General features: G+C 37.1%; 3 protein-coding genes across 4 annotated transcripts in view; 2 read left to right on the top strand and 1 right to left on the bottom strand.

Moving 5' to 3' along the window:
• Positions 1-1,492, top strand: part of LOC136227015 (nuclear pore complex protein NUP1) — a 9,064-nt gene extending 7,572 nt beyond the window's left edge. Inside the window, exon 9 of the mRNA XM_066015744.1 lies at positions 1-1,492. This exon is cut by the window's left edge and continues 596 nt beyond it. Within this exon, the coding sequence (XP_065871816.1) occupies positions 1-1,013 (1,013 nt within the window). The 3' untranslated portion in view covers positions 1,014-1,492.
• Positions 1,493-38,346: 36,854 nt separating this feature from the next.
• LOC136227732 (sucrose-phosphatase 2-like) lies at positions 38,347-42,320 on the top strand. 2 transcript variants are annotated; one of them, XM_066016471.1, is made up of 9 exons: positions 38,347-38,506; positions 39,072-39,152; positions 39,232-39,531; positions 39,964-40,065; positions 40,212-40,406; positions 40,514-40,804; positions 41,090-41,276; positions 41,826-41,872; positions 41,953-42,293. In XM_066016471.1, exons 2-9 carry the CDS (start codon positions 39,093-39,095, stop codon positions 42,043-42,045), a joined length of 1,275 nt encoding a protein of 424 aa, XP_065872543.1. In that variant the 5' UTR covers positions 38,347-38,506; positions 39,072-39,092; the 3' UTR covers positions 42,046-42,293. The 2 variants fall into 2 exon arrangements, with proteins under 2 accessions (XP_065872543.1, XP_065872544.1); XM_066016472.1 differs by lacking the exon at positions 38,347-38,506 and having other exon boundaries at positions 39,090-39,152; positions 41,953-42,320.
• A 2,980-nt stretch (positions 42,321-45,300) lies between these two features.
• Positions 45,301-50,991, bottom strand: LOC136227140 (uncharacterized). The gene is made up of 11 exons (XM_066015836.1): positions 50,751-50,991; positions 50,341-50,571; positions 49,614-49,818; positions 49,269-49,359; positions 49,004-49,149; positions 48,448-48,691; positions 46,960-47,064; positions 46,654-46,836; positions 46,301-46,505; positions 45,670-46,165; positions 45,301-45,592 (listed from the first exon to the last, which is right to left on the bottom strand). The coding sequence occupies exons 2-11, from the start codon at positions 50,552-50,554 to the stop codon at positions 45,505-45,507; spliced, it is 1,977 nt and encodes a 658-aa protein (XP_065871908.1). The 5' UTR covers positions 50,555-50,571; positions 50,751-50,991; the 3' UTR covers positions 45,301-45,504.
• Between the last annotated feature and the right edge of the window lie 21,098 nt (positions 50,992-72,089).

Here is a 72,089-nt window from a genome sequence, read left to right as displayed (position 1 = left end):
TAAAGAGCACAGGAAGTAGCATTTTTGATGGTACATCTGCTGTTGCAAGCAGTTCAAATAGCTTTGGCATATCCGCATCTGTTGCAACCACAGCCGGCAATGGTATCTTTAGCTTCAATGCTGGAGGAATTACTCCCGCTGTCTCTACTCAATCTCAGGGTTTCAACCCTTTCGGCGCTGCTAGTGCTCAGGCATCTTCAGCTGTTTCTGTTTTTGCAACTTCAAGCGAGAGCATTCCCATTAAATTTGGCACATCTGCTTCAGCTCCGTCTTTTGGATTGACTGCAAATACGGCCGTTTCTTCTGGAAGTTCTTTATTTAGTTCTTCAACTTCTACAGATAAACTCTTCAGTGCTGGTGGTACTCCTGCAGCTAACCCTGTTGTCTCCACTACTAGTTCACCACCTGTGGGGTTCGGTTCTAGTAGCTTTCTAACACCAAATTTTGCTTCTGCCTTTAGTTCTTCATCGTCCTCTACCGGGTTTGCCTTTGCGGCTTCCTCTGCTTCAGGTGCTGCTACTGCTTCTACTAGTACCACGCCAATGATGTTTGGAACATCAGCTTCAGTTTTCAATTTTAGCTCACCTGCCACTGCTACACCATCACAACCTGCTTTTAGTAGTACTCCAAGTTCTCCCTACGGGTTTGGTTTGTCTGCTGGTAATAATGATCAAATGAACATGGAGGACAGCATGGCTGAGGACACCGTTCAGGCAACCACATCTACAGTTCCTGTATTTGGTCAACAACCAGTTACACCTCCATCATTTGTTTTTGGTTCTACAACTCCAGCCGGTGGGAATCAATTTGCTTCTACAGGTGCATCAGGAGTGAATCCTTTTCAATTTGGAGGCCAACAAAATGTAGCAGCACCGCAGAACCAGTCTCCATTCCAGGCATCTGGTAGTTTAGAGTTCAATGCTGGAGAGAGCTTCTCATTGGGTACTGGTGGTGGCGACAAGTCCAGTAGAAAGTTTGTCCGAGTGAGCAGAAAAAACCCGCGGAAAAAGTGAAAACATCCATCCGGCAGGCATCACAGGAAGCTCTTCTCTTGTTGGGTACTTGCAATTGCAAAATAATTATTACTAGGTGAGCTGGATCATAAGCAGCAATGCAAGTACCGCTTACCTTGAGATGATTTGGTGATACAGGTAAAAATCCACCCTTTGAGGATATGGTATGTGCTGATTCAGTTTGATATTTGTGAAATTCCTTGTTAGGGGGGGGGGGGGGGGGGGGTGGGGGTGGGGGTTGTAAGGCAGGCAGCGGTCTTGACAATTTTGTACCAGTTACCTTTTTTGCCCTTTCGAAAAAGAAAAAAGAAAAGGAAAGCAGGCATCTAAGAATATTTGTGGTGTACTTACTAGTGTTAGGTGATAGGATTTTATTTGCTAGTTTCCATGTTCTCTTGTACTTTTCTGAATGTGATGTAACATAAACAGAAATTGATGTGAATTTGCTCAACAGATATATATGTCTTACTTTTACTTTACAGTGCTTGTTTAGAACAATTTGTGAAACATCCGTTGGAGCCACCAATTCTAACAATTTTAATATCCCCAATTTTAGAGATGGTTCTTTAAAAATGAATTTAATTACATGTATCTATTTTTAATTATTTTTCTTTGAGAAGAAGAATGTGTTTATGGATATGTATGGTTTTTATAATATTAGTATTTAATATGTACTTTCTATATAATATAAATATATATATATATATATATATATAAAACAACAAAAATGGGTTAGTGTTTTGATTTGTTCAAAACTTGGTGGTTTTGGATTAATTTTTTTTTTTGTAACAATAGAATTTTATGTTAATATAATCCACTACTTTTTTATTCTTCTATATTTAAGTTATCTATTTTAGTTTAAACTCTTAGCAAATAACAACAGTTTTCAAAGGTTCACGTTTTCTACAAAAAATCGGGTTCTTCTCCTTTTCACTGAAACGTTTTATTTTAGCCATTTTCATTGATTTTGAGCAAGTTAGGAAGTAATTGATCTAACTCTTCAAACAACAAAAGGTAATTTACATTAGTTGTTTGTGTTGAAACACCTTTCCACATAATTTTGATTTGACAAAATTGTTTAAGTACAATTTAAAATACATATTCTAAACATACTAAGTTTAAATGCTTTGATTTATTCTACTAATGTGTTTGTTCAATGTTGAGTTAAAACTGTTATAAGACATAAGAATTAAAAGGCCCAAGCCCAATACGGAAGCCAAGTCCCAAGTCAAACAACTCAGTACAACTCGGTCCGCGTTTGTCAAAACGTTGTCGTTCTGGACAAAACGTAACTCAGCATGAGAAGGATCTAGAAGACCTTCGGGAACAACTTCAAGATGAAGCTGCTGAGTAGATTCGACAAACGTACAAGACAGCAGCTGGCGAAGGAGAACTTCCAGACAAAGTATTTCCCCTTTGGGCAAAGTTCAGACGACACAGTATGCTGTCCAGTTGACTTTACCATAAAAGGAGAGACAGTCTGCTGAGCTGACCGAGGACAGAAGATACACAATTCTGATTGGCCGAGAGCTCTGAGAAAGTCAGGATGACAACGACAGGTAGCCGTTTCCCTCCAACGGTTATTTCGAAATTCGAAATGACCGATGCCCAGACGTCTCTATAAATAGTGCCATCAGAAGCTTCACTCAACACATAACTTGATCAAGCCATTACGCTGACCAAATTTCTACACAAGTTCTGCAAGCAAAGAAGCAAAGCAAATCTTACACTACAATTCTTATATCTGTGTAAAAGTCTAGAGTGATTGTTTCAATCGTCTAAAGTGTCTTAGCAAATCTTTGTATAGGACAAAACACTTATCATTTCTAGAGATAGAAAGGAGAGGCTGAGTACTCGGTTTTAGTACTCAGCGAGAGATTAGGATTGAGTAGAGGTATAGAGGAAGGTACTCTTGTCATACTCAGTTGCTAAGATTGTAAAAGGTTTGAGGCTCTACCTTTAAAGAGCTCAGTAGAGGATTCGAAATCTCGGAACGTGTTCCGGGGACAGGACGTAGGCTTAGAAGAAGCCGAACCTGGATAAATCTGCTGAGTGAAGTATTTCTTACCTTTAACTCCTTATATATATTGCTTGCTTAAAATAACAAAAAAAAAAAACTGACCAAGTAAAGAGGTCAAGTTGAGTTGTGCGCGTTGAACGTCTGAGCTCAGGAATAGACTCTAAGTGCTATATCCTAACTCAAGCTAAGAAACTGACCTAGTCACCAGTTGACTAAGCCAGTATCTTACTGTTTACTCAGCGCCACTGTTAAAACCTTTTTCCTTAGAAAAAGAAGTCTGCCCTAATTGCAAAAAGTTTAAATAGTTCCTAACCCCCCCTTGGAACTATACTTGCAACCTTACAAGGGACCAACAAGTGGTATCAGAGCTTAAAAGCTCACTGTAAAAGGTCTAACAACCTTGAGCTGATCCCTACCATGGGCGAAAACAGCACTCGGTTTCTCCCTGAAAACCAGACAACTCAGATACTGCCTGAGGGGCTGTCCATTACTAGGCCTCCCCTATTCTTCGGGTCAAACTATACCTTCTGGAAGAATAGGATGAAAAATTTCATTCAGGCTACAAACATGAGTGCCTGGCTATCTATAGTACAAAGCCCATTTGTACCTGTCGAAGTTGTGGCTGGCCAAACAGTTGTAAAAGCTGAGGCCAAATGGACAGAGGATGATCTTAAGAAGCTCCAAAACCATGCTTCGGCTATCAATATGCTTCACTGTGCGCTCGATGCTGCAGAATATAATAAAATCTCAGGCTGTGAGTCGGCACAAGAGATCTGGAGAAAGCTGGAAGTCACATACGAGGGAACAAATAAAGTAAAAGAGTCCAAGGTGAATCAACAGATGAGACTGTACGAGCTGTTCGAGATGAACAATGATGAGGGCATTTCAAACATGAATGCAAGGTTCACCAACATCATTAATGAGCTCAAGAGACTTGGAAAAATCTTCACTGAGGAAGAACAAGTCAAAAAGATACTCAGGAGTCTTCCTAAAGATTGGCAAGCAAAGAAGACAGCAGTTGAGGAAGCTCAGGATTTAACCACCTACAAATATGACGAACTCATCGGTTCATTGCTGACCCATGAGATATCTATGAAGAACTTCGAGGTGAAGGAAAAATCTGAAGACAAGAAGCAAAAATCCCTTGTCATGAAAGCTGACTCCACTGACGGGAGCTCAACTGATGATGAGGAGATGGCTATGTTCACAAGGAAGATGAAAAGGCTATTCAGGAAAAATGACAAATACTCTAAGAAGCCTTACAGAAAGTTTGATAAGTATAAAGCTGACTCAAGCGACAACAAATACAAAAAGGACAGCTCAAAGTCCATTATATGCTTTGAGTGCCATCAAACTGGCCATATTAAGTCAAACTGCCCCACACTGAGGAAAGACAAGAAGAGTGGAAAGAAGGCAATGGTGGCTACTTAGAGCGACAGTGATGAGTCTTCATCTACAGAAACTGAGGCCACCGAGTCAGCGAAGATATGCTTCATGGCTGACGAACTTGCTGAGCCATGCGTCTCTGAGCATGCTGACCTATCAGATGACGAGGAGCAATCAAATGAGGTAATTTCTCTTCCCCAGCTCAGAAACGATATGGTTAATGCCCTGAGTGATCTCTATACACTTGTCAAGAAGTGTAATAAGAAAGTTAGAGCACTCATCAGGCGCTGTGACGAAGTGGAAGAGGTCAAACTGAGTGACCTCAGATTCCTTCTTCAGGACAATACAACTCTGCATGATAACATGAAGATCATACATGAGTCTGTCTCTGAAGTCCATTCAGTTTCAAAGAAACTGAGTAAGGACGTCACAACTATCTAGAACCAACTGAAGGTTCCAAATAAAAGAAACAGTCCTCTGAGAACTCAGTACCAAGGTACTAAGCAGAGATGGAATCCCCAGCGAAAAGTCCAGTGTGACTTTTGTGGGAAGTTAGGACACACAACTAAGGTGTGCTGGCACGCTCAGCACTGGGGTGCTGACAAGTCAGTGAAACATCCTAAACAGAAGGTCAGCTGTGACTTCTGTGGAAAGAATGGCCATACTGTCCATGTATGTCGCCATAAAATAAAATATGATACTTTACCTGTTGCACCTAACAAGCAAGGACCCAAAAAGAATTGGGCACCTAAAAGTAACTAGTTACAATGCAGGTAAGCCTGAGATGTGCCGAGAAGTCAAAGATGTGGTATATTGACAGCGCATGCTCAAGGCATATGACGGGTGATGAAACTCAGTTCATCACGTTTGAGCGTAAACGAGGAGGGAGCGTAAGTTTTGGAGACAATAAGAAGGGTAAGATAGTAGGGTCAGGAACCATCGGAGGTAATCCTACTATTGAATCTGTCTCCCTAGTCAGCGGACTCAAATATAACTTACTCAGCGTAGCTCAGCTATGTGACAATGGGAGAAAAGTTATATTTGATGCTACTGGATGTAAAATATACGAGGGTAAAACAAATGAGTTAATATTAACTGCCCCTCGAATAGATAATGTCTTTATACTAGACTTAGAGAAAAAGTTTTCAAAAACTGTGTGCTTAGTATCAAAGGAAGAGAATTCCTGGCTATGGCACAAGAGACTTGGTCATGTAAGCATGGACCTCCTGGCCAAATTAGCAAGAAAGCAATTGGTTGAGGGACTGCCCGAACTTAAATTTGAAAAAGATCAATTATGCCACACTTGCCAAGCTGGAAAACAAACCAAACAATCTTTTCACAGCAAAAATATTGTCTCAACTAAACGTCCGTTAGAGTTACTACACTTGGATCTCTTTGGTCCAGTCCAACCGCTGAGTCTGGGTGGAAGAAGATATTCCTTGGTCATTGTAGATGACTTCTCTCGGTATACGTGGATCATCTTGCGGACCAGCAAGGATGAAACCTTTGAGACATTTTCAAATTTGGTTAGAAAAATTGAAAATGAAAAAGACCTAAAATTAGCTCACATCCGTAGTGATAATGGTGGAGAATTCAAAAACCAAAAGTTTGTTGAATTCTGTGAAGCCAGCGGCATTGACCATAATTTTTCTGCTCCTAGAACACCTCAGCAAAATGGGGTTGTAGAAAGGAAGAACAGAACTCTGGTTGAAATAGCCAGGACAATGCTGGATGAGCATAGGCTTCCAAAGTACTTTTGGGGAGAGGCTGTTAACACAGCATGCTATATTCTTAATAGGGCTCTAGTTAGACCTATATTAAAGAAAACCCCCTATGAACTTTGGAAAGGACGAAAGCCCAATATTGGATACTTTCGTGCCTTTGGCTGTAGATGTTTTATTTTGAATACCAAAGATAGCTTAGCAAAGTTTGATTCAAAAGCTGATGAGGCTATCTTTTTGGGCTACTCAACAAACAGCAAAGCATACAGAGTTTTTAATAAACGAACTCAAGTTTTAGAAGAGTCAGTACATGTAGAGTTCGACGAAACTGACCCTGCAGGTAGATACCAGCCGCTGACCGAAGATGATCCACACTCAGTAACCACCGCTGACCAAGAACCAGCTACTGAGTCATTCACGAAAAGGCTGCCCAAGAGTAAGAGTGAACCTAAGATTACTTTTACTGACCCATCTACTTCTGCAGAGATTGTTGAAACAGAAACAGCACAAGACATAAGTCTACCTAAAGAGATAAGGATTCCAAGAGGGCACTCAGAAAGTGCAATCCTTGATTCTGCTGGGAATACCCTGATGACGAGGAATCAACTCAGGAAGTACCTCAGCAATGTTGCTTTCGTCTCAGTTCAAGAACCGAAGAATTTCGCTGAAGCTGAGTACGATGAATTCTGGATGAACGCAATGCAAGAGGAGCTCGATCAATTCAGAAGAAACGATGTATGGGAGCTAGTGCCTCATCCAAAGAGTCAAAAGACCATCGGAACAAGATGGGTCTTCAAAAACAAGATGGATGAACAAGGAAATGTAGTCAGGAACAAAGCAAGGCTTGTAGCCCAGGGCTACAGTCAGCAAGAAGGTATTGACTACGGTGAGACCTTTGCCCCAGTGGCAAGGCTAGAGGCAATTAGAATTCTATGTGCATATGCATCTTACATGAACTTTAAATTATTCCAAATGGATGTCAAAAGTGCATTTCTTAATGGAGTTATAAACGAGGAGGTTTATGTTAATCAACCTCTAGGTTTTGAGGACCCTAAATTCCCTAACCACGTTTATAAACTCAAAAAGGCTCTGTACGGCCTCAAGCAAGCACCACGTGCTTGGTATGAGAGGCTGACCAGTTTCCTGCTGACTAGAAATTACGTCAGGGGCAAAGCTGATACAACCTTATTCATTAAGAGAAAGGGTAAAGATACCCTGCTGGCCCAAATTTATGTTGATGATATAATATTTGGTGCAACTAATGAATCAATGTGCAAGGAGTTTAGCAAACAAATGCAGACTGAGTTTGAAATCTCCATGATGGGAGAACTCAACTTCTTCCTCGGTCTTCAAATTAAACAAGGAAAGAATGGCATCTTCATCAGTCAAGCCAAATATGCCAAGGAGATATTAAAGAAATATGACTTGGAAAATTGCAAGCCAATATCCACTCCTATGGGCACTGACACTGTCCTCTGCGCTGACGAGAATGGTAAGTCAGTAGACAGCAAATTATATCGAGGTATGATAGGCTCTCTACTTTACTTAACAGCCAATAGACCGGACATTCAGTTTTCAGTATGCTACTGTGCTAGATATTAATCTAACCCTAAGGAATCTCATTACATTGCTGTAAAAAGAATCCTTAGATATTTACAAAGCTCAGTGAACGCAGGTTTATGGTATCCAAATACTTATGATTTTACACTCATCGGATACACTGATGCTGACTATGGACGGGATAAGCTGGAACGTAAAAGCACCTCTGGAGGATGTCACTTCTTAGGAAGCTATCTTGTATCCTGGTTTAGCAAAAAGCAGGCGTCAGTAGCCCTGTCTACCACTGAAGCTGAGTACATTGCTGCTGGTCATTGTGTTGCTCAAGTCCTATGGATTAAGCAACAGCTTGAAGACTATGGTGTTCAAACGAAGACAATTGAAGTCAAATGTGACAACAAAAGTGCAATTGATCTTTCAAAGAACCCAATTCAACACAGCAGAATGAAGCATGTCAGCATCAGACATCACTTCATTAGAGACCATGTACTCAAGGGTGAGATCAAGCTGACCTTTGTCCCAACGGACGAACATCTTGCGGATATCTTCACGAAGCCACTAGCCCGTGAGCAGTTCAGCATACTGAGAGAAGCTATTGGTATGTTTAATCCTCTTCAGTAAATTCCTGAACTAAATGAATATGCATGCTGAGTGAATTACTATGCTGAATGATTGATTGTTTGCTAAGTAACTCATAGAAACTGACTGAACAATCAAATACTGAGTAAACTTGCACACTGAGTAAATTAGTGTAAACTTAAACTTAAAAAATCATCTCTTTATGCAATACTGACCACTCAGAATATCAAACGATTAGTATTCTAAACGCTGAGTGTTATATCTGTTAGAATAAATGCAATAGCACGTGTATAGCCATAGGATGATGTATACGCCGTATGTGTCATAAATGCCAGGATCTTTGTCGGTTCAAAATCCCGAGGCAAAATTGACACATTGATTCGATTAAATCCACACCACACATTACCTCTATAAATAATGGGAAATTCCCCATTTTTATTCTTTACGCTTATCGAACTCTCAAGCAAAGAAAATTCCTTCTCTCTAAAAATCCATCTAAGCTTTCCCATCCTAAAACCATGACTAAGGTTTCCTACAATACCTCCGGTGCCGGCCACCAAAAGTCTAGCTCCGATGAACCTACAAGGAATCCTCCAACACCCAGCAAAGGACAAGCTGGCCAAACCTCTGGTCAGGGAAAACCCGTAAAAATCAGAACCTACTCCAAGGTTTTCGAGAATGTCCGTGAATGGAAAGTTGAACCCTCAAGATGGGTATCGAAAAACTTCGTGCAAAATGAACAACCGTTCTGTGAGTGGATTTCACAGAATGGATGGACTGGGCTATTTTCGGTTAGGGATGAAACCTATCCTGACCTGGTGAAGGAGTTTTACCACAACCTCAAAGTTGCAAATGACAACACTGACTACCTGTGCACAGTGGTGAAAGACAAAACCATTTTCAGCAACCCTCTCTACATAGGAAATCTGCTCAATTTAAAAACTGAGGGAGCAAGGCTGAGAAGATCTGGAGATCAGGATGGAACTGGGTATGTACACAACTTTTGCAAACCTGAGGGCCACTCGGGAGAAGTCTCAGCTTCATCAATGGGTCAGCACCAGAAAATGGCTCACTACTTGCTGACCTACTTCATCTACCCAAAGATCAACTGCACTACATCAGCAACAAACTTCGAGCAATGCTTTATATAGCATATGCTGACGTACACTCCCATCAACATGTAGGTCTTTCTCGTTGCTGGTTTCCTTCGAAGCACTGGCACGATGCGGCTTGGATCACTCATCACCAGAATCCTCATTGACCATAAGGTTGATCTCGAAGGTGAGGAGAAGACTCGAGGAACTGAGATCACAGCTGCCTCGCTAAGAGCACTAAAGTTTGGACAACCTTTGAAGAAAGGTAAAGCTGCTGCTGCTGCTGGCCAAGCTGAGGGAACTGCTGAGCCAACGAAAGGGCGAAGGACTAAGGCCCCAGCTTCCCGCAAAAGGAAAACTGCTGAGACTCCTTCCAAAAACGTTGAGTCTCCAGTAAAAAGGCAGAAGTCAGCTGGAAAGTCAGCTGAGAAACGAAGCAGGCAAGGTGAGCCTGGAACTGAGGAAACTACTGAGCAACCTCAGAAGAAGCAGAAACCTTCTACACTGACTCCCCTCAACGCTATACCAACTGATTTCATTGTACCGGGTGACTCTCACTTCACCCAGTGTCAAGGTACTGTAGCTGAGCATGATGAGCACGATGTACAACTGGATGATCATTTTATCTCCCAAGTTGAAGAAGAACTTGATGGTGATAGCTCAAAGGAAGAAGAAGAAGAAGCCAGCGGTCAGGATGACGCTGAGGACTCTGAGGAAACAGCCAGTGAGAATGAGGTTGAGCATGCCGATACTGAGTTGGCTGCTGGAGTTGAGCAAGTACTCGACCAACACACTGTTGATCCAGCTGAAGAGCAAATTGACCAGCCTCATACTGAGCAACAAGAATCTTCCCCTTCTCACTCAGGAGAACCTGATCATACTGTCACTCCACCTCATAGAAGGCGAAAGTTGGTTAAGGCCAGTGAGAAGCTAGTTAGTGAACCTCCTGTGCAACCACCAACTCTTCCTGACTTTATCCTCTCAAAGAAAACTAATGACCCTTCTACCGTCAAACTCAAGTTTTTCAAACTCCAATCAACCTCCACTATATCGGCGCCATTAGAAAAGCAAGCCTCTGTTTCTTCTCAGCAGGAACATGCCGACCCCAATGCTTCTATAACATCAACCAGTCAGGTTGAGCCGAATACTGTTCATGCTATTTCCTCTAGCATGGTGCTGACTCCACACACTTCTGCCGTCAGCACAGACAATATTCGCATTACAACTTCTCCAACTCAACTCTCTGCCGATCAATCAACTATCCCACAAACACAAGTGCAGATTGGTTCATCACTTCCAGTCACTGACCTGGTAACTCCTTTCACTCCTCTTCCTTCCGGTCACACTGATGTCCCTGAAGGATCACAAAGCTATCTGAATGCCACTGAGTCCGGTAAAAAGATCATTGACTCGGTGCAAGCATTAATCAGAGACCTTCAACACTCCACTCCTCCTGCTGCTGGCTCTTCAATTCTTGAGACCACCCAGCTTTCCCAAGTCACTCAGCTTCTCAACGAAGTTAAGGGACTCAAGGATCTGCTGAACGTCGTCATATCCTTCTAAGCACAGCAAGCTAAGCATGATTCAATTGCCAAGCTGGCTGAGATCCAGCTGACAACCGTGCAACACTTGAACTCTCTCCACCAACAAGTCCAGAACTTGTCAGCTGCGCATCCTGACTATGCCACTTCATCTGAAATCAAGATGCTCTTTGCTCAGCTTCACACTGAGCAAGTTAAGACCAATGAGCAAATGGTTTCGTACAGTCAGTGCTCGGTAGAGCAAATTGGTGAGGCTATACGGTTGCTTAATCTGAATAAGCAAGAGATGGATACTGACGCAATGAAGCAGAATGAGATGCTGACTCTCGCACAACAAACTTTCAACCACATTCGTCTAACAACATTCAACGTCAGTATTACGACACAGCTCTTTTAAAGACTTTTCACCAAATCTTTGCTGGCCTTACTGAAGCTCTTATCTGGCAAGGAAAAGCTCAAGCGTTTAGCGTCAATATGCTCAGTGCTGCTGATCTCAAAGTACCCGAAGAGGTATCAGCTGATGGAGTTGCCATCTTTGATGGCGTAAATGAAAGCGCTGAGAAACTTAAGGAGCTGTCCCAAGAACTAACTCGAGCTGTCTTAACTGATGCTTTCAGACTCCCTGAAGTTGACAAAACGGGAGAGAAAGAACATGCAGCTAGAGCTCAGCATGAGCGAAGTCAGTCGTCGCAACACAGGAAAAAGAAATAGATAGGCTAGCTCAGTATAGGCTAAGTCAGTTGTAATCTATTTGCCTTATCTATATATATTTTGCTGTGTAATCACTGACTTCTATCTATATATCATATCTGCATCTTTTATTCAATTTCTGAGTTATGATATATGTTACTAAGTACTGAGTCATTATGTATCTTTAATTAAATCAGCTATGTTTAATACTTGTAACATTTATTGACTAAATCAAATGTTGATAACATGTTTGACATTGACCTATGTGTTTATAAAACATTCTGATAAGAACTCATTGAACAACAAATTACTCAGCGCGCTCTATATGACTAAACCTTCCGCTTAATACTGAGTAAATAGAATATGTTGAAATAGCTGACCTATATCTAAAAACTGACCTTAGACTTACTCATTTAAACCTTTAAATGTTTTGAGTAAAACTAAGTCAGTAGCTCAACCCTTACGGGGGAGTTTGCTAAACTATACTAGGTCAACTATCATGGGGGAGCTCATACTGAGTTCCTCGCTGAATAGTTTTGCCAACATCAAAATGGGGGAGTTTGTTGAAACACCTTTCCACATATTTTTGATTTGACAAAATTGTTTAAGTATAATTTAAAATACATATTCTAAACATACTAAGTTTAAATGCTTTGATTTATTCTACTAATGTGTTTGTTCAATGTTGAGTTAAAACTGTTATAAGACATAAGAATTAAAAGGCCCAAGCCCAATACGGAAGCCAAGGCCCAAGTCAAACAACTCAGTACAACTCGGCCCGCGTTTGTCAAAATGTTTTCGTTCTGGACAAAACGCGACTCAGCATGAGAAGGATCTAGAAGACCTTCGGGAACAACTTCAAGATGAAGCTGCTGAGTAGATTCGACAAACGTACAAGACAGCAGCTGGCGAAGGAAAACTTCCAGACAAAGTATTTCCCCTTTGGGCAAAGTTCAGACGACACAGTATGCTGTCCAGTTGACTTTACCATAAAAGGAGAGACAGTCTGCTGAGCTGACCGAGGACAGAAGATACACAATTCTGATTGGCCGAGAGCTCTGAGCAAGTCAGGATGACAACGACAGATAGCCGTTTCCCTCCAACGGTTATTTCGAAATTCGAAATGACCGATGCCCAGACGTCTCTATAAATAGTGTCATCAGAAGCTTCACTCAACACAGAACTTGATCAAGCCATTACGCTGACCAAATTTCTACACAAGTTCTGCAAGCAAAGAAGCAAAGCAAATCTTACACTACAATTCTTATATCTGTGTAAAAGTCTAGAGTGATTGTTTCAATCGTCTAAAGTGTCTTAGCAAATCTTTGTATAGGACAAAACACTTATCATTTCTAGAGATAGAAAGGAGAGGCTGAGTACTCAGTTTTAGTACTCAGCGAGAGATTAGGATTGAGTAGAGGTATAGAGGAAGGTACTCTTGTCATACTCAGTTGCTAAGATTGTAAAAAGTTTGAGGCTCTACCTTTAAAGAGCTCAGTAGAGGATTCGAAATCTCGGAACGTGTTCCGGGGACAGGACGTAGGCTTAGAAGAAGCCGAACCTGGATAAATCTGCTGAGTGAAGTATTTCTTACCTTTAACTCCTTATATATATTGCTTGCTTAAAATAACAAAAAAAAACTGACCAAGTAAAGAAGTCAAGTTGAGTTGTGCGCGTTGAACGTCTGAGCTCAGGAATAGACTCTAAGTGCTATCTCCTGACTCAAGCTAAGAAACTGACCTAGTCACCAGTTGACTAAGCCAGTATCTTACTGTTTACTCAGCGTCGCTGTTAAAACCTTTTTCCTTAGAAAAAGAAGTCTGCCCTAATTGCAAAAGGTTTAAATAGTTCCTAACCCCCCCCTTGGAACTATACTTGCAACCTTACAAGGGACCAACAGTTTGTTCTTTTGTAAAACCATATATTCATTATATAATATAAATTCACTTATTTCGATCCCCCAGTAGTTTAGTTTGACTCAATTTTATTTGGGCTGTAGATTTTATTAAGTATGATAAAAAAATTTGGAGTAATTTTAGTGGGACATGTTGATCGAATAGGAATTTTGACGGTGTTCGGATGGATTGGGAAGATTGATAGATACATTTTGGATCTGGCTATTATTTCGAGTTCGAAGTAAGTGGTAATTATGGTTCATGACACTATTTGTTTGATTTTGAAATCTATGGCATGAAATCTGTTTGATAAAAGTATTTTGTTTAAAATATCTTTCGGTCCTTTGGTAATTAATATTAAAAAGTTTGATAAAAATAGTTTGATCCGATTTTTAAATTTATCTCCTATTTTCGTTTCTTTAAGACAGTTCTGATGAACTTTTCTAAAAATATTATTTGTTCCAAACAGTGCTTAGTTAGATGATAAAACACTTTCTTGAGCTTAAATTTATTTGTCAAATATTCTCTGCATTAGAGCCTAGACTTTTGGAAATAGGCCATTGATACATTAGTTTGTCTGATATCATTATATCTTATTTGGAAGCAAAAATTCTTTAAGATTATACTTAATTCTGTTACCATTTGTATTGAAAATCTGAAATTTTATTCGAATTCTGCCGTCTGGATATTTAAGTTATTTGAAAAATATTATGATATATAAATTATACACTTTTAAACCGGTACATGTGCTTAGTATTATCTTTATCTGTTTTCATGTCTCACTGACCTTCGTATTAGGCTTGTATTATTTGTTATTGTTTTATCTGTGTACGTGTTTGTCTTTGTGTCGGTTGTATTAGAATCACGCATAGGGTCGGTGAAAATATTATGTATCTGAATCTGGTAGCGTTGCCATCTGTGTCTGTTATCTGACCTTTGGTGATGTGAAATATCATCACTCTGATGTTACTGTACTGTGGTTTTGAGAATTTCTGTAATTTATTATTATTATTCGATTTACTTGATTTGAGTAAATATCGCAATATTATTTGATTTCTCTGCACCATCATGTTTGATAAATCCTGAAAACAAATTTGAAACTTATATGCATATCTGCCAGTTCTATGATTATCACTCACTGAGATTTTCGCTCGCATAGACGGAAATCTCATGTCACGTTGATTTTATCTTTTTCAGATTAAGATATCTATAGTTGGGCAGACAATTGGATTCGATATTGAAGGAGGATATTGTTATTGTACGTATTGGAGACTTTTGGATATTTTGTGTGATATATTTCTGTACAGTTTAAGGTGTTTCATCACGTTTGAAGGCTTTATTAGTTAGATAAGTATTGTTTTTGAAATTAAATTCGAGACTAGCATAGGTTAAGATAATCTTAATTTATGCACCAGTCATGACCAGGTTCGGGTCATGACTCTGGAGGTAGGGTTTTCAGTCACTACCTTAAGATTCTTACAGTTGGTCTTCGTCTCCTAGTGATGGGAGTGGGTTTTTGACAATGCTGCTATGGACCAAAATTGCTGGTATTTGTTCCCTTTAGTATTTGCTTGCTGAGGAACATATTAATAATGTGTTTCTTGTTTGGCGAAGGCGGGGGAAATCAATCTTTCTTAAGGCAATGTGTATTTATTGTTTTTGATGATTTGGTGGCTACCATTCACCACATCGCAAAGAAATCACAACTCAATCAGCATTCCTCTTCTGTTGGGTTCTTTTATTTACTATTTCATGTGGAACAAATACTATTATGATATACGTTCTCGACTCGAGCTAACAAATCTTGAAATAACAATTCTCGAACTATCCAAATCTTGAAATAACAATTCTCGAACTATCTTTAGGTATGTGGACTAATGAGATGCAACCATTCTTAATTAAGGTATTGCTAATTATCTAAAATATACCTACCATTAAGTTGATATTTGGCCTCTAAGTTCGAGCTAATTATCTAGTCTCAGGCTGTTAAGCGAATGATCTAGCTTCCATAGTGACTTTGGGTCTAAGGAGTCCTCTATAAGTATTACACGAGTCACACTTATGACACATGACCATGTTGTGTTTTCGTAAGCGGATCCAACGCTTACTATTTTATAAGCTTCTATGCCTTTGAATGACATCTAATGTCTATAACCGATGAAACACCATCAACAACCAAACACATATTAGTCTTTAGTTCGTTATCGTTTTCACGATAATAATAGACTTTGAATGTTTTAAAATAATATCTTATTCCCTCACACTTTCACATGCTTGGGCTTTCTACACGACAAACATAATTAAATAACTAGACTTGGATACTTTATAAAGTAATTTTACAAAGTTAAATGAACTAATTAGATTTATGTCTTATTATTAATAAAATAGTCAAATTACAATGTCTCAGGACTAGGCATCACTGACATAGACATGTTAGTGAACTCTATCATTCATACCCTCTATGTTGGATACACCAAGGCAGATAAAAAAACTAGCTTCATCACTCCCGAGGGAATGTATTGCTACAGGGTCATATCATTCGGCCTAAAGAATGCATTGACATAAATTTTCAAGGATCTCATAAGAGACATATTGAAATTTATGTGGATGACGAAATTGTTAAGAACAAAATTATTGAAAAGCATGCTTTAGACCTGTAAACAGTCTTTTGAATTCTAAGAGTATGAGCTTAAGATCAACCTAGGAAAATGCACCTTCGGTGTGAGCTTTAATAAATTCCTGAGGTTCATGATCTTGTAGAGGCAGATATAGGCTAATACAAAAAGTTAAACGTTGTCCAGAAGCTTACTAGCAAAATTAAAGCTCTGGGCCGCTTTATCTTTTGCTCACGTAAGCGGTATATATGCTTTTACAAAAGCTTAAAGGGAGCCAAAGATTTCAACTCGACGTTCGAGTGTCAAACATCTTTCGAAAGGTTAAAAGAGTTCTTAGCTTCACCTCTACTTCTGAATAGGCTATTTCGACGAAAACTTTTTTTTATCTTTCTTTATAGGGATGGTCCTAATAAGAGAACAAAGAATTGAGCAGAGCCTTGTGTACTATGTGAGTAGGGTGCTAAGAGACTAAGAGACACAGAGACAAGGTACACTAAAACTGGAAAAGAAAGCTTATGTTGTGGTCATCCCAACCCAAAAGCTTCAACATTACTTCCAAATTCATTTTATTATTGTACGAATTGGCACAACCCTAAGGAAGGCACTTCAACATCAAGAAACATCCAGTAGGTTGGTATACTGGGTGTTATGCCTAACAGAGTTTGATTTCAGGTTCAGGCCTAAGAAATCTTTCAAAGCTCAGATGCTTGCAGACTTTCTAATCGAAATCTCTTGAGTCTGAGTCTGATGTTCAAGTAGCATTATACGCATGAAAGATTCTTGTTGATGGCAGCTCCAACAAGGACGGAGCAGGAATTGATGCATACATCAAAGGATATAATGGGATCGCCCTTTGGTATGCTGCAACTTTGGCCTTTCCCCCTTCCAAAAAATGTGACAGAATATGAAGTTATACTTCAAATAATCAAAATCATGAACGTCATACAATGATTCTTTAAAAGCGACTCAAATTTGGTAATCAACCAACTCTCGACTAGCTGAGGCCAAAGAATCCATCTTGAAGCAATATCTGGCTTTAGCAAAACAAATCATGGATTGAAGGAAGCAAAAAGGAAGGAAGGTGAAGATCAAATGCATCCCAACAGAAGAAAACTGCAAAGTACATCAATTGACCAAACCTGCATCAACCCTAGACGGATCATGAATCTTCCCTTGCAACATATAAGTCATATCAAAATCAAGCATCCACGAGGTCGAGGCAAATTCCATATAGACTTGATCAGTGGGTGACTCTATCCCATTTGTTTCTTATTTAATAATAAAAGCCCCACCGAAGGAAAAAAAACAAACAAATAAAAGTCATTCAAAAATTAGACTGATATGTGGCAGTGGATGATACCCTCTACTAGAGGTCTTCCATGATTCAAGTGTGTTAGTTTCATAGATGCTCAATGTCACTTCAAATGAAAAATGAGATTTTACGATCCAAATAAAAAAATGTACATCCTAATAAGATTATGATCTAAGCTAGAAGTATAATAACTAAAAAACTATGACTTTTAAGAACACCAATAAAGATAGACAAGACCTAAACATATAGTTGAACAGATAAGTATGGTCAAATATAAAGCAAATAAACCTTTTTTTTTTATGTAAACCAAAACCAAAAAAGTACCGTCATTGATAGTGGTAGTAAAAGCAGTCATCAACTAAAAAAAAAAAAAAAAAATATAAATTAATAAAACATTAGACAAATCTAATTATTTTCCTACTATTGAATGAAAAAAGAGAGAAACAAAAAATTGAAATTCAATTTTCAATAAAGATAGATGGTTAGAAATTTAGAGGATAGAACAGATAGAATTTTTTTTTATTAGTTAAATAGACTATTCTAACCTTAAGTAATTCTACATAGTTTTTATTCTTTTTCTTTAATTTTTATTGTTATGAAAAACGTGAATGTGAAACATTTAATACAAATGGTCTTTTTCAAGAATAATTAATTAAAATCATAAAATACCTAACAATAAAAAGAAGCATTTAATTTGAATAATTTTTCTAAATTTTTTTTTATTATTTATTTTGAATTCCAAAAAAGCCTAGAATAGGAAAAGTTATCCGGATAGAATAGGAATTTTTGGTTATTGTATTGAAATATCCTCTATGACAGTTTCCATATTACTTATCACCGCTCCTATTTAGACAATTTTTCCCTTTGCATAATTATATTTGAAAACTGAATTTTTTTTTTAGAGAATCAGTTAAAATTTGGCCTAAACGGATGTCGCATCTGTTCGGTCCATGGTGAAATTATCTAGTAGTGGTGTTTGATGGAGAGAGGTTTGAAAGAGCTTATTAGGTCCAAAAAGCTAATTTTGTAAATGCCCCCTTTTCAACTCCATCTCTTTTTATTGACATTTTTATCCCTAATTAATATTCTTTCATCCCAAATAAATGCTTTATCATGTCCTTATTTGTCATTTTACACAAACAACTATTAACAATCAGCTAAGTTTTACCAAACAAATTCGTACACCGTGCTAGTCAAATCCGCTAAACCAAAAAGGTAACTAGCTAACAATTAATGTAATCAAGTATTAGTTAAAACTAATTGCCAAATATGGCCTTATTCATTTATTATATTTTTAACGTAATAAAAAATATATATTAATTAAATAACTATAACGGAAAATTCTATCAGATTATATCTTCTGACAGAGTATACATCATCAGGAAAGTGTTGACGATTTATTTGTCAATAAAACGTCAGTAGATTCTGACGGATCAAAATCAGTCAAACAAATCGTCAACATATTTTGACGGATATTTTCCGTCAATATTCGTCAACATTATTTACCCACACATGTATATTTGACAATTTTTGTTTCATCAGTAAAGTGAATTAGGATGAAATTTTGAAACTTACCGACGGAAAATTCCGTCAGTAAACAGAGATTTTTTTGTAGTGATAGAAAGGTCCTCCCGAATAGTTTCTAGAACTAAGAACGAGATATAGATACTTTCACTTTGAGCATGCTCCTTAGTAGTTTGGCACTCATAACACCTCTCTGCCAAGCCTCATCTAGGCTAATAATATTGAGAGCTAACGACATCAAAAGTCTTGTCCTTACTAAAATGCTCAGATAATCTTCCACCACGCAGTTTCGAAACACTATTTTTTAGATCTACATGACAAGCAAAGTTGATTCCCTTTTATCAACTACCCATCAAGAAAGTAATAGCCACCCTCGTCCCTTGATTGGAACACTTCGCCTCTACACTCCCAAAGTCCAAATCTTCTTTGTAGTCTTTCCTCAAGTGTTCAAAGAGATATCATCTAACAAGTTCACCCTCATACTCAAAGCACCTACTACCCAGTTTTTTTGACCAGCCTTGTGAATAAGTTTGGAGGGGAACTTATCAACAAAGGTGTACCACGTAGCATGCAAGGGAATCTAGAGTTACATTTGTCTACTTCAAGGCTTGGTGATCCATATACAAGATAAACTCCTTCCGAGTAAGATAGTGCTTCTAAGTCTTTAAAGCTCTCACTATAGCGTACAATTTCTTGTCATAAATAACCAAAATTTTCCTTGATTCACATAGCTTCTCATTAAAGTAGGCGATCAAACTATTCTCTTGCATGAACACTTCATCGACTCCAACTGTGCTAGCGTCACACTCAACTTCAAATAACTTGTTGAAATTCGAAAATGCATGAATCGGTGCTCTGCTCAACTTCTGTTTGATTAGTGCAAATCTATTCTCTTATTTATCTCCCCACTTGAAACCTCTACCATTCTTCAAGCATTCAGTTAGAAAGGCCACAATGGTGATACAATTCCAAATGAATCTCCAGTAGAAAGTAGTTAGCCCATTGAAACTCTAAATATCCCCAACATTACCCGGTGTAGACCACTCTTGAATATATATCACTTTTTCTTAATCAACCCGAATAACATCTCCACTCACATCATAACCCAATAATACCAAGTTTTCTATCACAAAGTCACACTTCTTCGTGTTGGCATAAAGTTGATGCTTTCTCAACAAATTAAAATAATACACAAATACACAATAGAGTTTGACTATGCACAAGAATATCATCAAATTGAACAAACAAAAAACTTATCAATCACTGAATGAAGGACTTGGTTCATCAATTTCATGAAGGTGTTAGGAGCATTGGTCATCCCAAATGGCATCACACACCACTTATACAAGCCATCTCAATTTTTAAAAGCAGTATTCCATTCATCTCCCACTCTAATCTGGATTTGATGGTAGCCACTCCTCAAGTTAATCTTGGAAAACACTTACAAACCGCTCAATTGATTAAGCATATAATCTAGGCGTGGAATTGGAAATTTTTATAGTATGATGAACTTGTTCATGGTCCTACTATCCATACACATCCTCCAAGTTCCATCATTCTTTAGTGTGAGTAAAGCCAGAAATGCAATAGACCCATACTCTACCGAACATACTCCATCTGAAGTAACTCTTCAACCTTCTTCCTCATGATTTCACTCTCTTTGGGACTCATCCAGTAATGAGGACTATTGGTAAGCTAGCCCCGAGTACTAAATGAATATTGTGCTGTATATCCCTTAATGGCGGTGACACATGGGGAAGCTCTTCGAGAAAGAGGTCTTGGAACTCCTCAAACATAGAATTCACTTCCATGGGTAGATCTCTCTCATTGTCATCCTTCCTACTACTAGCTTTCACCATCATAATATAGACTAGTTGGCTTTCCTTTACACTCTACAATGAATATTTTTCAGGTTGGACACACAATAAGGTCACCTTTACTACCAGGCTCTCCTATCCTTGAAATGTAGCACTTTACCATATCCTTCATGAATTTATAAACATTCATCCTTTCCGAATAAGTATCATCTGCATCATATTTCCACCTAGAAATACATGGCATGCATCCATATCCATAACGTCATAATGAACCTCATCTTCATAGTCACCAATAACATGAGGTACTTTGCACCGTTGAGTGACTCGAATTTCTCCCATATTCTTGATCCATCCCACACTATAAGGACTATGATGTGCCTCAATGGTCAAACAAAACTTTCTCACGGCAGCTTCGCTAATGATATTCTTTTGGCTTCCCTTATCAATGATTATGTTGCACTTCCCACCTTGCACTAAGCACCTTATTAATAACAATCGGTACCTTTGGTATTCTTCAACTCGATTAGTCACAAACAACCTTCTCACAACATGTACAACATGGTCATCCTCAAACTCACCATCTCCATCATCATCCTCACAACCATCTTCGAACATCTCCAACGTATTTGCATTCCTCCTCTTTCACTCATTAGAACGATGCCCCGACTCATTACAACAAAAATACGTGAATGGAACCGGTCTAGCATAAGGTTTTCTTTTTCTAGGAGGTGGTAAATCTCTTCTCACTTGCTTTCCGGTAGCGGAAAATAATTTTGAGCAGCTTATAGGAAGATAAATTATTGCCCATAAAATTAACAAAGTTTCAGCTAAGAATTAATGCACCAAAAATGAAAAGCATGAACAAACATCTATAAATTATACAAATATTCAGAAGAATAAAGTGTAATTGAAAATGTCAAACCCATCTTCGTCTTGTCCATTTCGTTTTCTCTTTCTAGACGTTATTGTTAAGAGCTTCTTCAACAGAGAGAGAATATTAGAATTTTGGAGCAAAAATATTTAAAGGTAGTATTGTATTTTTAATTAAAGGGTATTATTGTATTTTTATGTTAGTTGAGTGTATTGTGGATTCCAATTTTTAATTAAAATTGGTTTAACTCACATTGATCGGTCATTGGTCGTTAAAATATACTAAATTGTCCTGTCATCGTTGCTTGAGGTATATTTTTTGGACAAAATAAGATTTAGGTATCAAAGTGTGAACTATATATATATATATATAATAGAACCTGAATATCCTTGTAACCTGAAAAATTATTAGCTTATACAGGGTTATTAATTTATTGATAAATAAATATTTTATTAATTTATGAAATAAACTTTATTTGGTACGTTATATTTCTCAAATTAAACAATTAATTTTTTTTGGTAACTTAGAAAAAAAAACAATTAATTAATTATGGTGCATTGTATCTAAGTTTTATTGAAATCACCTATGAACAAAGAAATTATTCAAGGAGTAATGGATATGGAAGATGATGACAATCAAGATCCAGATGACAGTAATGCTATACCATACGTTTCTCTAACAAAAAAACTTTTCTTGCCGTAGAGACTTTGAAAAATTACTTGCTTCAAAATGAGAAGAATGTGTCGAATGTAGTTTATGCCCTGCAAAAAGTTAAAAATAAAATTGAGTTCAGTTCACAAGAAAAGAAGAAACAATTGACTATTGATACATATTTTAGCAAGGTTGTAAAAAACGTTGGGCGCTAATTGGGCGAATAGCGCATTTAAGGATTAATCGGGGATTAATCGAGAATTAATCAGATTTATGTTTTTATATTTTTTATTTATTAATAAACAAATTATTATATAAATTCATTTAATATGTATTATACTATCTAAAAATAATCGTATAAAATTTTTTAATATAGAAAAACACGTATATTTGGACCACATATCTTTAAAAATGTGCAAACATCAACATTTCAACAACAATATCATTGAAACAACTCAAAAGTGAATTACAACAACAACAACAAAGTCTTAGTCCTGAAATGATTCGGGGTCGGCTAACATGAACCATCATATGAAACCGTGCAATCAAGTTGTGCCGGTGACATAAATTCTCTCCCCCCACTCTGTCCCATCCACTACCATATTCTCCTCAATCCCTAATAAACTCATATCATTCTCGATCACCCTCCTCCAAGTTTGCTTAGGTCTACCCCTACCCCTCACCCATCCCTTTGCCACTCTTCAGTCCTCCTAACCGGCGCATCAAGCGCTCTTCATCTTACATGGCCAAACCACCTTAGTCGGTTTTCCCTCATTTTGTTCTCAATAGATGTAACCCCTACTTTTGTCCTAATTATTGCATTACTCACCCTATCCTTTCTCGTATGACCACACATCCATCTCAACATAAGCATCGCCGCCACCGACATCTTATGAATATGACAGTGTTTCATTGCCCAACACTCTGTACCATATAACAATACTGGTCTGATTGCCATGCTGTAGAATTTTCCTTTCAATTTATTAGGCATGTCGGGGTTACAAAGGAAACCCGTAGCACTCTTCCACTTCGCCCAACCAGATTTAATCCTATGAGCAACATCTCCATCTACTTCTTCATTCGTTTGGATAATAGATCCTAAATACCGGAAGCACTCCGAGGCCTGAACAACTCTCCCATCTAGGGTGATTGTCCCTGCCTCCCTAATCCTATCATCGCTAAACTTACACTCCAAATATTCTGTCTTACTTCGGCTCAACTTAAAGCCTCTAGATTCTAAAGTTTGTCTCCATAGTTCCAACTTCCTCTCCACACCTTCTTTCGTCTCATCAACCAACACAATATCATCTGCAAACAACATGCACCATGGTATTGGTATACCATCTTGAAGTGAACTCGTTAGTTCATCCATAATGATGGCAAAAAGAAATGGGCTTAGTGCGGAACCTTGATGCACTTCAATCATAATAGGGAACTCTTCAGTCTTCCCAATACTGGTACGTACACTCGTGCATGCCACTTCATATATGTCCTTTATGATGTCAATATATTTCCGCGAAATGCCTTTCCTTATTAAGGCCCACCAAAGTGTTGGTCCCTTATAACGTAACAAGTTAGTTCCAAGGGGGGGATAGGAACTATTTAAAATTTTAGTACGTTAAGGCTGACTTCTTTTTCTTTGAAAAAGGATTACACAGCGCGTTGAGTAAATTAAGACACTAGCTTAGTCAACTGGTGACTAAGTCAGCTTCTTTCTTTGAGTCAGGAGATAGCACTTGAGTCTATTCCTGAACTCAGATACTCAATACACACAACTCATCGTGACCTCTTTACTTGGTCAGTTTTGTTTAAGTAAGCAATATATATATTAAGGAGTTTAAGGTTAGAAAGATGTTACTCATCAGATTTATCCAGGTTCGGCCTCTAAGCCTACGTCCTGTCCCCGAAACACGTTCTGAGCTTTCGAATTCTCTACTGAGCTCTTTAACGGTAGAGCATCAAACCTTTTACAACTTAGAAGCTGAGTATAACAAGAGTACCTTCCTCTATACCTCTACTCACTCCTAATCTCTCGCTGAGTACTATAACCGAGTACTCAGCCTCTCCGTTCTAATCTCTAGAAATGATAAAGATTTGTCCTAAACAACAATTGCTAAGACACCTTAGATGATTGAATAATCACTCTAGACTTTTACACGAAAGATATAGAATTTGGTGTAAGTATTTGCTTTGCTTTTTCTCACAGAACTTCGAGTAGAATTTTGGTCAGCGTAATGGCTTGATAAAGTTCTGCGTCAAATGAAGCAACTGAAAGGCCCTATTTATAGAGACGTCTGAGACATCAGTCATTTCGAATTTCAAAATAACCGTTGGAGGGAAACGGCTTCCTGTCGTTGTCACTCAGTCCTGCTCAGTGCTCTTGGCCAATCAGATTCAAGTATCTTCTGTCTTCGATCAGAGCTGAGCAGCTTTTAGTCAGTCCGGCAGAATGTCTCTCCATTTATGGTAAGGTCAACTAGACAGCTTTCTGTGTCTTCTGAACTTTACCCAAAGTAGAAATACTTTGTCTGGAAGTTGTTCTTGCTCAGCTGCTGTCTTGTACTCTTTGTCGATACAACTCAGCAGCTTCATTCCGAAGTTGTTCAACGAAGGTATTCTCGATCCTTCTTTCGTTGAGCTGCGTTTTGTACACAACGGCAGCGTTTTGCACACGCGGGACGAGTGGTCTTGATCTGTTTGACTTGGGCTTTGACTTCCATATTGGGCTTTAAGCCTTTTAGTCTTTATGTCTTATAAACAATTTAACTCAACATTGAACAAACACATTAGTGTAATAAATCAAAGCATTTAAACTTAGTGTGTTTAGAATATATTTAAATTTACTTAAATAATTTTGTCAAATCAAAATCACGTGGAAATGTGTTTCAACAAACTCCCCCATTTTGATGTTGGCAAAACTATTCAGCGAAGAACTTAGTGTTGAGCTCCCGCATGATAGTTGTCCTAATATTACTTAGCAGACTCCCCCGTCAGGGTTGAGCTACTGACTTAGTTTTACTCTAAACATTTTAAGGTTTAATCGAGTAAGTCTAAGGTCAGTTTTCAGATATAGGTCAGCTCATGGAATATATTCTATTTTACTCAGTGTTAAGCGGAAGATTTAACATTCAGAGAGCACTGAGTATTTTATTGTTCAATGGGTCTTAAGAGATAGTGTTTAATAACCATACAAGATAATGTCAAACATTTTATCAGCATAGCATACAATCAACAAGTATTATAAGCAGTAAACACAATTGATGTATTTGAAGATACATAGTAACATAATACTCAGCATCATATAAAATAACTCAAGTTTGGATAAAAGATGCAAGTATTGTATTGAAATAAAGTAGTCAGCATATACAGCAAAAAGATAAGCAAAAAGAAACATAGAAACTACAAAGTAATAAACAAGACTGTGTTAGCCTATTTCTTTTTCTTCTTCTTATGCTTAGATTGACTACTTCTAGCAGCCTCGTGCTGAGTTCTAGCTTGTTCTTTCTCCCCCGTTTTGTCAGCATCGGGAGGAGGAGGAATTCTAAAGGAGTCGGTTAAGGCCGCGTTGGTCAGTACGGCGGACAACTCCTTAAGCTTGTCGGCACTTTCATTGATGCCGTCGAAGACAGCAACGCCATCATCCAAGACCTCTTTAGGTATACTGAGTTCAGCTGCGCTGAGCATGCTCAGTATGTAGGCTTGAGACTTACCCACCCAAGTAATTGTATCTGACAGTGCAGCAAAAACTTGATGAAATGTCTTCAGCAAGGCTGAGTCATAATATTGACTCTGGATATTGTAGTGATGCACATGGGTGAAAGTCTTTTGGGTAGTGACCAGTATCTCATTCTGCTTCATTTGGTCAGTGTCCATCTCTTGCTTATTCAAGTTCAGCAAACGAACTGCTTCGCTAATTTGCTCCACCGAGCATTGAGAGTAGGAAGCCAGCTGATGGTTGGTCTTGTTTTGCTCAGTGTGAAGCTGGGCAAAGAGCATCTTAACTTCAGCAGAAGTTGCATATTGAGTGTTCGCAGCTGACAAGGTCTGGAATTGTCCCTGAAGAGTGTTGAGATGTTGAGCCATTGTCAGTTGGATCTCAGCCAACTTCGTTATTGAGTCCTGCTTGGGCTGTTGTGTTTGAATTGAGATCATAACACTTAGCAGATCCTTCAGTCCTTTAACTTCATTTAAAAGCTGAGTGACTTGGGACAGCTGAGTTGACTCATTGTTGGTGGACCCAGTAGTAGGTTCGGCATTTTGATGAAGATCCTTGATTAATGACTGCACCGAGTTGATGAGTTGTCTACCAGACTCGGTGGCATGTAGATAGCTGAGTGATCCTTCATCAGGTTGCCTAGTTTCCTCAGTGTGACCAGTTGATGGAGGAGTCGGATTTTTCTCAGTGACGACATGGTCAGTGACTGGAAGGGGGTTTTCAATCTGCACTTGGTTCTCTTATAGAGGTGATTTATTGGCAGGAATTATTGTTGGTGCAGAAGTAGGCTGACTGGGTTCAGTGCTGATAGTGGCAGGAATTTCCTGAGTCAGCACAGTGCTTGGAGCAGCAACATTATTAAGAACTTGCTCGGTTTGGCTTGTAGGGTTGGCAGAAGCATTCAAGTCGGCTTGTTCCTGTAGTGAAGAAACAGAGGCTTGCTTTTCAAGAGAAGCTGGCAGAGAAGAAGAAGTTTGTTTGCTGAAAATTTTTAGCTTAAGTGTAGAAGGGTCTTTGGTCGGCTTCTGGACAGGAAGGTCAATGACAGTTGTCTGACTTGCCTTTACTAGTCTTTTTCTTCGATGAGGTGTAGTGTCAGATGGGATAGACTCTACTGAGTGAGGAGGAGAAGTCTCTTCTTGATCAGCATTGAGCTGGTCAGTTTGTTCTTGTTCTTCATCTGCAGCCAACTCAGTATTAGTTGGGTCAGCAGTTTCCTCTTCACTGGCTGTCTCCTCAGTGTCATCCTGACCACTTTCCTCTTCCTCCTGTTGATCATTTCCTTCGTCTTCTTCTAGCTCTTCTTCAACCTGTGTGATGAACTGATCATCCAGTTGCACATCGTCTTCTTGATGCTCAGCTTCAGTTCCCTGACATTGTGTGAAGTGAGAATCACCAGGAACAATGAAGTCAGTGGGGATAGCATCAATAGGGGTCAGCTTTGAAGACTTCTTCTTCTTCAGAGGTTGCTCATCAGCATCCATTCTTTCTTCTGTATCAGGCTCATCTTGCCTGCTTCTCTTCTTAGCTGACTTAGGTCTCTCCTGACCTTTTTGAGCAACTGACTTCAGCTTCTTGGCCGGAGACTCGGCATCTTTTGAAGGAGTCCCAACAACTTTCCTTTTGCGGGCAGCTGGAGCCTTTGTTCTTTTGCCCTTCTTTAGGACAGTCTCCTCAGCAGGCTGATCAGCACCTTTGGGTTTCTTAATCGGTTGGTCAAACTTCAAGGCACACAGCGCAGAAGCTATGATCTAGAGCCTTGGGCCTCAGTTTCCTCGGATAGGTCAATCTGATGGTCTATGAGGATTCTGGTAATGAGTGAGCCCAGCCTTAGAGTTCCAGTGCTCCTTTGGAAGCCGGCGATTAAAAATACTGGCATGTTGATGGGCTTGTAGGTCAGCATATGCCATATGAAGCATTGCTCAAAGTTTGTTGCTGAGCTGGTGCAATTTATCTTTGGGAAGATATAAGTGGTCAGTAGGTAGTGTGCCATCTTTTGGTCTGGCCCATTGAGGAACTGAGATTTCTCCAGAATGGCCAGCGGGCTTGTAGAAGGTGGCAGAGTACCCAGTTCCTTCATGATCACCAGTCCTCCTCAGTTTTGTTCCTTCATTCTTCAGTTTCAGCAAGTTGGCAAGGTAGGTAGGGTTAACAAAAATTGTTTTCTCTTTTACCACAGTTACTAGGTGGTCCTGGTTATCGTCAGCAACCCGCAGATTATGGTAGAATTCCCTTACTAAGTCAGGGTAAGTTGGATCTCTGATTGAGAATAGCTCGGTCCAGCCATTCTTCGATATCCATTCACAGAATGGTTGCTCGATTTCTATGAAAGCCTCAAAGAACCACCTTGAGTGGTCAATCTTCCACTCTCTAACGTTTTCGAAGACCTTAGTATAGGTTCTGACTTTGGTCGGCTTTCCTTTAGAGGAGGTGGCTTGGCCAGCTTTGCCTTTGCTCGGTGTAGTAGCCTCAGTCGTTCCAGGCGGTGTAGAATGCCTGGAAGGTTCATCGGAACTGGTCTTAGAGTGATCGGCACCGGAGATGTTCAAGGAAATCTTAGTCATAGTTTCAGAGAGGGGTTTGGAAGTTTTGAGAGTTTTTAGAGAGAAAGTATTTATGCCAGAGAATTCGGTAAGTGTAAAGAGATAAAAATGGGGATTTGCCCATTATTTATAGATGTGAAAGGTGGATCTTATCGAATCCATGTGTCAGTTTTGCCTTGGGATTGTCAACCGACGAGGATCCTGGCATTTATGACACATTCGGCGCATACGTCATCCTAGGTGGCTATTCGCGTGCATTAGCATTAAATGCAACGGATCTTATACTCAGCGTTTAGAATTCTAAACGTTTTATATTCTGAGTAGTCAGTTTTACACAAACGGATGAATTAAGTAATTGATTTCTTAGTTTGAGATAACTACTCGGTGCCAATATTTGCTCAGTATGTGATATTCATTCATTTAGCATTAAATACTCAGCATACATTTATCCACTTAGCAAGTAATAGCATAAGTCATTCAGTATGGTAATTCACTCAGCATGAATATATATTAAGAGCTGGAATTTACTGAAGAGGATTAAACATACCAATGCCTTCTCTCAGTATGTTGAACTGCTCACGAGCCAGTGGCTTCGTAAAGATATCCGCAAGCTGCTCATCCGTTGGGACATAGGTCAGCTTGATCTCGCCCTTGAGTACATGGTCTCTAATGAAGTGATGTCTGATGCTGACATGCTTCATCTTGCTGTGCTGAATTGGGTTCTTTGATAGATCAATTGCACTTTTGTTGTCACATTTGACCTCAATTGTCTTTGTTTGAACACCATAGTCTTCAAGCTGTTGCTTAATCCAAAGGACTTGAGCAACACAGTGTCCAGCAGTAATGTACTCAGCTTCAGTGGTGGATAAGGCTACTGACGCCTGCTTCTTGCTGAACCAGGATACAAGACAGCTTCCTAGGAAGTGGCATCCTCCAGAGGTGCTTTTTCGTTCAAGCTTGTCTCGTCCATAGTCAGCGTCAGTGTATCCAACGAGTGTAAAATCATGAGTGTTGGGATACCATAAACCTGCGTTCACTGAGCTTTGCAAATATCTAAGGATTCTTTTTACAGCTATGTAATGAGATTCCTTAGGGTTAGATTGATATCTAGCACAGTAGCATACTGAGAACTGAATGTCCGGTCTACTCGCAGTTAAGTAAAGTAGAGAGCCTATCATACCTCGATACAATTTGCTGTCTACCGACTTACCATTCTCGTCAGCACAAAGGACAGTGTCAGTGCCCATATGAGTAGATATTGGCTTGCAATTTTCAAGATCATATTTCTTTAATATCTCCTTGGCATATTTAGCTTGACTGATGAAGATGCCATTTTTCCCTTGTTTGATTTGAAGTCCAAGGAAGAAGTTGAGTTCTCCCATCATTGACATTTCAAACTCAGTCTGCATTTGTTTGCTAAATTCCTTGCACATTGACTCATTAGTAGCACCGAATATAATATCATCAATATATATTTGAGCCAGCAGGGTGTCTTTACCCTTTCTCTTAATGAATAAGGTTGTATCAGATTTGCCTCTGACATAGTTTCTAGTCAGCAGGAAACTGGTCAGCCTCTCATACCAAGCACGTGGTGCTTGCTTGAGGCCGTACAGAGCCTTTTTGAGTTTATAAACGTGGTTTGGGAATTTAGGATCCTCAAACCCTGGAGGCTGATTAACATAAACTTCCTCGTTTATAACTCCATTAAGGAATGCACTCTTAACATCCATTTGAAACAGTTTAAAGTTCATATAACTTGCATAAGCGCACAAAATTCTAATAGCCTCTAGCCTTGCCACTGGGGCAAAGGTCTCACTGTAGTCAATACCTTGTTGCTGACTGTAGCCCTGAGCTACAAGTCTTGCTTTGTTCCTGACTACATTTCCTTGTTCATCCAGCTTGTTGCGGAAGACCCATCTTGTTCCAATGGTCTTCTGACTCTTTGGATGTGGCACTAACTCCCATACATCGTTTCTTCTGAATTGATCAAGTTCCTCTTGCATTGCGCTCATCCAAAATTCTTCGTGCTCAGCATCAGCGAAGTTCTTTGGTTCCTGAACTGAGACGAAGGCTACATTGCTGAGGTATCTCCTGAGTTGATTTCTTGTCATCAGGGTATTCTCAGCGACATCAAGAATATCACTCTCTGAGTGTCCTCTTGGTATCCTTATCTCCTTTGGCAGATTGATGTCTTGTACTGTCTGTGTTTCAACAATCTCTGCAGGTGTATATTGGTCAGTGAAAACAATTTGAGGTTCACTTTTACCTTTGGTCAGCCCTTGAGGGAATGACTCAGCGGCTGCATCTTGATCAGCGGATACTGAGTGTGGATCATCCTCAGTCAGCGGCTGATATCTTCCTGCAGGGTTAGTTTTGTCGAACTCAACATGTACTGACTCTTCTAAAATTTGAGTTCGTTTATTGAAAACTCTGTATGCTTTGCTGTTTGTTGAGTAGCCTAAAAAGACAGCCTCATCAGCTTTTGAGTCAAACTTAGCTAAGCTATCTTTTGTGTTTAAAATAAAACATTTACAGCCAAAGACTCGAAAGTATCCAATGTTGGGCTTTCGTCCTTTCCAAAGTTCGTAGGGGGTTTTCTTTAGTATAGGTCTAACAAGAGCCCTATTAAGAATCTAGCACGCTGTGTTAACAGCTTCTCCCCAAAAGTACTTTGGAAGCCTATGCTCACTCAGCATTGTCCTGGCTATTTCAACCAAGGTTCTGTTCTTCCTTTCAACAACCCCATTTTGTTGAAGCGTCCTAGGAGCAGAAAAATTATGGTCAATGCCACTGGCTTCACAGAATTCAATAAACTGTTGGTTTTTGAATTCTCCACCATTATCACTTCGGATGTGAGCCAATTTTAGGTCTTTATCATTTTCAAGTTTTCTAACCAAATTTGAAAATGTCTCAAAGGTCTCATCCTTGCTACTCAGCAAGATGATCCAAGTGTACCGAGAAAAGTCATTTACAATGACCAAGGAAAATCTTCTTCCACCCAGACTCAGCGGCTGGACTGGACCAAAGAGATCCAAGTGTAGTAACTCTAATGGACGCTTAGTTGAGACAATGTTTTTGCTATGAAAAGATTGTTTGGTTTGTTTTCCAGCTTGGCAAGCGTGGCATAATTGATCTTTTTCAAATTTAAGTTCTGGCAGTCCCTCAACCAATTGCTTTCTTGCTAATTTGGCCAGGAGGTCCATGCTTACATGACCAAGTCTCCTATGCCATAGCCAGGAATTTTCTTCCTTTGATACTAAGCATACAGTTTTTGAAAACTTTTTCTCTAAGTTCAGCATGAAGACATTATCAATGCGAGGGGCAGTTAAAATTAACTCATTAGTTTTACCCTCGAGTATTTTACATCCAGTGTCATCAAATATAACATTTCTCCCATTGTCACATAGCTGAGCTACGCTGGGTAAGTTATATTTGAGTCCGCTGACTAGGGAGACAGACTTAATAGTAGGATTACCTCCAATGGTTCCTGACCCTACTATCTTACCCTTTTTGTTGTCTCCAAAACTTACGCTTCCTCCTCGTTTACGCTCAAATATGATGAACTGAGTTTCATCACCAGTCATATGCCTCGAGCATGCGCTGTCAATATACCACATCTTTGACTTCTCAGCACACCTCAGGCTTACCTGCAATGTAACTAGTTACTTTTAGATACCCAATTCTTTTTGGGTCCTTGCTTGTTAGGTTCAACAGGTAAAGCATCATGTTTTATTTTATGGCGGCATACTTGGACAGTATGGCCATTCTTTCCACAGAAGTCACAACTGACTTTCCGTTTAGGATGTCTCACTGACTGGTCAGCACCCCAGTGTTGAGCATGCCAGCACACCTTTGTGGTGTGTCCTTTCTTCCCACAGAAGTCACATTGGATATTCCGCTGAGGATTCCATCTCTGCTGACCAGTACTTCGGTACTGAGTATTCAGAGGAATATTTCTTTTGTTTGGAACCTTTAGTTGGTTCTGAATGGATGTGACGTCCTTCCTCAGTTTCTTAGAATCTGATTGGACCTCAGAGACAAACTTTTGCATAATTCCAATGTTACTATGCAAATCTGAGTTGTCCTAAAGAAGATATCGAAGGTCACTCAGTTTGACCTCCTCAACCTCGTCACATCGCCTGCTGAGTGCTCTAACCTTTTTATTACACTTTTTGACAAGTGTGTAGAGGTCACTCAGGGCATTAACCATTTCATTTCTGAGCAAGGGTAGTGATATTACCTTAGTTGAATGTTCCTCATCGTCAGAAGCAATGGAGGGGTCAGCATGCTCAGAAACACATGGCTCAGCAAGTTCATCAGCCATGAAACAAATCTTCGCTGACTCAGTGGCATCAGCTTCAGATGATGATGAATCATCACTATCACTCCAGGTTGCCACCATTGCCTTCTTGCCGTTCTTTCTTTCTTTCCTCAGCGAGGGACAGCTTGACTTGATATGGCCAGTTTGATGACATTCAAAGCATGTAATGGGCTTTGAGCTGTCCTTCTTGTACTTGCTGTCGCTGGAGTCAGCTTTGTACTTATCAAACTTTTTATAAGGCTTCTTAGAATATTTGTCATTCTTTTTGAATAGCCTTTTCATCTTTCTAGTAAACATAGCCATCTCTTCATCGTCTGTTGAGCTTCCATCGGTGGAGTCAGCTTTCATGACAAGAGACTTTTGCTTCTTGTCTTCAGACTTTTCTTTCACCTCGAAATTCTTCATCGAGATCTCATGGGCCAGCAGTGAGCCGATGAGTTCATCATACTTATAGGTGGTTAAGTCTTGAGCTTCCTCAACAGCGGTCTTCTTTGCTTGCCAGTTTTTAGGAAGACTCCTAAGAATCTTCTTGACTTGTTCTTCCTCAGTGAAGATCTTCCCAAGTCTCTTGAGCTTGTTGATGATGTTTGTAAACCTTGCATTCATGTCAGAGATTCCTTCATCATCGTTCATTTCGAACAGCTCGTATAGTCTCATCTGCTGGTTCACCTTGGACTCCTTCACTTTGTTGGTTCCTTCGTAGGTGACCTCCAGCTTCTTCCAGATCTCTTGCGCTGACTCATAACCTGATATCCTGTTATATTCTACAGCATCAAGCGCACAGTGAAGCATGTTTATAGCCGAAGCGTGATTTTGTAGCTTCTTGAGATCATCCTCTGTCCATTTGGCCTCAGCTTTGACAACTGTTTGGCCAGCCACAACTTCAACAGGAACAAATGGGCCTTGGACTATTGAAAGCCATGCACTCATATTTGTTGCCTGAATAAAGTTTTTCATCCTATTCTTCCAGAAGGTGTAGTTAGACCCGAAGAATAGGGGAGGCCGAGTAATGGACAGCCGCTCAGGTAAGATCTGAGTTGTCTGGTTTCCTGGGAGAAACCGAGTACTGTTTTCAGCCATAGTGGGGATCAGCTCAAGGTAGTTAAACCTTTTACAGTGAGCTTTTAAGCTCTGATACCACTTGTTGGTCCCTTATAACGTAACAAGTTAGTTCCAAGGGGGGGGGGGGATAGGAACTATTTAAAATTTTAGTACGTTAAGGCTAACTTCTTTTTCTTTGAAAAAGGATTACACAATGCGCTGAGTAAATTAAGACACTAGCTTAGTCAACTGGTGACTAAGTCAGCTTCTTTCTTTGAGTCAGGAGATAACACTTGAGTCTATTCCTGAACTCAGATACTCAATACACACAACTCAGCGTGACCTCTTTACTTGGTCAGTTTTGTTTAAGCAAGCAATATATATATTAAGGAGTTTAAGGTTAGAAAGATGTTACTCATCAGATTTATCCAGGTTCGGCCTCTAAGCCTACGTCCTGTCCCTGGAACACGTTCCGAGCTTTCGAATTCTCTACTGAGCTCTTTAACGGTAGAGCATCAAACCTTTTACAACTTAGAAGCTGAGTATAACAAGAGTACCTTCCTCTATACCTCTACTCACTCCTAATCTCTCGCTGAGTACTATAACCGAGTACTCAGCCTCTCCTTTCTAATCTCTAAAAATGATAAAGATTTGTCCTAAACAACAATTGCTAAGACACCTTAGATGATTGAATAATCACTCTAGACTTTTACACGAAAGATATAGAATTTGGTGTAAGTATTTGCTTTGCTTTTTCTCACAGAACTTCGAGTAGAATTTTGGTCAGCGTAATGGCTTGATAAAGTTCTGCATCAAATGAAGCAACTGAAAGGCCCTATTTATAGAGACGTCTGAGGCATCATTCATTTCGAATTTTGAAATAACCGTTGGAGGGAAACGGCTTCCTGTCGTTGTCACTCAGTCCTGCTCAGTGCTCTTGGCCAATCAGATTCAAGTATCTTCTGTCTTCGATCAGAGCTGAGCAGCTTTTAGTCAGTCCGGCAGAATGTCTCTCCATTTATGGTAAGGTCAACTAGACAGCTTTCTGTGTCTTCTGAACTTTACCCAAAGTAGAAATACTTTGTCTGGAAGTTGTTCTTGCTCAGCTGCTGTCTTGTACTCTTTGTCGATACAACTCAGCAGCTTCGTTCCGAAGTTGTTCAACGAAGGTCTTCTCGATCCTTCTTTCGCTGAGCTGCGTTTTGTACACAACGGCAGCGTTTTGCACACGCGGGCCGAGTGGTCTTGATCTGTTTGACTTGGGCTTTGACTTCCGTATTGGGCTTTAAGCCTTTTAGTCTTTATGCCTTATAAACAATTTAACTCAACATTGAACAAACACATTAGTGTAATAAATCAAAGCATTTAAACTTAGTGTGTTTAGAATATATTTAATTTTACTTAAATAATTTTATCAAATCAAAATCATGTGGAAAGGTGTTTCAACACAAAGTACTTCCCTTGGTACCTTATCATATGCCTTCTCCAAGTCAATGAAAACCATATGCAAATCTTTCTTCTTATTTTGATAGTGCTCCATTAATTATCTCATTAGATGGATGGCTTCCATATTTGATCTTCCCAGCATAAAGCCAAACTGGTTTTCCAATATCTTGACTGTCCTCCTTAGCCTTTGTTCGATCACTCGCTCCCAAAGTTTCATAGTGTGACTCATTAATTTGATTCCTCGATAGTTGGCACAATCTTAGACATCCCATTTGTTTTTATACAAAGGGATTATGATACTTTTCCTCCATTCTGATGGCATCTTATTGTTTTTCCAAATTTTGTTGAAGAACATCGTCAACCATTCGATTTCTTTCTCTCCCAAACATCTCCAAATCTCAATACGGAGGCCATCAGGTCCTACTGCTTTCTTCAATCTCATTTTATTTAATGCCATTTTGACAATTCTCCGCATACAGTCACGATTTATCATATAACGAGGGATACTTATATCTCTAACATCTTGTCCGCGATCTCCATTAAATAAGTCATCAAAATAGGACCTCCATCGTTCTTTGATATCCTTATCTCCAACTAGGACTTTTTGGTCCACATCCTTCCCACATTTAACTTTTTCGAGATCTCATGTCTTCCTATCTCTCATTCGAGCAATTCTATATATGTCTCTTTCCCCTTCCTTCGTATCCAACCTTGTATATAGATCCTGATTCACCTTTGCTCTCGCCTCTCGTATGACCTTATTTACTTCTCTTTTAGCCTCTTTGTACTTTTCGTAGTTCTCATCACTCCTATATTTCCCCAATATTTTATACGATTCTCGCTTACTCTTTACTGCTTATCGTACTTCTTCTGTCCACCAAGATGTGTCCTTACCCGGTGGCATGCTACCTTTAGATTCCCCTAGAACTTCCTTCGCTACTTCCCTTATACTATGCTCCATCTTCGTCCATATCGAATCTATATCTAGATCCATATTATAAGTCCAAATATCTTTTTTGGCCATCTCATCCATAAATTTTTGTTGATTCTCCCCTTGTAGTTTCCACCACTTAATCTTAGTCTCCACTTGTGGTGTTCGTTTTCTTATACATCTCCTACTTTGAAAATCAAGCACCACCACTCTATCTTGGGTTGTCGTACTCTCACCAGGGATCACCTTACAATCAATATAACTCTTTCTCCAAGCACTCCTTATTAGGAAGAAGTCAATTTGGCTCGCATTACCTCCACTCCGATAAGTCACTAAGTGGGATGTTCTTTTCATAAACCATGTGTTCATGATACTCAAGTCATAGGCTGATGCGAATTCCAAAATATCATTTCCTGCTTCATTTTTATATCCAAAACCATTCCCTCCATGAATACTCTCAAACCCATCACGCCTAGAACCCACATGTCCATTGAGATCACCACCCAGTACCATCTTTTCATCCCTAGGAACCTGTTGCACCACTTCCTCCAAGTCCTCCCAAAAATCTTGTCTTATAGAGACATCTAATCCTATTTGTGACGCATATGCACTTATGACATTCACAACCTCATTCCCTATCACGAGCTTAACACTCATAATTCTATCACTCTTTCTAGACACTGCTACTACATCATCAATATACTCCCGATCAATAAGAATACCTATTCCATTTCTACCCTTATCCTTTCCTGAGTACCAAAGCTTATAACCCCAATGAGCTATCTATCTAGCCTTAGCTCCAACCCACTTAGTTTCTTATAGACACATTATATTTATTCTCCTCCTCTTCATAACATCTACAATTTCAACTAATCTTCTTGTCAAAGAGCCTATGTTCCATATCCCAAACTGTAACCTACTACCCCTACCCCTACCATTACCGTTATCCTGGACTAGCTTATTTACCTACAACCCTTGCATATTTGACACCACCCCCGGGCCCTGGGATGGCGCCGCTTCGGGGCGACGACCTAGCAACCCTTGCATATTTTTCACTACACCTGGGTCGAGGAAGTGCAATGCGTCGCTGAGTAAGGAACGCCCCCATGATATTCATATTTTGGTTCATGTCATAAGATGTGGCTAAGTTTTAGGCTGGCTGCCACAAACCTACCGCAACCCTCCTCCTTTGTCCGGGCTTGGGACAGACTGTAAATGCCACCAAGTGACCCTCACATGCGGAGTTCAAAAGTGAATTACAATAAAGAAAAAAAATAAATTCACAATAAAAAAATGATTTTCTTCATCGTCACTTAGGCGACATTCTCGATTTCAAGCGCCTAGACGGCCTTCGTTTTGAACAGTGTATTTTACAAAATCATAAAATTTGAAATAAATTTTTTTAGAAAGTGCTTTATTTTATGAATTATATAATTTTTATACGTGTTTAATAAATTATTATTGTATTTACTAGTCATATCAGACATTCTAAACAGTAATTATATCTAAGATATTTAATATGTTACTAATGTAGTTGCAAAAAACCTCCCTTAAAACGCTAACAACTAAATTTGTCATATATATAAGTTAATCATAATTTTTTATCGAAGTATTTAAAATATTTACTATGTTATTAATATAGTTACAAATAACCAATAAAAAATTACCAAACTTTTTCAGATTACCACTACATTTGTTTGGAAAGTTTGATGCGAGTTACATAACAATAAAACCCACTAAAAAAAACAATAAAACCAACTTTTTTTTTTAAATTTGTGTTAAGGTGGAACTAAAATTAATCTTCTTATTTAAAAATACTATAGTTTATAAGGTAGATCTACCCTTACCTAAACTTTTTCTCACCCCAAAAAAATACTATAGTTAAATTTACATAATATAAGTTAAGGCTAAATTTGCCATTCTTTAAAAAAAAAAAAATAGTGTCCCTATTTTCTTTAAACAAAAGAGCACATTTTATTTTCAAAACTACCATATTTTTGTACTTGTATATGCATAATACTATAGTATATTTAATGTTAAGAATTGCATTAGTATAATTTTGAATTCTTAAAAATATATAAGCAGGCTAATAATCGGGAAGGAATTGCAGAAAGGAACAACCCCCAACTCTGTCTCTGATTATACAAACAAAATGGCGGAACATCTGATCAATTCGTTGAGATAGGAAAAGAAGTGACGACGGGGCTGCTCGTGTTCTACAAGGTACGTTTTTCTGTTAAAGGAACAGAAAAATGAGTGCAATACAGGGGGAACATGCCTGAATCTGGGTTTCTTCTGTTTAGTTAGGTTTCGTTTTAGTCCTTGTGGAACCCAAGGAAAAGTTATTTTGTGAACGTGCAAAAGTTTGCAGTTTGTTTGATTCACCTGAATTCAACAGTCAATCTTTTACTCAAGATGGATCTGAAGACCCCAAAACAGTTTTTGATTTGGGGTTTTGACTTCCTCCACCAACATGCTTGGTGATGAATATTATAAAATGATTAAGGTATAAATAGTTGCGTCTTGATTCTCAAATCACAGGTCCAATTTAATAGAGTTCAACCATCATACTCAATTACAGCTCAAAATATTGTAGCATTTCCATTTTATTACTTCAGCATGGTCCTGATACTGTTAATGAGATATTGTTTGTTGGTTTGCTTACTGTTTCTGAATGTGTATTGAAAGAAACTTTACAAAACTCGATGCCATGGATTTTAATTTTTTTTCTTTCATTTTTATGTATAACACTGCTCGTGCACTGATTTTACCTGTTCTTGTCATCCAGATTTGGTCATAAATACTTATTATGGATCGGCTTGATGGTTCTGCATCGGTGATGTTGGTATCAGATCTGGATTTCACGATGGTAATCTATTGGTTGCTTGTTCATAGTGTGTTTGCTACCATCCTCCTGTCATTTTATATGTACTTTTCTTTAATTGTAGGTTGACCATGATGACCCGGAGAATCTCGCTCTTCTTAGATTTAATGCTCTGTGGGAAGCTTATTACCGAACAAATTCCCTGCTTGTTTTCTCTACTGGAAGATCCCCTACGATTTATAAACAGTTAAAGAATGAGAAGCCCTTGTTGACTCCTGATATCACCATATTGTCTGTGGGAACTGAGATTATGTATGGTGAATCAATGGTAAGAGATTATGAATGGGAACAATATCTGAACCATGGGTGGAACAGGAACATAGTCACAGAGGAAACAAATAGGTTTCCTGAACTTACACCTCAAGTACGTTTCTTATCTACTTGGCATTAATAGTTCAATATCTTAAAGCTTAGTCTAGAAAATTTCCTGTGCCATTGACGAATTTAATTTTTCTCCTAATGCAAGTATTATACGGAAAATAAACACCAATAAAGACACTGTTGGAAAATGAATGAGATGATTTGATAACAACTCAATTTGCTGTGGAAAGTATATATATTATTGATGTGATACTGAGTTTAAATACAGCAGAAACACAGTTACAGAATAACTGTTCAATAACTACATCCTACAAATCAGTGATTTAAATAACCACTTGAGGCAACTGACTAAAAACATACATATGAAAAATACAGGATAAGGTAGCAGTTACTAAAGCATAAATTTAACAGACACATTAATGATGATGGACATAACATTTTGGATTTCAACAGTAACTTTGATGGGCTATTGCAGGCAGAAACGGAACAGCGGCCTCACAAAGTAAGCTTTTTTGTTGACAAGATTAAAGCCTTAGAAATTAAAAAGGCTCTCTTGGAGATTCTACAGAAACGTGGGGTATGATAGCTTTTGATTGGTTAGAACCTTTCTATCTTTCTGTTTCTCTTAGAAGAAGTAGACTTGCACTTATGTTCGGAAAAGGTTGATCTTTTTCTGGTTATTTTTTTTTCTCTCATAGTTGATCTTTGAACCTTGTTGACCAGCTAGACGCCAAAATAATATATAGTAATGGGACAGCTTTGGATGTGTTACCAAAATATGCTGGCAAAGGACAGGCTCTTGAATATTTGCTTAAAAAATTTGAGGCCAGTGGAAAAATGCCTGCTAATACTCTTGTATGTGGTGATTCTGGTAACGATGCTGAGCTATTCAGCATTCCCCAAGTATATGGTGTGATGGTCTGTATTTTCACTAGCTTTTATAATTTTCTACATATGGTTTATGCATCATATTGCTTATAACTTAGAGGTTCATATGTTTAATCACATTAAATTTGGAGATGCAGGTCAGCAACGCACAGGAGGAACTATTGCAGTGGCATGCAGAAAACACAATTAATAATCCCCGTATAATTCATTCAACTGAGAGATGTGCTTCTGGAATCATACATGCCCTCGGTATTTTTAGTCTGGGTCCAAATGTTTCCCCAAGAGAAATTAGAGACTTTGGAAAATGCAAAGTTGAACTTCTCAGTCCAAGCTATGAAGTTGTGAAGTTTTATTTGTTTTATGAGCGATGGCTAGGAGCAGAGGTTGAGAAATCCAATAAGTACATGCAAGGTTTGAGATTGGCACTTGTAAGTTCGTTATAGGTTATGTTTTCAAGCACCATTTATATTTTTCTGGTTATGCACAACATACAAATTCTAAAATGAAGCATGCTAATGTTCGCTTGATGAAACCTATCCTGTTCTTTTCAGTCATCTGGATGTTTTGAGGGATTAAATATTTATTATGTTTTACATTACATCATTTTTCTCTCCGTTGGTCTAATGTTTTTTCTCCTTATAGAAATTGTCTCTAATTCTTTTAAGGCCAAGTACAGATATATATGAGTGCATATTTTCCTTGTTTCCATTCAGATTCCATCAGGTACTTTTGTCCATCCCTCGGGAGTTGAACAACCTACCAACTACTGCATTGATACAATGATCAAGTTGTATGGGTGTAAGCAGGGAAAACAATATCGGGTCTGGGTGGATCAAGTCTCTTCAGCACAAGTCAGTTCAGACACATGGCTTGTGAAGTTTTTCAAGTGGGAGTCGTCTGGTGAGTATTGCTTCTTATAACAGCATGATTTTATTATATTTGCTCCCTTCCGATATTCAAATTGCTTGCAACTCAAATTGCTCCATATGGTGCTATGCAGAGCGACCTAGTTTTTTTTTTTTTTCCTCTTTCCGATCTGCTAGGGCCCAATCTGCGTATCTCCCTTCTGCTATGTGGACCAGATTCAATTAGAAACAAAAAAAGAATATGTTTCCATTTTTGATACTGAACAAGCTTGCCTTGCTATAAGCTCAAATTGGTGAGACAACTTTACCCTAGTTAGTGATGTATGTTTTTTTAGTTCTCCCCATGGTTATTATAACTCAACAGATATATCAAACGGCTTTGGACAAGTGTCGTGCCACTGATAAAAACAATTTATTTGATGCCCGTTAAATAGATGTACAGTTTGACTTTTTCTTTGTGCAAAGCAGAAAAGGTCAACGACAACATAAACGTCTAATGGTGTTCTTTCCTTGTTGTTTAAACATCTTTCTTGCGGAAAGATGAACTAATTTTTTTAACTTGTGACTGTTGTTACTGTTACAGGTGGCGAGCGGAGATGCTGTTTGACAACTGCCTTGCTGAGTTCAAAGGTACACAAGTAGAATTTCCTTGATAATACGCTCTCAATTGGTGTCACGATAAAGTTCAAAACTGATGTGGTTTTTGACAGGCCAAGTTACCTGATGGTTTCACATGGATGCACATGCATCAAACATGGCTGGATAGCTCTGTGCTAAATGACCAATCAACTTGGCTATTCTAGATTTAAACTTAACACACAGGTTGGAAATTTTCTTGTTTAATCCAATGTATTGGTGCCTATTTTTCCCTGTAACTGAAGAAATACTCTGCATTTTCGGTGCTGATCTAGATGGCTACATGGTATGTATACACATTTTCACCTACTATATACATATGTCAAAGTGGAAACAGTAGAGTTAAAAAAGCATTGACCGTCCAGAAATTTCAAGATACCTTCGTTACTGTTAAAAAGCTTTAATGTGTGCCATAAAAACCTTGAAGTACAGTTAGATTTTACAGAAACCAAATTCTACTAACTCCGGCAATTTTTTATATCATATTCATGTTAGCCGACCCCGAATCATTTCGGGACTAAGACTTTGTTGTTATATTCGCTGATCTGGCATCCTAATAAACATGGACACTTAGAGCACCCTTAATGGTAAGTAACAAAGTTTGTTATTTACTTCTTCCACATCATTTAAAATAACATCATGTAATTAGACACCACTAGAGTACATTGTTACTTCAAATATTGGTATGCCCCATTTGTCATAAAATATTTTATATTTATTCAATTAACATATAATTAATAATTTTTTACCCAACAACATAATTAATTGTAAAATATAGATATTTTGTTCCTTATTCGTAAGTTGATTCTTAAAAAAACGAATTTCATATTTTTTGTGATTTAATAATAAAATTGAAAGTTAATATTTGTAAATATTTGAATTTTTTTTATCCTACTCATACAAAATACAATATATTTTTTTAATATTCTTTTAGATTTTTCACGTTTAATCGTATGTTTGTGATTTGTTACTAATGAGTAATAAAATGACGCACATGTGAAGTGTAGATGACAAGATTCATGATCGAGAAGACAATTTGATGAATAATTTATCCAATTGATCCAACTTGTTAATGTTACGGGTAAAATTGCTCTTGGCCGGCAATGTTAAGGATAAGATTGCACCATTTTAAACTTTATGAAATTGCTTCTAGGTGCAAATATTGGAGGTATTTTTACACCGTATCCATTATTATTTCAATAAAACTAATTAAATAAATAATTATTATTAAATAAATTAAAACAACACTGTTATTTTACACTAATTAAAAAAAACACTTTAATTAAATTATACAGCTTTTGGGATAAAAAAAATTTAGTGAACCCACCCACAAATTAAAGACTTTTTGAAGACCCAACTGATAGCTTTTAACAATACAAAGGGCACTTCACTTGCTGCATCTGGCGCGTATTTAGATGCAGCCAATAAAACTGGTACGTGTATGTAAAAACAGTCTACATAAATGAAATGAGTTTATTAAGATGAGAGAGAAAGGTTGTTACATAATTCTGTAACTTACTTCATTGTGTCACAACACCTCTAATGGTTTGTTGTGAGTACACCTATACAAGTAAGTTAGACCTATATGTATATTGTCGGATCCATGAGCATGCACATGATCCAAGTTACACAAAGTTTAAAGATTTTGAAACTGAAGGCTGTTGCATAGAATATCGAAAAGAAATAGGTTTAGAAGAATTTACCTGAAGTGTCTAATATTTTTAAACTAATTACACTAAAAACGCCCTATTTAATTTAGTAAAATGTATTAAGGCGGTAAAAAAAAGTGTTTCTTTTTAACATTTAAAATATTTGCACTTGTAGTATATTCCCTTTTTTTTTGGTAGAACTGAGATGTTTCCTCCCTCTCTTCTTCCCTCTTTCCTGTACAATTTTATAATGATCTTGGTCCAATGGACCATAACAATGTATAACTTCTCATCTCTCTCTGTCTCGCAATTTCTTATGTTGCAAATCAAATGACAAGTTGATTTCTTCAATTTTCACTCTGCAAGAGCAAAAACTCTAATTCTGGTCAGAGATATGTGTATCGTCGGAAACAGAATTGGCTCGATCAAAGAATGCTATTTTTTCATGCTTTCTTCACTAGTCAAATGGACTTCACCGTCCTATAATGCGTTTTGTTTACATCAGCCGATTCTAGTCCATGGTGTCATGATGGTGAGTTTACTCTCTCATGCCCTCACGCCCAATCCGATCAGATATAATGAAGCTTTATTTACAACAGGATATCTATTGTTCGGACACGAAGAGATTAGTCTCTTACTCTTTTTTGCTTCTTTGTATTAGGTCTCAAATATTCTACTTCCTTGTCACGTTGAGTGATTCCTAATTTAGGAATAGCAAAGTGGGTGGTTATCAGATCTGGTAGTTAGGGGCCATGAATTTGAGGCAGAGTGGATTTTTTATCTGTTTCACTTAAGCTGAATAAGAGCTTCTTGATTTCCTTTTCCTGTTGTGACTGCAAGAGAAACACTAGGATTTTTGTGTTGGTGAGGTTCAGTGTGAATAAAGGAATGGACAACAGAAATAGGAGTCATATCTTCAATACCAACATCATGTATTTTTAATGCTCAATACACTAGTAGCATTGAAATAGGCAAGTTTTTTTGAAACTTCTTTCATTTTCATTACTAAGGTTATGAACATTGCTGATATCATGTTGAGGATTCTTGGTTTTCCTATGGTCTTGTTAGTGGAAGGTTGTCATGAACTTAAAATTACACTTGATTGGTTGTTTCAACACTATTTATTCATCGTTCTCCATCTTCTTACCATTTACAATTGCAGCAAAGACACCTACCCATGTCACGATCTCATCAGCACAGAAAGCTTACTGCACCGCATTCATTGTTGGTGTTCTTTACTCCACTCGCATCGCAACGCAATTGTAGAAGTGCAGATAATACACCTAGCTAAGAAATGGTAAAATTGTTTCAGGTTGGAAATGATGAGAACATGATTTTACCATTTCTTATGTTGTACTTTTCCAAAAATATTAGAGGAAATATTGGCCTCATCGAATTGGGGTTTGATAGGGATTCAACACCTGATAAGATAGTGCTTAGTTTTGCGTGTTAGTATGGCCGGAATTGCAAACAGAAACTGAAGTGATCCGGACATAAGCACCAACAGTAACTTGTGTAGGAACTGTAAAAAGATCTCATCTGTTTGTAATTTCGAGATTGTATATAGTTAACAACTTTATACTTTTCTTCAGTTTCTGGTGAAAATTATTGCTTTTCAATCCCATTTCCTTATACGATCGTGTAATCCAGACTGTATGTGTTGAGAATTCCGTATATAAAGAAGGTATAAAACATGCTATCACACAGTATACATGTACAATAAGATAATTACTGCACAATATAAAAACAGTACAAATAGGCAAACCATTAAAATGGAATCACCACCGGTACTTATGGCTATTACACACAAAAATTGAATGAATATTGCTGTTTACTAGTATAGAATAACCATCCAATGTAACAAAATCTACTAAATAAATTACAAATCAAAGTAGGAAACACATTCATTAACTAGAAATGGATAAAAAAGAACTTCCAAGTTTTCACTAAAATGAATAATCTTTTCAATAGATCTGTTCAAGTTAAAAAATATCCTAAGCTAAATATAACAAAAGCCATAACAGAAACCATATATGGCCTCCCATAAACACCACCAGATGTTGACCTACAAACAAAAGCCACCCACAATTTAGAATAAATACTAAAAAAAACAAGAACTACAAGTACACAACGAAAACATACCTTGCTGAAACACCTGGAGTGGCCGACCCTGTCTTAAGTCCAAACCCGAATGGGAACAGTGGATCATAGTGTGAATCATTAACATTCATGGGTAGTTGATCTACGTTTTTGAACCATGTTCTCGAAAGTTTTCCACTAAATTCATAATCTCCGAAAAGGACATCACTCACACCTTGGCCCTCACTGCCAGGTAACCATGCAGCCACTACGGCATCAATGGAGGAAATGTACGGTTCCATCACAAGAGGCCTGCCAGAGATCACGATGACGACACACTTAACAGCCTCGCAGACATCGCTGATAATGCTTGGACCCGGATCTATCATTGTGAGGTTCAAGCTGTCTCCTGCAGTCTCCGCATATGGGGCCTCCCCAACAACAACAATGGCATAAGCAAACTTACTAGACTTCAAAAAGTTGCCGTCAGGGTTCTCTTGGAAGACGAGTTCAGTACTTGGATCAATTGCAGATTGTATGGCACTAAGGATGGTGGTTCCTACAATTCAAAGAAGCTTCATTATAGCCACCCATTCCAGTGAATAGCCTTCAAAGATAGAGGTTCTGTGAACGTTTAAGCATACTTGTTGTTCTGTATATATTAGAACAAGTAAGACATTATGCAAAAACATACCCCTTGTATAGTTGTTCCCACTAAATCCTTGCCATGAAATTGTCCACCCGCCACATTGATAACCCAAATTATCTGCATGAGTGCCTGCAACTAGAATCTTCGAAGCTCTCTTCGGAAGGGGTAGTAACGGATTACTTTCACTCTTCCCATTCTTCAAAAGAACAAGTGATTTCCTCACAGCTTCCCTTGCCAAGTCTCTATGTTCCTAGATTACAAAAATATTCACCAGAAGTAAAAATCAATCATCTGTCAGATAGATAGACCAATTCAAATGCATATGTGCATGTAATAAACTGCATTAGTTCATTGTTTGCAAGCACAATTTATCCAACAGTGAATGATTTTTTACTGACCTGGCTTCCAAGCTCATTGACAAGGCTGAGATCAGCCAAGGGGTTTTCAAAGAGGCCCATGCTAAACTTGACAAGCAGAATCCTTCCAACAGCATCATCGATACGATTCATAGGGATTACATTTTTCTTAACAAGGGAAGTAAGATCATCAATGAACTCAGTATAGTTGAAAGGTACCATGACCTGAAAAAGAAAGAGACAGTTCAAGTATCAATAATGTCCACTTTTAAGCAACTGCACAGGGCTAAAACCAGTTCTTTTGAATTCAGCGTCATATGTCATTATTTCATAAAGCAAGCTGCAAACCATATCAATGCCTGCTTGAATTGAAGCTTGGACAGAGTATGTGTAGTTTTCATGTGGCGGTGATGTAATACGGTCGATACCCTGCCAATCTGAGATAACAAAACCCTGCAATTGTGATCCAAGATACCAAAATACAGTTAGCATTACATGCAATAGTTCAAATCTGTCCATGAAAAGTTAAGATGAAACTAAAAAGGTTCACTAGTTTCCACTATAATGCATTGAACAAGAAAACCATGAAAATATCAAGTGATAGTATATTGTGGCGATTGAAGAAGCAAGCACTAGCAACGCTCCAGAAAATTGGGTGCAAATCCATCATATATATTGATTAAGCAAGTAACGAGAAGCTCAAGAAAAGGATTGAAGAACTCAGCACATATAAAATAAGAAGATAAACTAGTAAAAGCCCCCATAAATTATTTTAATTCACTTCCAGAACAGATCAGTTTACTGCTTCAAATGAGTGCAACCTATTTTAAGCCATAAATTAGGATATGACACAATGGAGAAGTGATTGTAGTTGGATACACCTCAAAAAAACCAGAAAATGCAAAATAGCTGCAACTAAATTATTGTTTCTGTCTATGCAAAATATTCAGGAAAAAGCTGATATTTAAACCTTCAACCTTATACTTGGCACAATTTGTCATTTGGCTTGTACTTCCACAACGTGTTGATACATGTAACACACCGTTAATACAATGATCTATCAAGGGTCACAATTTACAAAATTCAATGTACAGAGACCAAATATGCTGAAATTAAAGCACACAGGCCAAGGTGACAAATTGCGCCAAGTACATGTAGGGTTGCAACAGGGGCGGGAATTTCCCATCCCCATAGGAGATTCGCCCCAACAGGAAAAACTCCTCACTGACAAGGACAAGGACCTCTCTCCCACCCCCACCAATGTCCCCATGGGGATTCTTAAAAAAATATATTTTATAGTCTTTTCATATGTATGTGTGTATACACACACACACACACACATACCTTATAATATTTTTAATGTTATTGAACTTGTAATTGCCTACAAGTGGATGATCCAAATCTTGAAGAATTTAGAAGGTATAGGAATTGAATTAGTATTATATTTTCCTAATGGTATTATACGGAAAAAGTTTAAATTACACTAAAGAAATGCTATTTAGAATTTGAATAATGGAGAATGGGGATCCCCACGGCGATAGGGATGAGGGCAATTTTTTCCCTATTTCATCAACAGGGACGGGGATGGAGGGAGTAGCCACCATCCCCACCCTGCTCATTTGCAACTCTAAGTACATGGGCTAACTTTTAGCTTTTGTCAAAATATTCAAGTCCAATAGTAGAACAAGGGAAATGCAAGATTTACGGAGTATAGTCATGTTGTTTTACATCCAAATCCTTGATTCTATGCAGGAACACAAATTCTCATGTCATATGAGATGACGCATGTACTATTTACCAACATAAGAATAAACACAATTAGAATGTACACTTTACCTTAAACTTGAGAGTGTTCTTGAGGAAGCCAGTAATTAGCTCACTGTTTGCATGCATCTTTTCCCCGTTCCAACTGGAGTAGGAAACCATGATTGTCGAAACTCCCTTGAGTATCGAATCAGCATATGCAGGCATGTGGATGCTCAACAGCCCATGTCTGTCAATCACAGTGTTATTTTCATTGATGCCGGTTGTTGTTCCACCATCGCCTACGAAGTGCTTTGCACAAGCTGCAACTTTTTTCCTAAAAGAACGAACAATTCAAGTATATTAAATATAGAGATGAAATGCAAATATTGTTAGAACCAGAAATGTAGAAAGCCCTACAGCATAATTAAAAAGAGAGATGATTGTTAAACAGCTTTGGCCTAAGCATGATAAATCATATAGAATACCAAAAGTTTTACTGCTAGATTTGTTGAGCATCAAAAACAGATATTTATTTTCTTAATAAAGATCAGAATTAGGGGTATGAGCCAGGATAAGTTTTTGAAGTGACCTAAACTCATTCCATGCTTTAACATGTTAAAGCCAGTCCTATGGAATGCGTTCTTACTTGCCACCAACATATGGAACTCCTTTCCGTGAATTAGAAGGAATATCTCCTTGTAAACCAAGTATGATTTCTGTCATGTCTTCAACAATCTTGTGATCCTCACTGTAGCTCTCGTAGCACCGACCCCATCTTGGATCTCGACAAACCTTCCGAAATCAATCAAGAAAAGAAAAGGGTAAAAAATGTGATCAAGGACACAAATTCAAGCACCTTTTTCATAAATAAATAAAAAAAGAAAGAAAAAGAATTAAATCATATTTTATACCGCTATGCATGGAGCAAAGACATAAGGAATTCCTGTGGCTCTAGCTTCAAGAGCAGTTGCATTGCCAATCCTCTTCACCAGGTCAGGATCCCTGTTAATATGCAATTCAATAAACAATGGTCTATTCCACAATCAACTGCTAAACTGAACTACTTAGGTAAGCAAAACTGGCATTAACATTATCGCAGCGATACATTTACAACATCAGATGGTTAAATCACATTTACATTTGCTTTGGTAATTAGTGCAAGACATTTGATGAACCAATTACACCATGCATACACCTCAAAATGAAGGCTACAAACAATGTCAATATTAATAAGTTTAAAGAGCATATATACTTGCCTAGTAGCTCCAAGTCCAACATTATGGGGAAATATGGTTGCATTATAGACATTGTTGTGACCATGAACAGCATCAATGCCATAAATCATTGGAATTCCCAAACGGCTAGACAAGGACCCATTTTGAAATCCATTAATCATGTTAATCCAATCCTCAGCCGATGCTTCAGGCAGTGGTGCGCTTCCTCCACCACTCAGTACACTACCTGCAGCATGGTGAAACATTTAGCCCATCCTCCTCTTTTTTCATCACTGTTCTTAGTTGTTATCATCATACGGCCAATATAAAAAAAAATTACTTCTTGAATGACCATTTTCAGTTTTTTCTACCAGATGAAGATTGATATTAGACTTAACCAGATGAAGCAACAGGTACAACAAATAAGAAATCTACGAAGAGTGAACCAAATGCACAAAAATGGGAACTTCAAACAAAATTAAATGATTTCACGAACTTCAACAAATCAGTTTTGAATGTAATTAAGAATATCTGCAATCACCTCCATTCATGAGATGGAAGCAATAAACTTGGAAAGTACGCATACAAACTTAAAAGGCCATGAGATAAAGAAGAGTGTAGTTGCCAACAGAAATATGGGCACTGAAACATGAATTGGAAAGTTTTCTATAAAAGGAAAAAACTAAAAATATAAGCTAGCTAAAGTATTCATTTCAGTTTGAGAAAGAGAAATTAAGTTGGGAGAAAGACAAGAAGATGAAAAGAGTACCAATGGAGAAGGTCTTCATAACATCAGGAGAGGCATCCAATCTGTCAATTTGAACCATTTGAGCAATTTTTTCTTCAAGAGTCATTCTCTTGATTAAGTCCTTAACTCGAGCTGCAGCTGGCTGTTTGGGGTCTTTGTATTTAACATACTCTGCTTCAGCCATTGCTATCCACAGCAATGACCACAAAATCCCCATTACAAAAACCCTACCCATCTTCACTTCTCCAGCACCTTGACAAGAAAAAAGATAAGAAAGATCAAAAGAATACCCAAAAGCAAGGAACTTTTTAAAAAGAAATCGAAAAGTATGTATCTTGCAGAGAAACATGCCAAGAAAATGAATAACTTTGAACATTATAATTAGTAAAAATCAAACATAAGAATGGAATGGAGAGGGAGAGAGAGAGTACTTGAGGAAGCAGAAAGAAAACAAGAGAGGAAGTGTGAATTGAAATGCAGAAGAGGGAAGGAAAACAACTATAAAATGATTAAGTTAATGGAGGATATCTTGGTGATTGTGACAGAGAAAGAATGGAGTGAAGTGAAGGTGAGGGAGACGTGGGTTGATGCCAAGTAACTTTTTTTTTTTAACTTTTTCAAGAAATGGGTTTTGATATTTTGATGTTCTTGTTTCAGTATGAGCCCACGTTCTTCTTCTTCACCTAATCCATCATTTTATACTAACCTCACCTTAAACGCCATCTTTCAATTTCTTACTTTTTCTAAACAAAACTACTTGCAAAAAATTTAAAATTAACATCTTTAAAATATAAAATTGAAACTTAACATCATATTCTTTTACATTTTGATTATAAATTATATTTTTTTCAAAGAATTTTTTTTCCTTTCTTATCACAAATAAAGGTTTTCAATAATTCAATATTGTCTCTATTCAAAAATAATAATTCAATATTGTCTTACTTTTGATTTTTTTTTTTACTCAAATCGAATATATTATTAACCAGTAGGATTAATTGTCAGCCAATTCAACATTATAGAGGAAATAAAATCACTAGCATTGGAACGAGCTTGCCTAGCTACCAAATGGACAGTATCGTTCGCTAAACGAGAAATATAAAAAACTTTAAAATGCGACGTCAATAATACCTTGCAGTCAATAATGATTGAACCAAATTCAGAAAGATCCTCACACGACGAATGTATAGCATCAACAACCATTTTGGTGTCTATCTCAAATTCCACATGACTGTAATTATGATTAGCGAGCCAAAGCATGTAAGTACATACTGCTAATGCCTCGAGTACCTCTAGTTCTTTAATCCCATTGACCGCGCTACTGCTATAGAATAATAGAGACCCTGTGGCATCCATTACTACTGCCCCTAAGCCGCTGCAACTGTCATCCGCAAATATCGCAATATATCAGAATTGCACTTAACGAAACCTGTGGTTGGCAGATTCCACGTTTTGTCGGTTTAAACTGATAGGCCCACCATTCTTTATAGCCGTCCCACACTTTTCGCCAGCTATGCATTGTCGGCCACCAATCTCCCTCCAACAGTATTCAATTTTTATGCTCCCATATAGATTGCAGTCCACAGCAAAGCCGCGCCACCGTGTTCTGATCCTTTTACGCCAATTCGCAAAGCAGCCACGTTCCGAACGGCAGTCCACCACTGTTCGGGACTGCAACACTCACCTCTTTCCATAGTTCACCTGCAAAACAACAACTATAGTTTCGTCGTTCTCCACACACACCGGACATTCGATGGTAATCGGTACCCTTCTTTATATAAGTTTTGATCTAGTGGGTAAACAACCCGATATCACATGCCAAATAAAGAGCTTCAATTTTGGTGGTATCTCTAACTTCCATAATCTCTTCCACCCCTCACAACTCATATCATCATTTCCTCTTTCAGCCCCCTTATGGTAACCCGATTTTACATTATACAACCCATCATTTGTCTAGTGCCATACACATGCATCTTCGCCTCCCCTGAAAGGTAAAGATAATATCACAAATAGCAGCAATCTCAGATTCACTAAAATATCCTCTTAGTTTATCCATGTCCTAACCCCGCCCATTTTCAATCAATAAATCTGCCACTCTTAAATCTCCTACTTCCGGGATTTGGTGTGAATTTATGCAAAAGTTAGTTAGGCTTGGTACCCAAGGATCCTCCCAGACTCTAATTTATTTTCCATTACCCACCTTTCATCTAATTCCCAATCTCAGGATATTTACTCCCTCCTAGATATTTCTCCCAATCATATTAGGGTTATTGCCTAATTTAAAGCCTAGTAGGTTTGTCTTAGGGTAATATTTAACTTTGAACATCCGGCCTACTAAAGTATTTGGATTATGGGTCAATTTCCATCATTGCTTCCCTAATAAGGCCAGGTTAAATACATTCAAATCTCTGAATCCCATACTCCCTACATCCTCCACTCTACACAATTTAGCCCAATCAAACCAATGAATACACCTTTTACCCTTAGATTTTGAACCCCACCAAAAAGAATTCATTAGTTTTTGCAATTCATTGCATACTGACCTGGGAAAAAGAAAGGTACTCATGCAAAATGTAGGGACCGCCTGTGCAACTGATTTAAGTAAAACTTCCTTTCCTGCCTAAGATAGAAAATGGAGACCCCTGCTACTAAATTTCCTTCTCAATCTGTCCATCAGGAAGAGAAAATGCATCGTTTCGAGCGACCGATCAGTGACGGAAGCCATGATACAGACCCGCGTCAAGAGGTGTATGTACTCTTATAATTCCCATTATCTCATTTTTTTTATCTCAAGACCAACGTTGGCACTGAAGAACACTCCTGATTTGTTCAAATTAACCGCATGTCCTAAAGCAATTTCATATTGAAAGAAAATAGGCTAACGTTTGGCAGCGGAAATATAAAAATTTTAACCTTTTTCCATTAATCCAAGATCCGTTAATCGTTATTTCATATAAAGAGGGATAGAAGGAAATACCTTTTGAAGTTCTATCTACCGTTGCAATCGAAGTGCCCACAACTCTTACTCCGAGTTCCCGAGCACAAGACAAAAACACAATTCAAAATCAAGTTAGAACTCAACCGTGTAAAAGCAATCAAGAATAGATTGCCTCTAATTAATCAACACAAGATCAAGGAATAAGAGAAAGAGATGAAAATCGATCGAATCGAAAGGAAGCGGTAAATGAACTCGTCCTCAATAAGGGGGTCGAAATTCTCTCTCTCCGGTAGACTAGGGTTGGCCGAAATTCTACTATAAGCGGGGTATATATACTCTCTTATATCTAAACCCTAGTTAGATAGAATTAGGTTTACTGAATAAGAATTTAATTCGGAATAAAATTCTTATTAGTTATTATTTATAATTATATCTAAATATAATAATAATAACTTATTGGTAGGATAATAATAGGAGCAGTTTAATCTCATTAAACCTCCTAACTTATTTATCATTTAATTAATTTAATTTACAATCATAATCTAATTAGGATTGCTTAAAATCAAATTAATTTCTTTATGTATTTTATACATAAAATTCGACCCCCCCCCTTATGTACTGGGCCTTAGTGGACTCAGTTGGGTTTCCATCAATTAATTAACATATGTTTCTCTTTTGGACTTCAAGTCTTATGTGTGAGCCATTAGGTTCTTATTACTTCTAGCAGTATGCAACTATTAAATTAATTTTCACATAATTATATTTAATCTTTGCATAACGGAATGAGTACGCGAAATGTGATTGGCAAATCCGAAACATTCCCCCAGAGCTATAAGAAGACATGTTGATTTTGTCGTTGACCTTTCCGTATTAGTTACAGTATAATTCGATCCTTTATCAACTACATCCTTGAACTGAATCTTATGACTATGGATAATGTCAAGTCACATATAGCGAGACGTTCGTTTTACTTGTACAGGCCGAGTTAACTCCAATTAGATAGGTTAAGTGAAATTTGCATTTCAAGTCTTAAGCTATCACCTTACAAGGATTTAGAGTCAAGTCTTCCACAAGCGATCCTTGGACGTATCTCCCATTTATCGGGAGTGACAAATGCTCAATCCAATGTATAACTATCCTGCAATTACTTCTTGTGATACCCAACGTCTTCCGTTCACACCCCAGAGTCATCTCTGTTATGGATCGTGTTACAACAAGATCAAAGCATCACATTCCATAATCCAGAATCACTAATTAACATTCCTTTGAGTCTTAGGATTACTTATACCTATTAATACCAATGAGATGAACAGGTGACAAGGATAAATCTACCCATCCTGTTATCTCAAATCGGGTCCCCAATCCTAATGAACTCCCTTTCATTGGATCCATGTAACTGTCTAGATATCTCCATATCTGAAGCTTGTGAGATCAGCTCTCTGTCTCGACAGAAGACATTGTTACATGCAAGTCTCAGTAGTGATATGTCAATCCTATTTCTAAACATATTACTTGACTTGGGGTGGTTTTAAGTTTATTAGTTTATTATAAAGTTTCGTCTCACTTCATGCTTGTATGAACACTTTACAATCACTTTAAACAAACTTAGGGATTTCCTTTTATTAGACTTATTTAGTTCTTAAAAGAGGTTGCCTTTATATAGTTTATGAAACCATATCTTTTTAAAACAAATGATATAAAGAACACTTCATTTACATTAAGCTTATATCCTAGAACAATTGTCTACAGGACACTAAACCCCAACATACTCCCACTTGGACTAAAGCCAATTATTTCTACAACTTATCCCAATAGAACTTAGATGACGATCATGTACTTTCTGGGCTAAGGGCTTTGTCAACGGATCTGCAACGTTGTCCTCAGTAGGTACTCTTTCTATTCTCACATCTCCTCTTGCCACAATCTCTTTTTACAATGTGGTATCGCTTTAGGTAATGCTTGGATGCATTATGAGACCGTGGTTCCTTTGCTTGTGCAATGGCTCCATTGTTATCACAGTACAGAGTAATGGGATTACAATGTCAGGAACCACACCAAGTTCTGTAATGAACTTCTTAATCCAAACCGCTTCCTTTGTTGCTTCCGCAGCAACGATGTACTCTGACTCGGTCGTAGAGAAAGCTACGCTTCCCTGCTTGGAACTCTTGCAACTGACCGCGCCCCCATTCAAGATAAACAGGTATCCTGATTGGGATCTAAAATCATTCTCATCTGTGAGATGACTGGCATCTGAAAATCCTTCTATTTTCAGATCCCCTTCTCCGTACACTAGGAACATGTCTTTAGTCCTTCTCAAATACTTAAGAATGTTCTTGACGGCATTCCAATGCTCGTCTCTCAGATTACCTTGATAACGACTCATTATACTTAACGCAAACGCTGCGTCAGGTCTAGTGCAAAGCATATCATACATAATTGAACCGATTGCGCTGGCGTACGGGATTACAGCCATGCGTTTCTTATCATCTTCGGTTTTAGGACATAGATGATTGCTTAACTTTACTCCATGTACCATCGGTAAGTTACCTCGTTTCGATTCAAGCATGCTAAACCACTTTAGCACCTTTTCAATGTATATAGCCTGTGAAAGACCAAGCAGTCTTCTTAATCTATCTCTGTAGATCTTTATACCAAGTATATAAGCTGCTTCACTAAGGTCTTTCATGGAGAAGTTACCTGAGAACCATACTTTCACCGACTGTAGTAGAGCTATATCATTTCCCATCAATAATATATCGTCCACATATAATATTAGAATGCAACTGAGCTCCCACTTGCTTTCTTGTAAATGCAAGCTTCTTCGCAATTTTGTTCGAAACCAAATTGTTTTATGGTTTCGTCAAAACGCTTGTTCCAGCTTCTCGATGCTTGCTTGAGTCCATAAATGGATCTTTGTAGTTTGCAAACATTGTTTGCATCCTTTGATATGAAACCTTTAGGCTGCATCATATATACATCCTCAAGCAGGTTTCCGTTTAGGAAAGCTGTTTTCACATCCATTTGCCAAATCTCGTAATCGTAGTGAGCGGCAATAGCGAGCATTATTCTGATTGATTTGGACATAGCCACAGGAGAGAAAGTTTCGTCATAATCAATTCCTTGTTTCTGACGATATCCTTTCGCTACTAACCTAGCTTTGTAGGTGCTAACCTTTCCATCCATGTCAGTCTTCTTCTTGAAGATCCACATGCACCCAATGGGTTTTATCCTTTCGGGTGGATCAACCAAAGTCCACACTTGGTTGGTGTACATGGAATCCATTTCAGAATCCATGGCCTTCAGCCATGCTTTAGAATTTGGACTGGTAAGAGCCTCTTCGTAGTTTTCGGGTTCATCGTCTAACACGGGAACCTCATCATCATCTCCCACTAGAAAACCATATCTAACTGGGAGTTCACGAACTCTTTGTGATCTAAGAGTAGGTGGCACTTGAGTCTCATCTAATGGGATTGCTTCGGGTTCCTCAACCGCCTCTGTTGTTTCAGTCGGTGTTTCTTCTTCTTGAACTTCATCAAGTTCAATCATGCTTCCTTTTTCTGTTTCTTCGAGAAACTCTTTCTCCAAGAAGGTTGTGTGCTTGGATACTATTACTTTCTGATCATCTGGATGATAGAAGTAATACCCCATAGTTTCCTTAGGGTATCCAATGAAGAAACATTTATCAGATTTAGAATCTAGTTTGTCTAACGCTACGCGTTTGACAAATGCTGAACAACCCCATACTCTTATGAATGAAAATGTGGGTTTCCTACCAACGAACAATTCATATGGTGTGGAACTAGCGGATTTAGTTGGTACTCGATTTAGGGTGAAGAGGGCAGTTTCTAAGGCATAGCCCCAGAATGTCTTTGGAAGTAATGCTATACTCATCATAGATCGTACCATATCTAGTAAGGTACGGTTCCTCCTTTCGGATACACCATTGTGTTGTGGTGTATAGGGAGGTGTCCATTGTGAGCATATCCCACATTCAGTTAGATAATTCAGAAAATCATCTGAAAGATATTCGCCACCTCGATCAGATCGAAGTATCTTTATTTTCTTTCCTAATTGATTTTCTACATCATTCTTGAAGCATTTGAATTTCTCAAAAGCTTCGGATTTGTGCTTCATCAAGTAAACATAACCATATCTGGTATGGTCGTCTATGAAGCTTATGAAGTATCTGAATCCTCCTCTTGCTTGGACTGACATAGGACCGCATACATCCGAATGTATTAATCCTAGAGTGTCTGATACACGCTCACCTTTATTGCTAAAGGGTGTCTTTGTCATTTTACCTTTTAAACATGCTTTGCATGTTTCCAATGATTCAGAATAAATTGAAACTATAAGCCCATCTTGATGTAGCTTAAGCATGCATCTTTTGTTTATATGGCCTAAACGACAATGCCACAAGTAAGTCGAATTATCTAGCTTATGCCTTTTGGTATCAATCGCGAATACAGAAATTTTTTCATCTAGCACATAAATCCCATTTTGTGATATTCCTGAAAAATAGAAAATCCCATCTCTATAAAACTCGCAATGTTTGTCTTTTATTGACATATGAAAACCGTCGTCAACAAGACGGCTAATAGAAATAATGTTTCTGGACATTTCTGGAACATACAAACAGTTCCCTAATTCTATTACAAGCCCAGAGGGCAAACTCAAAGCATAATCTCCAACAACGAGGGTGGCAACTCTTGCTCCATTTCCTACTCGCAAGTTTATGCTTTCTTTCTTCAATTCCTTAGTCCGTCTGAGTCCCTGAATATTCATACAAATATGAGATCCACATCCGGTATCTAATACCCAAGATTCAGATAGTGAAATTGTATTTATTTCAATATAAAACATACCAGATGTTGAAGTCCCGGCTTTTCCCTTTTTGAGGGTAGCTAGGTACACCAAACAGTTTCTTTTCCAATGCCCGTCTTCACCATAAAAGTGGCATTCTCTTTTGGGCTTCTTCACTTCCTTCCCATTTGTTTCGGTAAGCATGGCCCCCTTGCCCTTCTTAGGATAGTTAGGATTGGGAGGGTTCCCTTTCCTCTTCTTTGATCCTTCAATAGCAAGGGCCGGTATTCCCTTGTTTTCTTTCACATTGGGCTCGACTGTCTCGAGCATATTTGCAAGCTCTTCAAGAGAGGTTTGCAAGCCATTCACCTGGTAGTTCATAATGAACTGTGAATAACTCTCGGGGAGGGATTGAAGAAGTAAGTCTACACTTAGTTCATGATCCATCGCATCTCCAATACTAGAAAACTTGGTAATAAGGCCAATCATCTTGACACAATGTGTCATTACAGATGTGCCCTCCTGCATCTTGCATCTATATAGCTGCTTTGTTATCTCGTAGCGTTCGCACCGAGTTTGATCCCCAAATAACTCTTTTATGTGCGCGACCATGGAATATGCATCCATTTCCTCATATTGCCTTTTCAATTCCGGTGTCATTGATGCAAGTATAATGCATCCCCGCGTGATCGTCATCAGCCTTATGCTTCATGTAAGCATTGATCTCTTCGATGGGAGCATCACAAGCTGGGGTAGGGGGTATCGATGTATCAAGTACATACCCTATCTTATCGAACTTCAAAACGATTTTGAGGTTGCGATACCAGTCGGTGAAGTTTGAACCGTTCAACTTGTTATCGGTAAGTATATTTTGCAGATTGGTTTTAGTCATGATTTTAGGAGTGTTTTAATTTAACCTGAGAGTGAGAAAGAGTAAACATATGTTATTCATTTGCTTTAAAGTACATCAATCTAAAATTATTAATTCATTTTAAATTGCTCCCACTATTTTGCCAATAGCCCTCCATATTAATTCGAAGAATTTCACAAATCCTTTAGTGAGCTAGGATCCTAACTCCTGAGATTTCACCTTGAGTTTACTCAACAAGCTAGTCTCATTTGTTAGGTAGATTCATGTAATCAATCACATCTTCAATGTGATTCCTAGGTTATTGGGTTACTAACCACATTAGTAACTAATATGCTATTCATATTAATCCCAACCATATTGCCCATTAGTTTATGATAACATGAGTTTACCCATCCAATTACCATAATCTAATTTAAGTATTACCCCATATTCATGAAAAACGATTTTTCGATAATTCAGGTGTTACCATAAGACCCCCGAGCTTGAGTTTACTCAACAACCCAAAGGCCTCCAGTACTGCCAGCTGAATTATAATATTAAGGAGGGGCAACCGATTTTAATAACTTGCTTATTTACTTAACTTTTAATTAGTGAGGGATTTTTATTTTAAGTCTCATAATCTAACCTAGTCTTGATTTGCTTTAGCATACATCAGATACATACATTGGCGTTATGGACATATTATCTAAATTATTCCGTTGAGCCAGAAACGGAATAAAAGGCCAAACCTAGGGAAATACTAACTATTATATATTTCTCTTTAGGTCCTCCGCCTTCTCCATGGCGTCTTGAAATTACATATTAATTTCTATACTACTAAAGAAAACTTCAATTAACTTGAAGGGAATTAGATGAGAGGAGAAAATACAATAGATAGTAGATAGGCAGGACTCGCAGGCCCTATTTCAAAAATACCAAAAGACTAAATAGAGGGTTCATATATGTCCATAACTCCAAACATACATAGACTCAATTAAATAAATTTAATTGGTTGATTACATAAAATATTTATGTAATATTTAGGTTAATCGCATTAACTTATCAAATTAACTTTCATCCAATTTTAATTCTATCATTTTCGTATCTTCTATATTAAATCTAATTAAATGTATCAATTACATATTAGATTAATACAACTATACAAAACCTTATTTATGCATATCCCGGTTATTTTGATTTTAATTCATTTAATACTTTTGATTTACAAATAGGTAAAACAAACTTTTAAATAAATTTTCATTCGATAATCAAAACAGAAAACTATTAATTTCTGAAACATATATATATATATATAACTATATTTAAAAAAACATATTTTAAAACAGTTTTAAAATATACATGTTCCGGGCCGAGCCCCGAACACGTGGCTGCTGCCGTTTGGCAGCAGCCACGCGTCTGGTCCGCCGCTACCTTGCGGCAGTGGCGGCCAGACGTTACGCGGTTGCTGCCGCAAGGCAGCAAGCGCATGACGGCAGTCGGGTTGCGCCGTGAGGCGCAACTCGAACTGCTGTCCTATTTTTTTTATAAATATGTATATATATATATATATATATATATATATATATATATATATATATATATATATATATATATATATATATATTGGTTTTAAAACGATTTTCAGAAAATAAGAAAAACCTATTAAAGATTTTGTTTTATCTTTAGAATTAATAAAACTAACTTTTATCAATCTAACTATAAAACCAATAGTTTTGTTATAATGATTATCAACCAAAATATAATCCGGAACATATGCATAATCTATTTTAATTAATAATTAATTAAAACTTATATATCTTTAGAATTAATTAATCAAAACGGTTTCGTTAATTAACCTAACTATAAATATTTATTCAATCTGATTGAAAAACCTTTTAATTTTCATATATGAAATAACGGATTTAACGCAGGCTCTGATACCACTGAAGGAAAATAGGCTAACGTTTGGCAGCGGAAATATAAAAATTTTAACCTTTTTCCATTAACCCAAGATCTGTTAATCGTTATTTCATATAAAGAGGGATAGAAGGAAATACCTTTTGAAGTTCTATCTACCGTTGCAATCGAAGTGCCCACAACTCTTACTCCGAGTTCCCGAGCACAAGACAAAAACACAATTCAAAATCAAGTTAGAACTCAACCGTGTAAAAGCAATCAAGAATAGATTGCCTCTAATTAATCAACACAAGATCAAGGAATAAGAGAAAGAGATGAAAATTGATCGAATCGGAAGGAAGCGATGAATGAACTCCTCCTCAACAAGGGGGTCGAAATTCTCTCTCTCCGGTAGACTAGGGTTGGCCGAAATTCTACTATAAGGGGGGTATATATACTCTATTGTATCTAAACCCTAGTTAGATAGAATTAGGTTTACTGAATAAGAATTTAATTCGGAATAAAATTCTTATTAGTTATTATTTATAATTATATCTAAATATAATAATAATAACTTATTGGTAGGATAATAATAGGAGAAATTTAATCTCATTAAACCTCCTAACTTATTTATCCTTTAATTAATTTAATTTACAATCATAATCTAATTAGGATTGCTTAAAATCAAATTAATTTCTTTATGTATTTTATACATAAAATTCGCCCCCTATGTACTGGGCCTTAGTGGACTCAGTTGGGCTTCCATCAATTAATTAACATATGTTTCTCTTTTGGGCTTCAAGTCTTATGTGTGAGCCATTAGGTTCTTATTACTTCTAGCAGTATGCAACTATTAAATTAATTTTCACATAATTATATTTAATCTTTGCATAACGGAATGAGTACGCGAAATGTGATTGGCAAATTCGAAACATTCCCCCAGAGCTATAAGAAGACATGTTGATTCTGTCGTTGACCTTTCCGTATTAGTTACAGTATAATTCGATCCTTTATCAACTACATCTTTGAAGTGAATCTTATGACTATGGATAATGTCAAGTCACATATAGCGAGACGTTCGTTTTACTTGTACATGCCGAGTTAACTCCAATTGGATAGGTTAAGTGAAATCTGCATTTCAAGTCTTAAGCTATCACCTTACAAGGATTTAGAGTCAAGTCTTCCACAAGCGATCCTTGGATGTATCTCCCATTTATCGTGAGTGACAAATGCTCAATCCAATGTATAACTATCCTGCAATTACTTCTTGTGATACCCAACGTCTTCCGTTCACACCCCAGAGTCATCTCTGTTATGGATCGTGTTACAACAGGATCAAAGCATCACATTCCATAATCCAGAATCACTAATTAACATTCCTTTGAGTCTTAGGATTACTTATACCTATTAATACCTATGAGATGAACATGTGACAAGGATAAATCTACCCATCCTGTTATCTCAAGTCGGGTCCCCAATCCTAATGAACTCCCTTTCATTAGATCCATGTAACTGTCCAGATATCTGCATATCTGAAGCTTGTGAGATCAGCTCTCTATCTCGACAGAAGACATTGTTACATGCAAGTCTCAGCAGTGATATGTCAATCCTATTTCTAAACATATTACTTGACTTGGGTGGTTTTAAGTTTATTAGTTTATTATAAAGTTCCGTCTCACTTCATGCTTGTATGAACACTTTACAATCACTTTAAACAAACTTAGGGATTTCCTTTTATTAGACTTATTTAGTTCTTAAAAGAGGTTGCCTTTATATAGTTTATGAAACCATATCTTTTTAAAACAAATGATATAAATGTTGAAACACCTTTCCACATGATTTTGATTTGACAAAATTATTTAAGTATATGATTAAAAATATTATAAACACACTAAGTTTAAATGCTTTGATTTATTATACTAATGTGTTTGTTCAATGTTAAGTTACTTGTTTATAAGACATAAATATTAAAAGGCTAAAGGCCCAAAAGAAAGTCAAAGGCCCAAGTCAAACAGATCAAGACCACTCGGCCCGTGTAAGCAAAACGCTGTCATTGTTTATAAAACTCAGCTCAGCATGAGAAAGATCGAGAAGACCTTCCTTGACTACTTCGGAACGAAGCTGCTGAGTTGAACGACAAAGAGTACAAGACAACAGCTGAGCAAGAGCAACTTCCAGACAAAGTATTTCCACTTCGGGTAAAGTTCAGAAGACACAAAAAGCTGTCTAGTTGACTTTGCCATAAAAGGAGAGACATTCTGCTGGACTGACTAAAAGCTGCTCAGCACTGACCGAAGACAGAAGATGTAAGAATCTGATTGGCCAACGGCACTGAGCAGACTGAGTGACAACGACATAAAGCCGTTTTCCCTCCAACGGTTATTTCGAAATTCGAAATTACCGAATGCCTCAAGTGTCACTATAAATAGGCCTTTCAGTAGAACGAGGTGTCAATACCTAAAGAAAAGGTGGCAATAAGATCAACACGTGGCAAGACATGAAGATATGAAGAGACATGTGTCCAAAGAAGAAGCATGAGGTGGAAACATTAGAGATTAGTGGCAAGATGTAAAGCTTGAGGTGGAAGAGCAAAATAAGAAGCATTCGACACGTGTAACCTAAAAGTTTGTACTTTTAACTTTTGTAATGATGTAATCTCCTTTTTGGTAATTTCACCTTTGATCTCCTACCTATATAAGGAGAAGACATATGATGTATGAGATATAACTTGCTTTGAGCAATAAAAGCTTTCTTTCTCTCTATATCCATGGCTTTCTAAACTTCCCCTTTTAGCATCCACAGTTGTTAACTACTTAAGTTTAACTTCCGTATAGCATATTAGTTTAAAAAGATCTAGAGTTATAAAGCAACAATAGTTAGCCTTCAGACGAATCCAAGAGGTGTGTAGAGATGCTGGAACACAGCCATAACCCATGATGATGATGAGAGGGTGTCAGGCAGAGTTCAGAAGTCTCCACTGAGGATTGCGTTGAAAGGTATACTAGAGTTCCTCTATAACTCTTGTTCTAATTAAATTAATTTGTTATCATTAGTTACACTTAAAGGTTTAATATATTATGGATGTTAAATTTCATTTAACAATGTTTACTTCAGCGGTCTTTTGTCTTCCTACCCTTTTTAGGGTCATAAGAGCGATCCTGCACACATTACACACATCAGAAAAAACGGTCCACATAAAATGGTATCAGAGCCTTAAAAGGATCTCACAAATAGTTAGAACTTTTTGAAATCACTATGTCATCTTCATATACCAGTATGTTTGCATCACAGCTTAATATTCATAGGAAAGCAGTTGACAAAATTACAAGCGGCATAATTGAATTAGACTTAAGCAATAGTTTAGAAATTTCTATTCTATTAGGCAAATTAATTATATTATTAGAATATTACCAACATCTCCTTAATATAGGAACTAATGATTTAAATAGGCATATAATGTTAACACGAAACCACCTAAGAAAGAATGGATCAAACTTGAAGACGGATGGATAAAAAGAATCTACAAAGATGAGTGATCCTAACCAAAAATTGGACCAAATATGGATAGAGATTGTAGCAAAAGAACAATTAAAGAATACTCTTAGTTTAATACAAGAAAACCATATTCAAATCCAAGAAATGATAACACATGAATTAACAAAACTGTGGAATACATCGGAAATACCAACGTTTAAGATAATTTTGGAAAAGTTAAACATGTTAGTAGCTAATATAGACAAAAGAAAAAGACTCATAGAAGAAAGCTGTAGCATTACCTCAGGAGAAAATCTAAACATTACTATAACACAAACTAAAACTCCAGAAATAGTACCCATAGATGCTTGGAGACGAAGCAAGGACCCAATAATGATGGATATAAGTGAAATAAAACCTAAAATCCCTACAACCGTAAATAAAACCTTAGATCTGTTAACCGATTTACACAAAAAAGGACAATTCTAATCTAATGGCAGAACAAGAACGTAGTGTAATAACATTTCTTAAAAATCACGCCCAAGAAATTATTGAAAAGGAAAAATACAAATATGAACCGCTAAAAAACAGCAAACTCAAAGACAATGATGCTAAACCATCCAATATAGACGTAAGCACCGAAGCCGAATACCTTCAACTAAAAATCGAAAAACAACATAAAGAAATCAAAGACCTGCAAAAAGAAAACATAAAATTAGTCATAAATTCGAGTACAGAATGGGTCGAAAAATATAAAAAATATAAACACAAATTTAAAAATACTAAAAAAGAATTAAAACAAACAAAGCTAGAATTAAAACAAACAAAAACAGAGTTAATCCACATTACAGATGAATTAAAAGAATTAAAGGAAGAAGTAAGAGTCTTAAGAACAATGGTTAAAGAAGTAAAAGGGAAAACTATTCACATCAGTAACAGTAGTAGTGATAGTTCGGATAGTTCAGATACTCAAAGTGAAAATAAACTAAAAATCATTGGGTATATAGAAGAAGAAAATAAATATGAAACAAAATTAATAGAAGAAAATCATCAAATAATGAAAGCATTAGAACAAATGAAGAACATTAATGCAATAATAGAAGAAGAACCAGAAAGTGATATAGAAAACAACGAATACAACAACAAATACACTAGGTATGAAGAATCAGATATAGGATCAGAAAATATAGTAAACGAAGATGCCGATAATTATCCAGAAGAAGAAATGATAGACCCCAATTTAGACGTAGTAACTAAAAGAGTACCTACGATTCCACAACATATACCTATAGGCCAACAAGGAGACTTTAAAGAATTTATAGGATCTATGTCTCAAGGATTAAATCCAAATGGATACTTTTTAGACTTAGATAATGTCTATGATGAACAAGAAATAAGTAGACGAATAAATGATTGGAATTTAGGAATGTATATAGCCTTAATGAATTCATCTCACACTGAAAATTTAGACTATATGTATGACCTAATATCTAAAACAATGATAGGAAAAGTAGGATTTTGGATGGAATCAATAACTCATCAGTTAAGACCACAAATAGAAGCTTGTGCTCATGATTGGAAATCCATGTTATTATTATTCGATATGGTATTAAAAAGAGAATTTTTAGGAGAAATATGGTTAGTGGCTAGAGAAACAGTATTTGCTGAACGAAAAGCTGAAATAATAATGAATTTGAATAACATGAAATGTTGTAAAATTAGTAAATTACCAGAATATACTATCAGTTTTACTAAGTTCTTTTATGAAGCTAGGTTTTTACCACAAGAAGGATTGATATACCAACAACTATATTATGACCACTTACGAAACCCATACAACGTAGAAGTTTCAAAAGAATATACTCAATTAGAACCAAAAGAAAATACATTAGGAGAAAGAATTAGAGTACTACGAGCTTATCTTATGCGAAAATGTGAAGAATATAGAGTTCAACAAAAGGTTAAAAAGGATAAGAAACTCGGATTACGAGAAATATGTGGATTCACGGAAAAACGGTTAGTTTTTGGTTGTGATGATAAAGTTAGGAGAAAATATAGACGATATACTCCTAATCGCACTTATAGACATAATCCGACATATAAGAAGTCTTATACTAACAAGTATGATAATGGACGATTTCGACGAAAACGATTTAGACGATATAAAAATAATCCCGAAAATCGGAACAGATTTAGATATAAACGAAAATTTAGGAAAAGACGAGAAAGACCACTAAGGGATAAAAATACTAAACTTACAGAATGTAAATGTTGGAATTGTAATGAGAAAGGACATTATGCTAATAAATGCCCTAAATTAAAACAAAAAGGTGTCAAATATATAGGAACAACAGAATTTATAATGAGTCTAGAACAAATACGAGCCAGCGATGATAAATGGCATAAAGAAGATGAATTTTATATTACTGAAACAGAAGGTGAGAACTCAGAAGAATTAGAACCAATAGAATATGAAGATAGTAACTAATGGTAGCCATATATGTAGAAGCACCGGTAGAATATAAACCTAATAAGATTATAAAACGCCGCATATTTATAGATAGTGGAGCTGATATATGTTTAGCGAAGCAAGATGTACTAGTTCCCCATAAATGGAAAAGATCTAAAGGACATAAGGTCAGAGTTACAGGATTTAATGAACAAATGAAAGAATTAGATATTATAGCCGAAAATATGAGATTAATACTTAACAAGACAATCTTTCGATTACCCATAATTTTATTTAGGATATATAATAGATAGTGAAGGATTACAACTACAAGATCATATCGTAACTAGAATCGAAAATTTTAAAGAAAAATTAGATACTAAGAAAGAAGTCCAACAATTTCTAGGAATAATAAATTATGCATCAGATTATATAAAAGACTTACCAAAATTACGACAACCCTTACAAGAGCTAATTAAGAAACATAAAGTATTTGAATGGACGACAACTCATACTGATACTATAAGAAAAATAAAAGAAGCAGTAAAAGTTCTCCCAAAATTAAGACTACCTAAAGATAATGATCAATTAGAATTATATACAGATGCTAGTGATATCGGGTGGGGAGCAGTACTCATCGCATATAGAAAAGAAGATATAGACAAAGAAACTCCTTTAATATGTGGCTATAGATCAGGAACTTGGAAACCCTCAGAGAAAAATTATCATATCAATGAAAAAGAATTACTAGCTGTTAAAAATGGAATTAAAGGATTTAGGTATCATTTGTTACCCATAGAATTTATCATAAGAACAGATAATACACAAGTAGGAGCATTTATCAGAAATAAAATAGATCCCCCACCAGAACTGAACAAAAGAAGGCATTGGCAAAGTTTTTTCAATTGCTATAATTTTGTTGTTAAACCTATCTCTGGAAAACGAAATATCTTAGCTGATTTTTTGAGCAGGAATGGAGATAATGATCCAGCGAATATCAGAAATCAGAAATCAGAACCGCCAGATGCTGGCAATGATCAGAAATCATGAGAACTTTCTGGACAACCTTGAGGAAGAACTCAAGAAACTCCAGTCTCAGAACAATCAGAATATACGAACCATGACTCCTAGATCATCTTATGAGTTGTTAGGAGATCTTCATAAGAAGCCAATTGAGCTGCCAACTTCATCTAGTGGACTCTCAGGAGCCACCACCTTGAACCATTCTAAGCTGATTAATCAGAACTCATCAGAAATCACAACCTCCCAGGTTATACAATTCCCTCCAGAAATGACAGAAGCATATAAGAATATCATGAAATTTTTTACATATAAGAAGAGTCAAACCGTATATAGAACCATTAAGATGACCAAATACCCTAGGTATATATGCTCAGAAGACTGCAGTCCAGATGTTGTTCAGAAACTATTTCGATATGGATTTCTGGACAAAGTCATGACTGATGAGAGCCTTAATAGTGTTTCAAAACTCCCATCTATCATACCCAGATCCATTGACGAACTTGGATTAAGATTTGGAAGAGGAATATTTTGTGTTCAAATTTTTGATGCTGCTATGGACTTAGAAGGGAAACCAATAATAATTGCTCAGATTTTTAAGACTGGTAGAAACACTAAGATTGATGTAGATAATTCCGACCATCAATGGGACATTCCATGCAAATTAGAAAATTTTAAATCTTGGTTAGGAGAAAAACGAGCACATGGAATCCATACGATCAAATGTAGACTCGAAGACTATATTAGAAATAAAAAGGTGGCTATAATAGCCAGATCGAATCATGGAGAAGTTGAAGAAATGATAACTATCAACTATTTAATGGAAATGGGTGATGACACGAGTCAACAAATTTTGATAGAAATGCATACGAAATTGATGGATAAGAAATATAAACATAGTTCAGATACATTGGCCCATTATGAATCTATATATGGCCCAAGAAAATCATGTTTAATTAGAATTGAGCCCATAAGACCTGAGCCCATGAATATTGACTCCATAAGGCCCAAAGAAGAAGCCCATCCAGGAAAAGAGGAGGATCCATTTGTTTAGAAAATGAGATAAAAATGGATAAGAAAAATAAGAAATATAAGAACGAGGTGTCAATACCTAAAGAAAAGGTGGCAATAAGATCAACACGTGGCAAGACATGAAGATATGAAGAGACATGTGTCCAAAGAAGAAGCATGAGGTGGAAACATTAGAGATTAGTGGCAAGATGTAAAGCTTGAGGTGGAAGAGCAAAATAAGAAGCATTCGACACGTGTAACCTAAAAGTTTGTACTTTTAACTTTTGTAATGATGTAATCTCCTTTTTGGTAATTTCACCTTTGATCTCCTACCTATATAAGGAGAAGACATATGATGTATGAGATATAACTTGCTTTGAGCAATAAAAGCTTTCTTTCTCTCTATATCCATGGCTTTCTAAACTTCCCCTTTTAGCATCCACAGTTGTTAACTACTTAAGTTTAACTTCCGTATAGCATATTAGTTTAAAAAGATCTAGAGTTATAAAGCAACAATAGTTAGCCTTCAGACGAATCCAAGAGGTGTGTAGAGATGCTGGAACACAGCCATAACCCATGATGATGATGAGAGGGTGTCAGGCAGAGTTCAGAAGTCTCCACTGAGGATTGCGTTGAAAGGTATACTAGAGTTCCTCTATAACTCTTGTTCTAATTAAATTAATTTGTTATCATTAGTTACACTTAAAGGTTTAATATATTATGGATGTTAAATTTCATTTAACAATGTTTACTTCAGCGGTCTTTTGTCTTCCTACCCTTTTTAGGGTCATAAGAGCGATCCTGACACATTACACACATCAGAAAAAACGGTCCACATAAAATGGTATCAGAGCCTTAAAAGGATCTCACAAATAGTTAGAACTTTTTGAAATCACTATGTCATCTTCATATACCAGTATGTTTGCATCACAGCTTAATATTCATAGGAAAGCAGTTGACAAAATTACAAGCGGCATAATTGAATTAGACTTAAGCAATAGTTTAGAAATTTCTATTCTATTAGGCAAATTAATTATATTATTAGAATATTACCAACATCTCCTTAATATAGGAACTAATGATTTAAATAGGCATATAATGTTAACACGAAACCACCTAAGAAAGAATGGATCAAACTTGAAGACGGATGGATAAAAAGAATCTACAAAGATGAGTGATCCTAACCAAAAATTGGACCAAATATGGATAGAGATTGTAGCAAAAGAACAATTAAAGAATACTCTTAGTTTAATACAAGAAAACCATATTCAAATCCAAGAAATGATAACACATGAATTAACAAAACTGTGGAATACATCGGAAATACCAACGTTTAAGATAATTTTGGAAAAGTTAAACATGTTAGTAGCTAATATAGACAAAAGAAAAAGACCCATAGAAGAAAGCTGTAGCATTACCTCAGGAGAAAATCTAAACATTACTATAACACAAACTAAAACTCCAGAAATAGTACCCATAGATGCTTGGAGACGAAGCAAGGACCCAATAATGATGGATATAAGTGAAATAAAACCTAAAATCCCTACAACCGTAAATAAAACCTTAGATCTGTTAACCGATTTACACAAAAAAGGACAATTCTAATCTAATGGCAGAACAAGAACGTAGTGTAATAACATTTCTTAAAAATCACGCCCAAGAAATTATTGAAAAGGAAAAATACAAATATGAACCGCTAAAAAACAGCAAACTCAAAGACAATGATGCTAAACCATCCAATATAGACGTAAGCACCGAAGCCGAATACCTTCAACTAAAAATCGAAAAACAACATAAAGAAATCAAAGACCTGCAAAAAGAAAACATAAAATTAGTCATAAATTCGAGTACAGAATGGGTCGAAAAATATAAAAAATATAAACACAAATTTAAAAATACTAAAAAAGAATTAAAACAAACAAAGCTAGAATTAAAACAAACAAAAACAGAGTTAATCCACATTACAGATGAATTAAAAGAATTAAAGGAAGAAGTAAGAGTCTTAAGAACAATGGTTAAAGAAGTAAAAGGGAAAACTATTCACATCAGTAACAGTAGTAGTGATAGTTCGGATAGTTCAGATACTCAAAGTGAAAATAAACTAAAAATCATTGGGTATATAGAAGAAGAAAATAAATATGAAACAAAATTAATAGAAGAAAATCATCAAATAATGAAAGCATTAGAACAAATGAAGAACATTAATGCAATAATAGAAGAAGAACCAGAAAGTGATATAGAAAACAACGAATACAACAACAAATACACTAGGTATGAAGAATCAGATATAGGATCAGAAAATATAGTAAACGAAGATGCCGATAATTATCCAGAAGAAGAAATGATAGACCCCAATTTAGACGTAGTAACTAAAAGAGTACCTACGATTCCACAACATATACCTATAGGCCAACAAGGAGACTTTAAAGAATTTATAGGATCTATGTCTCAAGGATTAAATCCAAATGGATACTTTTTAGACTTAGATAATGTCTATGATGAACAAGAAATAAGTAGACGAATAAATGATTGGAATTTAGGAATGTATATAGCCTTAATGAATTCATCTCACACTGAAAATTTAGACTATATGTATGACCTAATATCTAAAACAATGATAGGAAAAGTAGGATTTTGGATGGAATCAATAACTCATCAGTTAAGACCACAAATAGAAGCTTGTGCTCATGATTGGAAATCCATGTTATTATTATTCGATATGGTATTAAAAAGAGAATTTTTAGGAGAAAGATGGTTAGTGGCTAGAGAAACAGTATTTGCTGAACGAAAAGCTGAAATAATAATGAATTTGAATAACATGAAATGTTGTAAAATTAGTAAATTACCAGAATATACTATCAGTTTTACTAAGTTCTTTTATGAAGCTAGGTTTTTACCACAAGAAGGATTGATATACCAACAACTATATTATGACCACTTACGAAACCCATACAACGTAGAAGTTTCAAAAGAATATACTCAATTAGAACCAAAAGAAAATACATTAGGAGAAAGAATTAGAGTACTACGAGCTTATCTTATGCGAAAATGTGAAGAATATAGAGTTCAACAAAAGGTTAAAAAGGATAAGAAACTCGGATTACGAGAAATATGTGGATTCACGGAAAAACGGTTAGTTTTTGGTTGTGATGATAAAGTTAGGAGAAAATATAGACGATATACTCCTAATCGCACTTATAGACATAATCCGACATATAAGAAGTCTTATACTAACAAGTATGATAATGGACGATTTCGACGAAAACGATTTAGACGATATAAAAATAATCCTGAAAATCGGAACAGATTTAGATATAAACGAAAATATAGGA

This window comes from Euphorbia lathyris, chromosome 4 (assembly GCF_963576675.1).
Source record: "Euphorbia lathyris chromosome 4, ddEupLath1.1, whole genome shotgun sequence".
Taxonomy (NCBI): domain Eukaryota; kingdom Viridiplantae; phylum Streptophyta; class Magnoliopsida; order Malpighiales; family Euphorbiaceae; genus Euphorbia; species Euphorbia lathyris.
This window is presented reverse-complemented; position numbering and strand designations above follow the sequence as displayed.

What these genes read in the sequence shown, in the direction of transcription:
- LOC136227732 (XM_066016472.1), top strand. Translation starts at nt 39,093, where the DNA reads ATGGATCGGCTTGATGGTTCTGCATCGGTGATGTTGGTATCAGATCTG. An exon ending in CAGATCTGGATTTCACGATG is followed by an intron (nt 39,153 to 39,231) that starts GTAATCTATTGG and finishes CTTTAATTGTAG; the next exon opens with GTTGACCATGATGACCCGGA. An exon ending in TTTCAAGTGGGAGTCGTCTG is followed by an intron (nt 41,277 to 41,825) that starts GTGAGTATTGCT and finishes TTACTGTTACAG; the next exon opens with GTGGCGAGCGGAGATGCTGT.
- LOC136227140 (XM_066015836.1), bottom strand. Translation starts at nt 50,554, where the DNA reads ATGGGTAGGGTTTTTGTAATGGGGATTTTGTGGTCATTGCTGTGGATA. An exon ending in TGGGAACAACTATACAAGGG is followed by an intron (nt 46,166 to 46,300) that starts GTATGTTTTTGC and finishes TTTGAATTGTAG; the next exon opens with GAACCACCATCCTTAGTGCC. An exon ending in ACTCCAGGTGTTTCAGCAAG is followed by an intron (nt 45,593 to 45,669) that starts GTATGTTTTCGT and finishes TTTTGTTTGTAG; the next exon opens with GTCAACATCTGGTGGTGTTT.